At 44.7% G+C, this 72,089-nt stretch overlaps 2 protein-coding genes and 2 pseudogenes across 2 annotated transcripts in view; all 4 read right to left on the bottom strand.

Annotated features, from left to right (window-relative positions):
* The window catches only part of LOC120928276 (granzyme A-like), a 33,987-nt gene extending 11,898 nt beyond the window's left edge, over window positions 1–22,089 (bottom strand). The window contains exons 1-3 of the mRNA XM_040339377.1: window positions 21,960–22,089; window positions 16,187–16,325; window positions 1,776–1,920 (exon numbers count right to left, since the gene is read on the bottom strand). Of these exons, the coding sequence (XP_040195311.1) occupies window positions 1,776–1,920; window positions 16,187–16,325; window positions 21,960–22,014 (339 nt within the window). The 5' untranslated portion in view covers window positions 22,015–22,089. The remainder of the gene's footprint in view (window positions 1–1,775; window positions 1,921–16,186; window positions 16,326–21,959) is intronic.
* A 7,985-nt stretch (window positions 22,090–30,074) lies between these two features.
* LOC120928270 (granzyme A-like) lies at window positions 30,075–66,423 on the bottom strand. The gene is made up of 5 exons (XM_040339371.1): window positions 66,255–66,423; window positions 49,626–49,767; window positions 37,137–37,275; window positions 33,952–34,218; window positions 30,075–30,466 (listed from the first exon to the last, which is right to left on the bottom strand). Exons 1-5 carry the CDS (start codon window positions 66,304–66,306, stop codon window positions 30,296–30,298), a joined length of 771 nt encoding a protein of 256 aa, XP_040195305.1. The 5' UTR covers window positions 66,307–66,423; the 3' UTR covers window positions 30,075–30,295.
* LOC120925633 lies at window positions 42,311–42,487 on the bottom strand (annotated as a pseudogene).
* LOC120925693 lies at window positions 45,914–46,094 on the bottom strand (annotated as a pseudogene).
* Window positions 66,424–72,089: the final 5,666 nt, after the last annotated feature.

Raw genomic sequence — 72,089 nt, 5'->3', positions numbered from 1 at the left:
GCATTAATTTCCCTTTTCTTTTTAGGTTTACTATTCACCTGATGACCCTACCAGTTACATACTACCTATCATAGGGTGACAATGCTCACTTATCATACTGTATCTATTAAAGGTCAATCAGTGGAACTTCCTTTCGCAAATAAAGTCCCACCATAAGGATCTGTGTTATCATCCATGGACGGACAGGACTTCAGAACATTACTCTCCTCTTCTCCATTCCACAGAGAAAACAATACAAACTAATACCAATGCAGTCACCGCCTTAATTTAAAATTATTTTGATATACGCAAATAAATATAATCCAAATTAGTGTCTCTTAGGTATGTTTAAAGATATCAGTGCCTATAAAAATAAACTCTTGAGCTCCTTTTTTATGTAAGTAAAACTTCACTTATGAAAAAAATGTAATCAATCAATCAAACATTATCCCCATATAGATTGCCTTTTAAGGCTTTTCTTCAACATTTGAAAAAAATTGGGATGAATGGCTAAGTATCATGGACACATGTATTAGGCTTTGGTGGCCCACTATATAAGGATGCTTGAACTATTTAGGTAAGCTGATTTATTTATTTATTTATTGTTTACTTTTTCTATAGTTTATGTTTATCTTAGTATTTAATTAAGCAAAAACTGTATCCGAATAATGTTCTAATATCCTAACCAATGCACTACTGTATTTTGAATGACTATTACTCACTTTATTCATGTGATTACTCATAAAAAAGGGAAAGAAGGTATTAATAATGTTTTTTTAGATCGATACCCAAATGTTTTGAATTAAATTTATGTTTTAAACTGAATGAGTTGTTTTACAAAGTGGGGGGTTTACAATCACGTGTTACATTACCGTATATACTCGAGTATAAGCCGACCCGAATACAAGCTGAGGCAACTAATTTTACCACAAAAAACTGGGAAAACGTATTGACTCGAGTATAATGCCGCGTACACACGATCGTTTTTCGGCATTGGAAAAAAACTCATGTCCAAAAAACGAGGTTTTTCCAACTTCATCATTAAAAACGATGTTCCCACACACCATCGTTTTAAAAAAATGATAAACAAAGCGCGGTGACGTACAACACGTACAATTGCACTCTAAAGGGGCTGCTTTTAGCTGATTCCTTGTTAGTAAAAGACGATTCACGCTTTTTTGTCTGTTACAGCGTGATGATTGTGCTTACTCCATTATGAATGGTAGTTTTACCTGAACGAGCGCTCCCGTCTCATAACTTGCTTCTAGGCATGCGCCGGTTTAAAACGTTGTTTTTGCCCACACGCGATCATTTTTTACAACCCGAAATATTTTTTTTAAACAACGTTAAAAAATACAGCAAGTTCGAATTTTTTTTTGGTCGTTTTTCAGAAGCCGAAAAACGATGTGAAGTCCACACATGATCATTTTAAATGATGTTTTTTAAAACGTCGTTTTTTTTCATGCCGAAAAACAATCGTGTGTACGCGGCATAAGCCTAGGGTGTCCATCTGCATGCCTCACTTTGCCTCACTGTGTCCATGTGCATGCCTCATTGTGCCCATGCCTCACTGTGTCCATAACTAGATTTATGTTTAACTTGGGAGTATATAGAAGGGGTGCCAGGCTTTGAAAAGTCAGTGCTCCACGGCTGTAGGTCCCCCAGACAGCAAATTTTGCACACTTGTAGAGGAAAACTGGGGCTACATGTGTGCCAAGTTGTCCAGGGGACCTACGGCCGGCCGGTACCGGGTCCCCAAGTTATAATATTAACAAATAGTGTGTTGGTATATTTACCTGCAGAAGCTGGAGATTGTTTGTATGTTTCTTTGCATTGAATTTCTGATGGGTAATTGATTTGATAACTGTGAACTGCTGTCTCTGTTTTTCTCTTGTTGCCTTTATTGAGCGAACACCAAGGTCAACTGTTGTTGTTTTGTCTCTAAAAAGAGTTAATAACATAACTATAATTAAATAAATTAATACAAATTCAGGAAAAAAAATCATTTCTATAGGATGTCTTAAACAGAAAAATGTATAACTAAAATATAATTACACAGAGTGATGCCGCATACACACCATCACGTTATGTGATGAAAAAAAAACGACATTTTCTGTGAAGTAAAAAACGACGTTTTTGAAACTTCAATTTTCAAAGACGAAGTTGCCTACACACCATCGTTTTTTCACAATGCTCTAGCAAAGCGAGGTTATGTTCACCACGTTTTTCCAATGAAGCTCGCTTCATAACTAGCTTCTGGGCATGCGCGGGTGTAAAAACGTCGTTTTAAACGTCGTTTTTTGCTACACACGGTCAATTTCTGTGAAGTAAAAAACGACGTTTTGAAAAACGACACATAAAATTGAAGCATGCTTCAATTTTTTGTTGTTGTTTTTCACAAGACATAAAACGACGTTTTCCCCCACACACGGTCATTTAAAGTGACGTTTTTAAAAACGTCGGTTTTTTTCATCACATAAAGTGATGGTGTGTACGCAGCATGACTCCTCACATTAATGAATTCTATGACCTGTACCAGATTCTGGAGACCAAAAGGTAGTACAGAGGAGAAAAATATTTCCCTTTATTTACTGGAATCCCTTTATGTACTTGTGTGTTCCCATAGATTCTACACCGAATAACACAGCGCAACCGTTAAATATTCACAGAGCTTCACTTTTTCCACATCCTGTTATGTTATAGCCTTAATCCAAAATTTATTAAATTCAATATTTTCCTAAAAATTCTACAAACAATACCCCATAATGACAGCATGAAAGAAGTTTGTTAGAAATCTTTGCAAATGTGTTAAAAATAAAGAACAAAAAATTTACAAAAAGTATTCACTAGACATGTGCACTGCCGAAAAATGTGCGCTTTTTCATTTTATTTGTTTTTTTAGCTTTTTTCGGAAATTCAAAAATTCGGAATTCGGGAATTCAGAAATTCTAAAATTCGGAATTTAGGACATCGGAAAGTCAGAAATTCAAAAATTCAGAATTCGGAAATTCGGATATTGGAAAACAATTTTCCAATCTCTAATTTTCCAATTTCCGATTTTCTAATTTCTAATTTTCTAATTTTCCAATTTCCGAATTTCAAATTTCCGATTTTTTTAATTCGGATATTTCGAAAATTTGGAATTCGGAAATTCGGAATTAACGAATTTGTTAAAATTAGTTAAAAAACTAATTTGGAATTAAACAAATTGCACATGTCTAGTATTCATAGCCTTTGCTCAATACTTTGTTGAAGCACCTTTGGCACCAATTACAGTCTCAAGTCTTTTTTGAATATGATGCTATAAGCTTGGTACACCTATTTTAGGGCAGTTTCTCCCATTCTTCTTTGCAGAACCTCTCAGGTTCTATCATGTTGGTTGGGGAGCATCGGTGCACAGCCATTTTAAGATCTCTACAGAGATGTTCAATCCGGTTCAAGTCTGGGCTCTGGTTGGGCCACTCAAGTACATTCAAAGAGTTGTCCTGTAGCGACTCCTTTGTTAACTTGGCTGTGTGCTTAGGGTCATTGTCAGATGGGCTGTCATGTGTCTTTTACTGTGGAGTGGCTTCTATCTGACCACTCTACCATACAGGCATGATTGGTGGAGTACTGCAGAGATGGTTGTTCTGGAAGGTTCTCCTCTCTCCACAGAGAAACTGGAACTCTGTTAGAGTGATCATCGGGTTCTTGGTCACTTCTCTGACTAAGGCTCTTCTCCCCAAACGTTCAGTTTGGCTGGGCAGTCCACTCTAGGAAGAGTCCTGGTGTTTCCAAATTTCTTCCATTTACGAATGAAGATGGAGGCCACTGTGCTCATTGGGACCTTGAATGCTCGAGAAAATTTTCTGTACCCTTTCCCAGATCTGTGCCTCAATACAATCAGACAATTGCTTGGAGTTCATGGCTTGTGCTCTGACATGCACTGTTAAAGCGGAGGTCGGGCGTTCAAAAAATAAAATTAAATTAAAAGTCAGCAGCTACAAAGACTCTAGCTGCTGACTTTTAATAAGGACACTTACCTGTCCAGGGTGCCCGCGATGTCGGCAGCCAAAGCCGAGCAAGCGCTCGGGTCTCGAATGCCCCTCCACCATCCCCGGTGAAGGAATTAGGAATTGAAGCGTTGCGGCTTCACTTCCCAGTTCCCTACTGCGCATGCGCGAGTCGCACGGCGCTATGTGAATGGGCGGATGTCTCCTGGGAGACACACAAGGTCCCAGAGGACACTGCTCCCCATTTCCCAGGAGTCAGCGCAAGGAAGAGAAGAAAGAAGACCACCACAGACCAGGAAGTGGCAGATTAGGACGATCTGCCTAGTAACAGCATTTCTGTTAAGTATAAAAAAAATTCAAGAAAAAAGAAACTCCAGCCAAAATCTTACTAACTGAAGCAGGCTTAAGCTGGGCCTGAATAAGGGAAGACACGAAGGCCAAGGAGACATAAGCATCCACATCTAAACCCTTGTCAAGGCAAAAAGAACACAATTTGGACCAGGTCAGGTTATACGTCTTCTGTGCTACCGACTTCTGGAGATGAATGGAGATTACTCCCATATCAAGCCCCAGAGGCAATCTAGACAAGGGGTGCCGTGCCGATCCGCTAATGGAACCAATTCCTGGAATCTCTAAAACTGCAAACGAGATAAAGCGTCAGCTATGTATGGTATTGTTATGCTATGGTATTATCAATCCCAGCAATGTCACAAGCTTTTAACCATATATTGAAACGCATGCAGTGTAACACCAAAAAATTTAACAGTTTTATCACTGACTCTGATCTGGATGACAGCATGTTGATGGCAAAAAGTAGGCCTGTGTTGTCTGTATGCACCATAACCCTGTGATTCCTAAACTGCTCCTTCCAAACTACCATGGAAACCACCACTGGGAACAACTCAAAAAGGACTATGTTTTGCAGAATTTCCGCATACCGCCAGCTGGGATGCCATTCGTAGGCGCACCATTAGCCATCCAAAAAGGCTCCAAAACCTGAAGAACCTGTGGCATCCATAAATAAATTTAGCTGAAAGCTGTCTGAAAAAGGTTGTTGCCAGAAAGTAGACCCATTAATATTGCAGAGTAAAGAATCCCATATTTTCAAATCTTCCTTAATACTTGCAGAGACACAGACATGGGAATAAGGGTTTTTTAAACCCTTGGTAGCTAACGCAAAACGCCTAGAAAAGACTGTGGCAACAGGAATGACCCTGGCTGTGAATGCGATTATAATAAAGATTGGGCCTCTTTTAACAAGACCTTGCGCTTAGGAAAAACGAGACCAACAATCTCATCGCCTTGAGGCGATTAAGTTTGCATTTGTTGCGCTTTACAAGTTTCTCACTCACTCACTCACTCACTCACTCACTCATACGGTGCAATTTCTCACTGGACAGTCTAAATTCCATCACGGAGGAGTCTATAAGTATTCCCAAAAATTCAATAGTAGAGGATGGGAGAATTTTCTCATGTGCAATGGGGATTCCAAAGGAATCACAGATATGAAAAAATGTGTGTATTGACTCCAGGCATAACTGAGAGTCCCTTGGACCAACAAAGATAAAGTCATCTAAATCGTGTAAGAAACCACCATCAGGGGACCTCATTGACAAAACCCATTGCAAAAATTTTGAAAAGGCCTTAAAATAAAAACATGATAGAGAGAAGCCCATGGGCATACATCTATCAAAATAAAAATGATCTCGGAATTGGAAACCCAGGGAGTTGAACCCTTGTGGATGCACGAGTATCAACCAAAAAGCAGATTTGATGTTTGCTTTTGCTAACAATGCTCCCTGCCCAAAATGTCTTAAGAGGGCCATCGCTTTATCAAAACCTCATCATTAAGGGAGGCATCTGTCGGGTAGGACAGATGGTGGATGAGCCTGAAATTACCCGGCTCTTTCTTGGGAACAATGCCCAAGGGGCACCTCCAAACTCCATTCTTCTGCCCTTTGGGTATTCTTTGTTATACTGTACATAAAAGAAAGGTCTGGTGTCACCAGTGACACACCTCCATCCCTAATAGTACAATAAAACACTTTAAATGAGGTGTGCACAATAGGCCGATGAAATTGACAAATAGAATTACAATAAAAACATTTATTGCAGAAATTATCACACATAAGAGTAGCATAAACAAAGGCAAAGCTGATACAATTTGTACATGGTTAAAGATTGTATTGCATTAGATATACATAAGATCTAAAACACCCAATGCGTTTCGTGAGATGTAACTTTTAGCGCCAGCATGCCATGCCACCCCATACATGGCATTGGGAGCGGAGCCTGCTGAAGGCTTTTCAGGGATTTTAATGGGAGAGCCCACATGGCTGGGATTTTTTTATTTATTTTTTAATAGGACAATTAATTTTGCTGCTGCAAGCCACTGATCTCTCACAGGTACACAACCCTTTTATCCTTCACACCTAGCACTTCATTTTACCTCTTTTTTGACATTAACACTTTTTCACAATCCCCACTTTCCTTTCAGATGATTGCCTTTTGACATCTCTTTCCACATATCTGCAGTCTTGTACACATTCCTCCCTGACCCCATTATTTGTCCTACCATCGTAATAGGTTGGTTTCTACATATGTAGCACTACCCCCGGAGGAGCTGCTGGTTTGTTTTGGGTTGCATATTTACCTTGTGGCTCTTCTGAATTCCTAGGGGTGAATGGTTCATATAGCAATAGTAAAGGAATGTCCGCAACAAGTGTCTTTTCTGTGCTCTTTATTACCCAGCCGGGTAAAAACAAATAAACTTGTGGTGAGGAAAGTAGAGTTGAAGAAAGAAAGGAGAATAGCAAATTCAGGCGTAGCAATAGGGAAACAGTCCTGCTCCCAAGTGTAACACTTCTCTGCGCCACTCCTGCTTGAGTGGGAATAGCGTACCTGAATAGGCCTCTCTCACTGACCTGGCAGCCAGAGTATCGCTCGAACCTTTGAGGAAAAGTCTCTGCCACAGACCCTCTTTGAAATGAACGTCAGGGAGACACCTCTGCCACAGGCCCTCTCTGATTGCAGTTACAGAGGCAATCCTCCTTAGGTGAATTACGACTGGATCTCCTTCTTAATATCGCCCAGGTACCGACTGACAGGTGATCAATCCTTCAGTGTCTGGCTACCTTGATCCCCGGTGGTTTGTCAAAATCCTTTTGGACCACCAGCCTCTCATTGGCGCTCCTCAGACGGACTCCCCACCAAACAGCTATACCGCTTGGGATCCTCAGAGGTGGGAACCCAGTCGATCACTGGGTCCCCATCGCTGCTCAAATGTTCCGGACCAACATGGTCCCATAACCATGAACACGGTGTGGCACACACGCCCCGGCCAGGTAGGCCATAACGCCGGGGCACCGTGATGTGGTCACCCTAAAGGTGGGTGCCACACTGGACGAAGAAGACGCTGAACCAATGGCGTCTGCCCCACAAATACCCTCCCCCAGCATGCACAGCGAGGCTCAACCCTCCTGATTGGCTGCTGGGGAGCACGCAAACCTTGACTCCACTGCTGCCATCTACTGCACTGGGGTGAAAGAACACCCCAGCACAACAGAATGAGCCCACAGCACAGGCAAGTTGAGACAGAGACCCAATTTAAAAATTTTAACCGGATCAGAGTTTAACTACACTCTGATCACCCTCTAAATATAAATAGCACCGGTACTTTGAAGTAACCAGGCGCTACACATACATTCATGCATTCCATTATATAAAAAATTATGATGATTTTGCTAACTTAGCAATGGTTGATTATATACATATTATAATATAGTTGACACCTTAAAGTGGGGTCCCACCAAAAAATGGAACTTCCACTTTTTGGAATCTCCCCCCCCCCCCCCCGTGTCACATTTGGCACCTTTCAGGGGGGAGGAGGGAGCAGATACCTGTATAATACAGATATTTGCTCCCACTTCCTGGCATAGATCACCTCTGTGATTTACGCCACTTCCGGCGCCTATTCTGCACCCCCTGCTGTCTTCTGGGAGACACACAGGTCCCAGAAGACAGAAGGGACCAGTAAGGATGTGCCGCGCGACTTGCGCATGCACTGTAGAGAAACAGCTAGTGAAGCCGCAATGCTTCACTTCCTGATTCCCTTACCGAGTATGTCAGCGGCTTCGGCTGCCGACATTGCGGGCACCCTGGACAGGTAAGTGTCCATATATTAAAAGTCAGCAGCTGCTGTATTTGTAGCTGCTGGCTTTTAATAATTTTTCTTTAGTGAAAAAAAAATCCGCTTTAAGTGATTATCCAGGGGTGGAGGCCACTGGAGCCCTTGTGGGGTTATAAATGGGAGAGAATACATGGCTGGGATCTTTCATTTCACTTCACATGGGACAGTTCACTCTACTGCTAAAAGCTACTGATTCTACACAGGGATACATCTTTCATCATTCTCATGCACTCTCTTGTGCCTGGTTATGTTTTTTTTTTTTTATATTTACCCTTTCTCACATTCCCCCTTTTCCTTTCAGGGATTGCCTTTTTTGACATCTCTTTTCCCATATCTGCAGTTTTACACACATTCCTGCTTGGCCTTTATCCCTCTTACCATCGCAACAGGTTGGTTTATACATGAATCCCATTCTATACGGTACTTCATAATTATTTTGCCAATGTAGCAATGTTTAATTATATACATATTATATCATATTAGTCAATTGACACCTGAACTGACTATTTAGGACCTCCAATGTCACTCATTTCTACCCATGCCATGTCTGCCTTCCCGTTGTTTCTTGGTTGGGATTTTTGGTTGGCTCTGCTCCCTTCCAAGCATATATTGCTGCCATCCTCAGTGAACATAGCCACAGGCACCTAAGCTTTGCTGATTGGTGAGTATGGGGTCTTTTCTTTCTCTGTAAGGCCCCCTCTTACCGCTTGTCCATCATTTATTCATGTGTTACATTAAGGAATCACAACTGGCTCCCCACTGTACATGTGTGAGATTGCATGGTGCGTTAACACTGCATCCTCCATGTGCCAGGCGGCTCCGGGTGGGAAGGGGCAGTGCTGTGCTGGCGATGAGTAAATTAGAATATTGACATTAGAGTTCTTAGACATGCAGGAATGTTCAGAAGTTAGCTGCAGTGTACAAGAACAGAGCAGTATGGGTTTTCATGCAGCAGATTGAATGCAATCTACACCAGCTCTAGGAATTAAAAAAAAAAGTTGAATGAGAGAAATATGGAAGCTGCCATTGCTGACCTCATACTAAGAATATTAGTTGCCTAGCTGCCTCTATATTCACTAATTTGGGCCTAAATTATAGAAAGAATTGAAAAAGAGCAAGGAAAATGGTTATGGTAATCTTAAAGCCTCGTACACATGATCAGATTTTCCACCTCTGACTTTTGTCCGAAGGGCGTTGGCCGTGAACTTGTATTGCATACAAACGGCAAAGAGTTGTTGGCCAACAAACACTAAACTACATTTTTTTTAGCTCTTTAGCGCCACCCTTTGGGAAACTTCTGCTAAAGTTGTGTAATGGTGAGCATGCATGTTTGTACTATGAATTTTTCTCCGACATCACACATTTGTTGCCGGAAAATTTTAAAGCATGCTATCCCACATTTGTTGCCGGAAAATCCGACAATTCTCAGATGGAGCTTACAAATGGTCGGATTTCCGACAACAGCCTGTCATCACACTTTTCCTGTTGGAAAATCTGATCATGCGTGCTGGCCTTTACACTGCAGCCTTGCACGAGCTCCATAGCAAACCATATTTTCTAGCTAAATGAATTCATATCTGTGTGCATTGCAAACACATAATCAATACCAGGAGGATGAGATCTGGTTGTTCAAGCATGATCTATGCAGATGTGCATGTTTATAAGCTTCAATAAATCAGCACCATTGGCTAATTAACCTGGAACAGGTATAGCTATCTAACCAGTTAAGTTAGATCTCTGAATCTGCATGTTCTAGATCAATCCTCATATCTCTGTATACTCTACAGCACAGTGTTATTGTAGTTAAATTCCTCCAAAAGGTTTCTGTGACAGTATTATAGGTCAGAGGAAGCCTACATTCATTTTTTTCTTGTTGTTTTAACACTTATCATAGGAAACTTCTCACTTAGAGGTGATGTTTGCTAACAGGATGTTTCACTCTGACTCAAAGTTCTCTTTACAATGAGACTGACTTCCCCACATGTCACATATCTATGATGCGTGTATCGCTACCCCCGGAGGAGCCGCTGATTAGATTTGGAATCGGCGTATTTAAGTTATCTCTGTGATGTGTCTAGGGGTGTTGATGGTTGTGAGAGCAGTGACGGAATGTTCAGACAGTTGGTTGACGTTTTTCAATGCTTTATTTCTGGTCCAACATGACCAACAGTCAACCCGAGGTAGACAGGAAAGATTGGTGAAAGAATAAACCTTGCAGATACAGGCGATGGATAAGCAAAAGCAGTCCTGCTTTCAATAGTAACTCTTTCCTCATCGCCACTCCAGCCGGAGTGGGTAAAGTGCCCCTGGACAGACCTCTCTCACAGGCCTGGCAGCCAGAGCGTCACTTAAACTTCTGGGAAGGAACAAGTCTCTGCCACAGACTTGGCTCTAATAGAATTTAGGTTTTAGGATGAGACCTCTGCCACAGGCCTAGTGCTTGAAAGTTTGGATGATAGAGCAAATCCTCCCAGTGGATCACTAGGGGTCAACGACTGTCAGTTTGCCACATACAACCTGTCAGTGTCCGGTGCCCAGATCCCTGATGGTTCGTTCAAGCCCTGTTGGATCACCTGCCTCCGGGTTCTCCTCAGACCGATCCCCCACCGAAGAGCACAACCTGCTTGGGATCTTCTCAATAGAGATGGAGGGACCCAGTAAGTCACTGGGGCCCCTGTGCAGCATCAGATGCTCCGGGCCATGAGGGCCCAGAGTCGGGAACTCCCCGTAGAACGTGCGCCCCGGCCCGGTAGGCCATATCGCCGGGGCCCGTGACGTGCGCACACCCTAAAGTGGGTGCCGCACCTGGAACCAGGAACCCGCAAAGAACCCTGAGCAATGGCCTCCGCCACAGAAATACCCCTCTCCAGCATGCTCCGCGAGGGAAAACTCTCCTAATTGGCTGCTGGAGAGAAGCGGCTCCGCCTAGACCCCTCTGGCGCAACCTACTGTCCAGAGATGAAACGGCATCTCTGGAGAACAGAATGACCCAGAGAACAGTTCAGGGCTGGCGACAGCCGAATTTAGCAAATCAAAATGAATGGGAGCAAATAACTCTCCCATTCCCCAACTAAATGTAACCATAGCACCTGTACTGAAAAGTACACAGGCGCTACATGTACTTGGTATGGTATGTATACAGTATAGTTAGACATCTTAATTGTTGCCCCCCTGTCCTCAAAGGTTTGTATGCTGGATTATTTGTAAATTTACACATGTAATTAACTAACCAGCAGTTTATGAAAGTGACACTAGACTCTGGCTAAACAAAATATATGTTCAAATATGTGTTCTTGACCCAAAAAAGTACATCCTATTGTTCTCAGTCTCCTCCAAATCCCTTCTTTCTGTTGCTGCGATCTGACTTCTTGGCTACATTTGTTATTACTGTATGCACCGCATAATAGCACATTATGACAGACTTAAAGTGGTTCTAAAGGTTCAAGATTTTTTATCTTCGTGCATTACATGCATTAAGGTAAGAAAAAACTTCTGTATGCCCCCCCCCCCCAATACTTACCTAGACCCTCTCTCGATCCAGGGATGTGCAAGAGAGCCTCTGCTAACTGGAGACTCTCTCTCCTCATTGGCAGAGACAGCAGGGGGAGCCATTGGCTCACGTTGCTGTTAATCACAGCCAGTAAGACATTGAGAAGAGAGAGGGAGCGGGGCTGAGCCACTCCTCTGTGTCTGAATGTACATGCAGAGCAGCAGCTTGAAAGCGAGCCTGCTCGGGTGCCCCCACAGCAAGATGTTTAATCTGGGGACACTTGGCAGGAGGCAGGGGCCAGGAGCATTGGCAGGGGACCCCAGAAGAGCAGGATTGGGGCTGTTCTGTATAAAACCATTACACAGAGCAGGTAAGTAGAAAATCGTGAATTACCCTCACTGAATATGGGATTTTAAAGGCTCAGAGAGTACAAATATATTTGTATTAAAAGATAATGATTTTATTTATAGAACACAAAACAGTAATTTGGCACAGTATAAAAAGTCAACATAGTGAAATGAGATACAGGGTTACTAGTGGGGAAGGCGCCCAGTAATAGTACAATACACATGTAGGGGCTACAGAGGCCAATGCCAACGCGTTTCGGAGTTCTAAGACTCCTTCTTCAGGGCAATCAGTGTATGTGATATTGGTATAGTAGGGTGCCCCCAGATGAACTGATGCGATCCGCCACACCATGTGGTTAAAAATACAATAAAAAATTACCAGAAAGCCATGTAGGCTGGATGGAATAGGTGGTAACCCGGGGCGGGTCTCGTTAGGCAGACACCAAGACCACCTGAGATATCAATGTCCGCAGTGTGCTGCGCAGGTTTTTTTTTTATATGGTAGAGATTACTAATAGAGGTTGTAGCCTCCTACTTAGCCTTTCAGAGTGGAAGGGTTTGCTTGCAAGAAAGGTCTTGTATCCTGCATGTTATCTTTTCCACCCTGTGCAGCCTGGTGGGACAGCGAAGAGCAGGTAAGTATGACACGTTTGTTATTTAAAAAAAAAAACATTGCCTTTAATATCAACTTCTTCGGGTCTTCCTTCCGGGCCACTTCAATGGCCGGGCTGTGATAATGTCACTTACACGCATGCACACAGGGTCACGTCATCACAGCACAGAGCGGTGCATTAAATGAGCTAGGTAGGGGGAAGAATTTATGACGGAAGAGACCAATAGGGTCTCTTCTGTCATAAAAACCCTTCCTGCCATCATTTGTTTTAAACATGTGAGTTAAATAGCACTTTAAATAGTGGATGTGTGTGTGGATTCTTTTTGGAGAACAAAGATGATGTTTAGTCTCACTTTAAGAGCCTCCTGTGAGATTCCTTTGGACCTAAATAGGTTTCTGTGTCCAGTACTGGCATAAACGTGTGGAAGTTCAATACAAAAAACAAAACAGGTATATATTTGCAAAATGTACAACATTTTTTGAATATCATGTTAAAGCATTCAGTTGTGTTTTTTCTATGTATTTACTATGCTTAATGGCACAATTCCCAACTGTTCCATATTTAGAACCAAATCTCTGTGCCGTTCTTTTCAGCACTTTGTCTATTTTGTACATGTAATGCATACACTTGTTTAAAAAGCCAAGGAGTTAAGCCGCGTACACACGACCATTTTTAATGTCCTAGAAAAAACAACGTTTTTTGCAACGTGATTCTTGTCAAGCCTGCCTTGCCCACACACGATCGTGAAAAAAAATGCTCGAGCAAAGAGCGGTGACGTACAACCTGTACGACGGCACTATAAAGGGGTAGTTCCTTTCAGATGGCGCCACCCTTTGGGCTGCTTTTGCTGATTTTGTGTTAGTAAAAGTTTGGTGAGAGACGATTTGCGCTTTTCAGTCTTCGTGCTTTTCAGTCTGCTACAGGGTGACAAATGTGTTATCTCCATTACAAATGCTAGTTTTACCAGAACGAGTGCTCCCATCTCATAACTTGCTTCTGAGCATGCACGTTTTTTTCACGTCGTTAAAGCCTAATGACGCGAAAATTTAGAGCATGTTCTAAATTTTTAATGCCCATTTTTCAAATCGAGCAAAATGCTCTGGAGCCCACACACAATCGTTTTTAATGACCATTTAAAAAAATGGCATTTTTCACATCATGAAAAACGGTCATGTGCACGCAGCATAACACCACCCAGCAATGTGTTTTCTGTATATCTGTAACTGGATCTTCAAACCTGCTGCAGCCACTATGAGAGTCCCACTTTACCCATTGACCTTGTAGGAGTGTTTAAGGCATACAGACAGTATAAGAAGCCAGGGGCTGACTCAGCCTGCCAGGTTCCTCCTATATCTAAAGCATCACTTTTTGATTGGCTTTTTTATTCAACTGTAAAAATATTTATAATTTTTTATATTTTGTCTTACCTCTAAGGCCCCATGCACACGAGAGGATTTATCCGCGGATACAGTCCAGCGGACCGTATCCGCGGATAAATCCTCTTGAGGATTTGCACGGATTTCCATCCGATGGAGTGTACTCACCATCGAATCGAAATCCGCGCCAAAATCCTCTGGCGATGACGTGTCGCGCCGTCGCCGCGATGATGACGCGGCGACGTGCGCGACGCAGTCATATAAGGAATTCCACGCATGCGTCAAATCATTACGACGCATGCGGGGGATCCCCTCGGACGGATCGATCCGGTGAGTTTGTACAGACCAGCGGATCGATCCGTGGGATCCGATTCCAGCGGATAGATTTGTTGGCATGTCAACAAATTTTTATCTGCTGGAATTCGGAAATATCCGCGGATAAAGATCCGCTGGAGCATACACATCAGGGGATCCATCCGCTGAAAACGATCCGCTGAGATTTTTCAGCGGATGGATCCTCTCGTGTGTATGGGGCCTTAGGCTGCATTCACACCTGAGCGTATCGTTTTCCGCGATTTTTGTGGCGTGTTTTTACCGCGTTTTGCCATGATTTTTGCAGCGTTTTTTACTGTGATTTTGGACAGGTCACCTATGTTAAAAGCAGAAAAACGCCCAAATGTGCCTAAAAAAAGTCCCAGAACTTGTTTGAGCTTCAGGCGTTTTGGAACTTCTGGCTTCAGGCGTTTTGGAGTGGAGATGTGAACCATCTCCATAGAGAATATTAGATTTTTTCTCCTCCAGCGTTTTGTAGCTTCAGGCTTCAAGCTACAAAACGCTCAGGTGTTAATGGGGTCTAAATCTCTTAAAAATTTCAAATGTTAGTATAAAGGAAAGCAGTTTTGAAAATGAGTATGATACAGATTGTATTTTTGGAGCGTCCTTGATTCTCATGTCTCATGACCATTGTAGGCATTATTTAATGTAGGGGTGCCCAGCCAGTGGCCCGGATGTGGCCCACAAACCTCCTGCTCTGGGATGGCTGGTTGGCAAGCCCAGATCGCCTATCCGTCATTCCAGAGCATCAGTGTTGTGAATGAAGCCGGCAGTAAAGAAAAAAAGAGGGGGATCCATCCCCTTCCGCCTGGGTGGACCGAATCGAAGGGCCTGTAGAGTGGGCTGTGTCCGTGTCTGCTCTCGATATGCAGAGTGGACACAGACCTGTCATCCGCCCGCTCCACTTATTGTGGCCCGCGACAGGTTTCCAAGTCACTTAAATGGCCCTCGCTCTTCAAAAGGTTGGACATCCCTGATTTAATGCATACAATTTTTGTCTTTTATTGTTTATGTATATTAAGATTCTCATTTATTTAGATCATGGTTTAGCTAGCAGTAGCTGGAAATAATCATCCAAACAAGTCCAGCTTAATGTCATTGATAGCTGATAACGGATGGTCTTCTTTATGAATTGCAGGACCAGAGGTGGAACAAGAGTGTATTTTTTGTCTAAAAATATTTTTAGTAAAAGGTGTTCATCTTTGCCATCCCAGAAATTTGACAGATATACAATTTTCCTGAAATTTAACATATTTTTGCTTTGAGTATGCAATTTCATATTCCCACATAAGATTAGTCACGGAAATCAGAAGTAATATAGAGTTATAGCAATCACAAATACTGAAATACATTTTATTGTAAAGGCTGCAGATGTAGAATGGTTCTGTCGTGAGGCATTGGGCTGCCAGTTGCATATGCATGTCATATCGCCAAGAGCTGATCATATAAAAGGTCTGTAAGACTTATTTAATATAGCCTAAATAATGCCACTTTAACTTGCATACTATTTAGGATACTGCCTACTGAAAATGATGTAACTGTTGAGGAGTTACTTAACTTTTGAGGCTGTTGGTTGAAAGAATTTATAAAGACCACATCCAAATATTTTAAAATTTCTGAAGGAACACACCTAAAACAGTCATTCATTTTTTCCCACCTTTAATCTGTGTCCTTGCTTTAGCTCTGAAGGGGATTTTCTCAGACTCCAAATACTTAGTACAGGTTGGCTCAGGGTAATGAGTTTCTTTGTATTTTTTGCCAAGCCATCCTTTAGACACTACAAATAAACTATGTAGAGAGAGCTGGCTCTTGAGTGGTGTAAATTTTAATCCATTAAAAAAAACATAGACATTAATTACTACTTACACTGTGCATTCAGCTGCTGTCAAAACCCAGTTAGGTTTTATTAAAGTTCCACCACAGAGCGTCTTTCCTGGGGTTCTCACCAGGGCCATGTATGGCCTTGGTCCAGCTTCCTTTCCTCCTACAATTTCCAAAGACACACCTATAATTCAAAAGAATAAATTACTAATTTTTTTTTCTTCAATGCAAACCAATTTTTTTTTTTAGACTATATCAGGGATTTCCAAACTTTGGTTCTCCAGCTGTTGCGGAACTACAATGAGGCATTGTAAAACTCTGACATTCACAGACATGACAAGGCATGATGGGAATTGTAGTTCCTGAACAACTGGAGGGCCATAGTTTGGAGACCCCTGGACTATATGGTGAAAAATTGGGGAAATCTGGCTATCAAACCTATATGAGGTTATTGGACATCCCATTCCAAAACCACAGCATTACTATAGAGGTGCCCTTCCCTCCAATCGTTGTGGCTATAACAGCCCTCAAACTTCTGGGAAGGCATCCCCCAAGTTCTTAAACTATGGGCTGGATTCAGATAGAATGGTCTATCTATCCGCCCAGCGTAACGTATCTCAGATATGTTACGCCGCCGTAATTTAGGGCGCAAGTTCCGTATTCAGATACAACTTGCGCCCTTAGTTACGGCGGCGTAACGCATCTGTGTCGGCGCAAGCCCGCTTAATTCAAATGTGGATGATGTGGGCGTGTTTTATGCATATTAACTGTGACCCCGCGGATTTGACATTTTTTACGAACGGCGAATGCGCCGTTCGTGAAAAAATCCCAGTGCGCATGCTCGAAAATCCGCCGCAAAACGCCATTGCTTTTGACATGAACGTAAATTACGTACATCCCTATTCGCGAACGACTTAAACTTTTTAAAACTCGACGCGGGAACGATGGCCATACTTAACATAGGATACACCTCATATAGCAGGGGTAACTATACGCCGAAAAAAGCCTAACGTAAACGACGTTAAAAAAAGTGCCGGCCGGACGTACGTTTCTGAATCGGCGTAACTACCTAATTTGCATATTCCTCGTGGAAATATACGGAAGTGCCACCTAGCGGTCAGCATAAATATGCAGCCTAAGATACGACGGCGTAAGAGACTTACGTCGGTCGGATCTTAGGGAAATCTATGAGTAACTGATTCTATGAATCAGGCGCATAGATACGACCGGCCAGACTCAGAGATACGACGGCGTATCAGGAGATATGCCGTCGTATCTCCTATATGAATCTACCCCTATGTCTGTGGGAATTTGGGCCAATTCAGCCAAAAGAGCATTTGCAAGGTCAGCTACAATTAAATCTGGCTCATAATCAACATTCCATCCCAAAGGTATTCAGTAGAGGTGAGTTCAGGGTTCTGTGAAGCCTACTGGAGTTCCTTCTTACTAACCTCATCAAACCATGTCTTGCCTAGGGACACAGTCATGCAGGAACAGAAAATTACCTTCCCTAAACTTTTTGAATTGGAATTGGATAAGAACTCAATGACATGGATGGATGCTCACATACTTTGGCCATGTAGTGTACATGGATTCTACAATTTCAAAGCATTTGCAAAATCTTTCCACTAATGTTTTGTTACAGTAGGGAGCCAAAATTCAGCTTAGTTCCTGCAGGTAACACAAAATAAAAAAGTCTTTCTCAACCTTTTAACTATTAAGAAGCATGAGCAGTAAGTTGAGATTAAGAAAAAAATAAGTTAAAGGGAAAAATAAGATAAATAAGGAATGCTGTAAACCTAGCATGTATGATAACCAGGGTTACTTTATAGAACAAAATGATTTGCAGTAATAATAATGAAATGAAAAATAATAATCTCGAGATACCTGAATAGTTTTAGCCATAAAGGCTATAGTCCATATTCCCATCGCACACAGATCGCAGCTCTAGGATACTGGGTGCTGTAGCAACCACCAGCTGGAGACTGGATCATGAACACCACAAAGAATATATTTGCCAGCACACCTCAGATCTTCAGTCCAAAAGTTTTTTAATTCAGCATGATCACATCACAAGCAAGAAAGTGCACGTTTCAGAGTCATGCAGGACCCCTTCATCAGGCATGCAATCACATTGCACTATTTTGCTTATGATGTAAGCATGCTGAAATAAAAACCATTTGGACTAAAGATCCGATGTGTCCTGTCAAATATATTCTTTTTAGACATAAAGGTTTTTTTTTGTCCCTAGAAGCACCACCCCAATATTATCAGACACAATCTCATATGTCTTTTGCAAAGTTTTTTCAAAAAAGGTCACAAGTTTGCACTGTTTTTTTATCTAAACCTTTCTGACGGCTACAGTCTTTTTCAAATGTACAAACACATTGACCATGACAACTGATATACAGTAGCTGATTGCATTTCCTGGCATAATTGGGCTTCTAAACCTTTACCCACTTTCAAACAAAATGTTTTCTGCATGTGAGAGGAGTGGGACTGAACTTGACTCCTAAATGTTGTCAGTTTTAGGCTGAACTCCATACAGAAAATAAGAGTTAATGCATTTATGTTTATAATGAAATGTATTCAATGCACCTAGTATATGTACTTAAATCTGTCTTTATCAGTCTATCGTAATCTCCTACACAGTCGAACTGTGAGAGGGAAGGCCAGCGGTAGAAGTTATGCCGCGTACACACCATCACTTTATGTGATGGAAAAAAACAACATTTTCTGTGAAGTAAAAAACAACGTTTTTAAAACTTAAATTTTCAAAAACGACATAGCCTACACACCATCGTTTTTGTCACAATGCTCTAGCAAAGCGAGATTACGTTCACCACTCTTTTCTATTGAAGCTCGCTTCATAACTAGCTTCTGGGCATGCACGGGTTTAAAAACGTCGTTTTAAACGTCGTTTTTTGCTACACACGGTCAATTTTTGTGAAACAAAAAACTACGTTTTGAAAAACGACACAGAAAATTGAAGCATGCTTCAATTTTTTTTTGTCGTTTTTCACAAGACATAAAACAACGTTTTCCCCCACACACGGTCATTTAAATTGACGTTTTTAAAAACGTAGTTTTTTTTCATCACATAAAGTGATGGTGTGTACGCGGCATTAGTTAGGCTCTGATGCAGTACAAATGTGCTGTCACTGAACATTGTTGACAAGAGGGAGAGATTACTGATCATGAGTCATGATCTATTCAGTCTGCTGCTGTCCATTCACCTTCCAATCAAGTGGCTGATGGTATTTCATTAAGACGTTGCATTATTGCTGAGGTAGAGGTCGAAGAGCTTGATGTACCTACCTGGTATAGCTATTACCTAAGCATCTAGGCATGCCTCAAAAATAGCTCAAAATGAAAAAAAAAAAAACATTTAGCAAGTAAAACAGTTCCCACGTATTCATTTTCACAGCGTATATAGCTGCTATGCTAGAGTTTAGCTAATTGTTGCTACTACAGAGATATAGTTTACATGATTATACTAACAGCCATAATAATAATAATAATAATTCTGTAATAACAACATTGACAGTTTAAATACATTTTGATAATAAATGCAAATTATGATATGTGCACTTGGTATTTTTTTTATATTGTGAGCAGTAAAGCTGATTGTGCTGATTGTGCTAAGTGTACAAATGCAATACATACCTGTACATGGGCAAAACATCTACATTTTGTAGTGCTGCATTTAGGAACCAAGTCACTGAACAGTTGTCTCAACATTGTAATAATTTTTAGTTTGGAAACTACTGGAGATGCAAATGCTATATGCACAGGCCGTCTTTAATATTGATTGGACCCTGGGTAAACATTTTCTTGGGCCCCCCTCTATGCAATATCACTCTCCACCTGCTATGAGACATGCAACAAATAGCAGCTAGACTCAAAATCAGTTTACTGAATCAGATCAGACAGCGATTACGATTTGTTGCCAGAGGTTACAGTGTATCATTACCGCTTACTGACTGGTTGCTAGAGGTTACCCCCACCAATTTGCTTACCTTTTTAGAACAGGCAGATGTTAGGCTTAATGACCAAAGTTGCGGGCAGGACTTTTACGCGTGCCCCTTTACTTGCCCAGTGGGCAGCATTCAGTATAGGTGATGGGGGATATGACCTCAGGGAGGCATAATATACATATGAATGCTGCCTTTATTTACATATCAATGCAGCCGGTCAACGGCTATTTACATATGAATGCCACCGCTATTTACACATCAATGCAGGTTATTTACATGTAAACACAGGGGGCCAGATTCAGGTACCTGCGCCGCGGCATAACGTATCCCGTTTACGTTACACCGCCGCAAGTTTTCAGCGTAAGTGCCTGATTCACAAAGCACTTACCTGTAAACTTGCGGCGGTGTATAGTAAAGACGTCCGGCGCAAGCCCGCCTAATTCAAATGGGGCGTGTACCATTTAAATTAGGCGCGCTCCCGCACTGAACGTTCTGAGCATGCTCCGTTCGTAAATTTCCCAACGTGCTTTGCGCGAAATTACGGCTCCCCGACGTGTTTGTGAATGGCGATGTGCGTAACGTACTTACGCCGTACTTACGCCGAAAAAAAATAATTAAAATTCGACGCGGGAACGACTGCCATACTTTAACATGGCTGGTGTAAAGTTAAGCAATGAAAAAGATTGCTTAACTTTGCGACGGGGGAAAAAACGACGTTACGCACGAGAGTAGCTTCGTGGATCGCTGTAAAAGCTAATTTGCATACCCGACGCTGGAAAACGACGCAAACTCCACCCAGCGGCGGCCGAAGTATTGCAGCCTAAGATCCGACGGTGTAAGTCAATTACACCTGTCGGATCTTAGGGCTATCTATGCGTAACATAGTTAGGATGGGCGGATACGGAGATACGCCGTTGTATCTCTTTTGTGAATCTGGCCCAGGGTCTGCAGGTGAGTCATCTGTACACAACAATAGGGCAGAGCTGGAGAGCATTAGTAGCAGCACTTCACATTGGGATATCGGGACACAGCAAAGGACTAAAACTGGCATAGTTGGCAAGTATGAGGCAGGCTCTTTGGGCCCCACAACATCGATGGGGCCCAGGGCAGTTTCCCTTTTGCCCTGCCTTAAAGACGGCCCTGGCTATATGCAGTATAGATGGATTAAATTATTCATTTTGGGTGAGTATTGCAGCCTAATTCTGCCAAAGGAACATAGGACCATGAGAATTAGGAAATTCTTTAATTTACCAATTATTTATTACATGTACCAATTATGTATTTTGTAATGTCTCAAATGCTACCTCAGCTGTGATATTACAATAAAACAAGTAAAAAGAAAGTAGTGAAGGTCAGTCTTGACAACCGTGTCTAGACATTTGAAATGTGTCGAGTTGGGTCACACCTTGTGATGGCGTAGTAAAGGAAGACTGACATGAAAATGACCCTTCATACATACCTGTGTGTTCTATATCCAGTGTGCTGTGCAGGAAAGTGTAGGATGGGGAAACGCAAAACCTTTATACAGGTGACTTAGGGTTCTTTGAATGTTAGCCATGCATGTTGAGTAAATATATCCAAAGAGCTGGCACCTCAAGCAAGATTCTTATCTTAGCCATAAATCTTTTTTCAGAACCCATACACCACTCTTATTATTGTTAGGAGAATAATAATTAATTTAGGGTTTTCGTTCTGAGCCAAAGGTGAGCCTACACAGACTGAAGTCATCTCCAGCTGTTCAAAACAACAGGGGTCCAGGTCACAATTTAAGCAGCCATGTTTAAAAAAATATTACATTTCTATGAATGTGGCCCTAAGATAGATATTATAAAAATACTTACAGTTTCCAGTTTGCAGAATAACTGCAGCAATCAGTAAAAGCCAAACAGCATTCATGTCTGCTCAGTCTTCTTTGCAGCTTGTGATGATCTGCTGGCATGTGCATGTATTTTGCAGGTGTTTGAGATTGCTCTTTTATGTGGTTTTACGTTCAGTGGTATCCACAAGCTACTTCAACAGCCTTCTTATTTGTTTCATTTTCTCACTTACAAAGAGGTATTTCATTTTAAAGGTATATTCAGGTTTGTTACAAAACATGAGGGCAGCACATAGGTGATATGCAAAGTGCAGCATCCCATAGAAACAGTGGTACAGCAAAAACGGTAGCATCTGCTACTGGGCCCAACACCCTTATTTTACTTACTTCTTTCTGAGCCTTTAGCTTGAGAGCCAAGAACCAGATGCCATCTGAAGCTAAACATTTATGGCCCTGTCAAATGCCTGACCTTGCACCCTTGCAATCTATTGTCAAATAACACAGTAATGCACGTGTCCTGCTTTTGCTTAGGATGGTTTGGGCTTTCTTTTCCAGTCTTATTGGCCAAACAAAATGGAGAAGCAGCGAGGAAAGGGGAGTGAATGCTGCTGAGGAATTAAGTGACCCTGTTTCTATTCCCAGCAAATGCAATATAATTGGTCACTCTAAGCTATTGGTTGTCAACTTAGGAGGTATAGGGGGTCTCAACTGTCATTCCTGACATCACATAATATTTAGCATATGTAATGCTACAGAAAACTTTAAAAAGTGCAGACTAACTATAGGAGTTGATGAGAGACTGTGAACATGCTACTGGTGTGATTAGGGCATGTTGTTGGAGACATGTTACATGAGACTGTGATAGATCACTGCCATTACAGTCTTTTTAAAATCAATATTTGTTTACTATTGTGACAGGGGTCGCGTTGGGTGGGGAGGGGTTTACCTTACCTTGGAGAGCTCTGGAAACACTGTGTCCAGCTTCCCCAGGCCCTCTTATGTGTAAATCACCCTATGGGCCAGATTCTCGTACAGCGGCGTATCTTTGTGCGGGCGTAACGTATCCGATTTACGCTACGCCTCCGCAACTTAGACGGCAAGTGCAGTATTCTCAAAGCACTTGCTCCGTAAGTTGCGGCGGTGTAGCGTAAATCGGCCGGCGTAAGCCCGCCTAATTCAAATTTGGAACAGGGGGGGCGTGTTTTATGCAAATGTTCTGTGACCCGACGTGATTGACGTTTTTCACGAACGGCGCCGTCCGTGGAATCTCCCACTGTGCATTGCTCCAACGTACGCCGCAAGGACGTATTGGTTTCGACGTGAACGTAAATGACGTCCAGCCCCATTCACGGACGACTTACGCAAACGACGTAAAATATTCAAAATTCAACGCGAAAACGACGGCCTTACTTAACATTGGTACACCGCATGTACGCCTCATATAGCAGGGGTAACTTTACGCCGGGAAAAGCCTAACGTAAACGGCGTATCTGTACTGCGCCGGCCGGGCGTACGTTTGTGAATTCGCGTATCTAGCTGATTTACATATTTTGACGCGTAAATCAGCGTACACGCACCTAGCGGCCAGCGTAAATATGCAGTTACGATCCGACGGCGTAAGAGACTTACGCCGGTCGGATCTAATAGAAATCTATGCGTAACTGATTCTAAGAATTAGGCGCATAGATACGACCGCCCAGATTCAGAGATACGACGGCGTATCTGAAGATACGCTGTCGTATCTCGTTTGTGAATCTGGGCCTATGTCTCTAAATAGAGGCACAGGGTGAATGAGAATCCCCACTATGATCTGTGCTAGTCAGACTCAGTGTTGTATATATTGTGTGTTGTCTCATGCTGTTGTGTACTATTTGCTGTGATCGTTTGGGGGGTGTGACTGTATTCTATTGTTCTATTGTGGCTGTCTGCCTCAACACTTATAGGATGTGTAAGTGTGTTTGCTTTCAGGAAAGAGGGAGGGGGACTCCTCCAGCAGACTGTTTACTGATGAGACGTTTGAACACACCTGACCCGTGTGTCTATTGTCATTGAAAAGTTTAACTCGCCCTGTTTTCCAAGGGTGGGGGGAAAGAGTTATTTATCGGTTGTGTCCATGTGTGAAAATAAATGAGTTTGTTGTTTGCCACTCTACACTGTGTTGCAGCTGGTGACTGGTGACTGAATGGGCTAAAGAGTCTTGGATAGTGCTGGTTCTGGACATAGGAAGCATTGACGGCAGACATAGTCCAGTTTGAGGACGAGGGTTTGTCACAACTATACCTCTGCATAGCAACAAATCTAATTTCGGGGAGCTGCGGTGGCTCAACGCGATTGGCACTGCGCTGACAAGCCATTCACCTCTGCAGCTAGGGGTTCGGATCCCGGTCTCGGCTACATGTGAATTGAGTTTGGTGGTCTCAGCCCGGCTCCCGGTGGGTGTGCTATGTGTGGTAAGCCTGCGCTTAGTACGCCCACCCCCCTCCCACAAAAACCACCACACTTACACGCACTCGAAATTGGGTTAACATGCACGCACTTTGACCACACGGTCTCTAAAAAAGAGAGGCGAAGGACTAACGGGGCTGGTTGAGCGGGCTAGATCCTCTCACTCCCTTATAATGAGTCCCTCTGCCCAGTTGGGCTTCAAAGCGGAGCATGTAGGGCGGGCTGTGTGGGAGAACCCTCTTACACACCCACCATTGCCACCCGGGGCATGGAGAAAGGTGGCAGATTGCCTCTGGGGGAGGCCTGCCTACTCCCAACTCCTGCAGTCCGGCTCCTCTCTCGAGTACACGCACAAAAAAAAATAAATAAAAAAAAAATCTCATTTCAATTTACTCTAAGCAGATACATAAGAAAGGTGTAAGGTTAATCCTAATAGCATGCACGTTTGAGTGTTGCTTTTTTGGTTTAGTGAATGCATTTTTTTTTTTTTTTAATAAAATTTTTTTAAAAAATTACAAAATGGTAGGTAAAACGTTATTGCTTAACAAAATGGATGAAATAAGACACACATTTAACATTTATCAAAAACACTGCAAACATTCAATCTTTCTTCTTTTTCCAACCAGCATGATAATTTTAGCTGGAATCCGATTGGTTGCTGTGACTAAAATGTTAAAAAAAAAAAAAAAAGTTTCTCTCCACGGTTTATTTAATACCTGGATACATCTAGTATTGCTAGCACTGGCAGTATTTTTAGCTACAAAGCACCAAAGGGCTAGTAAACAGGACTTCATGATCATGGTGTCTGGCAGGGGAGACACCATGATCATGAAGGTGGTTCTCCCAGGGCGAGGCACGGCTATTGCACACTCTAGGCCGTGCTGATCGTGGTTGTCTTCCCTGCCGCTTCTCGGCCTTTTGGCTAGGACTGGGTGTGGTATCTGTCCTTATCAGTTGTCAGCGGAGCGCTGAAGCACCTCTTACATGGGGAGGGTGGATGCAATCCAATGACGTCATTGCACCTGGAAGGATGGTTTCAGCAGGGACTACGCTGTGCTGCCCGACAGAATACTGGGGGCTGGCCCATGGTTGAGTCTGAGCCATCTGGAAGGGTGCTCCTGGTGAGGATGGGTGCTGCGCTTGGTCTTGGTCTTTTTGCCGAGTTCTAGTCTGGCCTTCTGGCTGGCTGGTGTAAGTGCTATCTCTTTCATCGATCCGGTTGGAGGAGCTGGTAATGCCCTGTATGGTGGAACGGGGTAGGACCATGCAAATCCGCCGGGTTGGCTGGCAGGGGTGGAGGGCTGCACTGGCCGGTCGGGGGGTCGGATATGGAACGAAAAGCCTATGGTGCATGTGCCCCTGGAGTGGCAGTCCAGGGGTATCTGAAGATCACTGTGTGTGAGGGACACATTGATTTAAGATATCACGGTCACTGCACCAGATACACGCTTTTTTTAGCACCTGCCTCCTGGGCCGGGCCTTTTGGCTAAGACCGGAGTAATTTTTTATTCCTGGCCGGAGGGCCTGGTCATTGTTGAACACAATGACCACTTCTTTCACTCTCCTCTCCACTATCCCTTCCCCCACTTTATTTAATTTAAGCCTGTGTTTGTCACTTTTTTTCTTTTTTTTGTTGTGCACGTTTTGTGTCACTGTGTGATTAGTAGGGTGCGGGTCCTCGGGCCAGCCCTGAACGTCTTGGGAGTGGGTGGACATGGCCTTCTGGCTTAGTTCACTTGCTCTCATGGGGTCTCCCTTCGGGGGAGCCCCACCTAGTACTGGGAGGGTTCTGTTTCGGCAGTCCCTCCGAGGAAGTTGGGTCCCTGTCGGCTTCGGTTGCTCGGACCACAGTACCTCAGTCCCCGTCTGGAGCCTAACGCCCTGGGGATCAGGGTTTGGGTCCCTCTTCACAGGAGGACCACTTGACGTTGCACCCGTCTGCACGTTTTTGTGAACACTCTTTATGTGTGTGCACATTTTTTCTGCACCGGGTGGAGTTTTTTGGGTGTGTTCACACGCCATAGGCTTTAAAAAAAAAAAAAAAATTATTAATTTTTTACTCCAAGTCTTTGGTGAGGAATGTGTAGACACTTTGACATTCAGGGCTCCCACATCATTTTGGACCAACATTTTGGACTGAAACATTTTATTGCATATTAAAGGTCCTGCATAATCATTCTGAAAAAAATAAATAATAATAATATGTAGCGCCCCCCTACTTTCAGTATGGGCACTACACTAAAGTTAGTGGGGAATGGGAGAGTTACCTTGTTCCCATTCACTAATTGTTACAATTTCTGGGACTTCTGTCATTCCAGAAATGTCCGCTGGGTCAGTCTGTGGTCCAGGGATGCAATATCATCCCTGACCAGCAGTTGGCGCCAGAGGGATTCTGGCAGAGCAAGTTTTCCCCAGCAGCCAATTACAGAAGTTTCTTCCTCGCAAGGCATGCTGGGGAAGAGTATATCTGTGACAGGTGTCATGTGTTCTAAAATCTTCGCGGGGTCCCGTTCCAGGTGCGGCTTCCACCTTCAGGGTGTGCGCATCCATGGACGCTGCCGGCGTGGCCCACCTGGCCAAAGTTGCAGTCTATGAAAACCCTCTTCCGGAGGTACAAGGGGACCCCAGTGACTTGCTGGGTTCCCGGTTCTATTGAAGGGATCCCAGGCTGAGTGCCGTGCGATTGGGGAGTCGGTTTGAGGAGGACCTGGAGGCAGGTCGTCCAACAGAGCCGGGACAAACCAATTGGGGATCCGGTGACCAGAGTACTGACAGGTATGTTGCTGTCATCTGGTGACCAACGCAGAAATCTACTGGGAGGATTGCTTTATTGATCTACCTAGCCCAGTTATTGTATTTGGCCAGTGAGACACGCCTGCATCCTCCCAGAAATCCTAAGTGACACCTCGCCTGCCAGACTTGTGAAAAGGAGTCTGTCCGGGGGGCACTTTACCCACTCAGATAGAGTGGCGACGTGTTACAAATTGGTACTATATAGAGCAGTACTGACTGCTCCATTTAATATCCAGGCCTGATACCGCAAAGTTCTCTCTCTTTCTTCATCAACCTTGACCTTCCCAACTGATGTTGATGTTGGCCGTGTTGGGCCTGGAAAATAAAGCATTGAAAAAACCTTTATTCACTGTCTGGACCTTCGCTCACTGCTTTTGCTCTCACTATTACACCCCTAGACAACGCCAGGGTAACTTAGCAGACCGGTCCCAAAACAAACCAGCGTCTCCTTCGGGGGTGAGCGCTACACATGGAGGCTCGTCCGGGATTCGGCCGTTACCATTGGCAACCAGAAAGTGAGATTATTTACAAAAGAGCGGAAAGTGTCCGGAGTTGTGTGTTTGAACTGTCCGGCAACGAGGGAGTTAACCTTGCATCGCTGAGCTTGGGCGTGCGTGCGGCCTAGCACGCGCCTGCAACGTGTCCAGATGGGGTAGGTGATTGGACTAAAATATGTGAAATACCGTTGTAACCTTTTGTACATTCTCTTTCAGTCACAACCAATTAAACCTCTGAAGAAGACCATTATGGCCGAAACGCGTTAGAACATTGTTTATACATGCAATAATTGTATTCAGCTGTATAAATGATTTGTTGTGTACTGTATAATATTGTATGAATTTTTTATGTCTTTTGTATTGCCGCAACCCATATCCTATTTATTATTCCCTTTTTTCCCTTTTTGATACATGTGAATAAATACTTTTTTCATGTAAATTGCATCTTATTCGTCCAATTGAGCTGCCTAAAAACCCCATTCGGGGAAACTTTCTCTGTTGAAATTAATAAAACTTACTGGCCCAGATTCACAAAGGAGTTATGACGGCGTATCTCCAGATACGCCATCGTAACTCTGAGTGTGAGGCGTTGCATCTCTGCGCCTGATTCATAGAATCAGATACGCCTCACTGTTGCCTAGATAGGAGCGGCTTAAGTCTCTTACGCCGTCGTATCTTGGGGTGCATGTTTACACTGGCCGTTAGGGGCGCTTCTGTATTTTTCCGCGTTGAATATGCAAATGAGCTAGATACGCTGATTTACGAACGTACGTGCGCCCGGCGTATAAACATACGTCGTTTACGTAAGGCGTTGGACCGGCGTAAAGTTACCCCTCATAAAGCAGGGGTAAGTCATGTTAGGTATGGACACGTACGAACAGCGTTGTATTTTACGTCGTTTGCGTAAGTTGTCCGTGAATGGGGCTGGGCGTAGGTTACGTTCACGTCGACTAAGCATTGAGCGGGCGTAATTTACTTTGAAAATTCGACGTGATACTAAGCATGCGCGCACATGCGCCATTCGTAGTGTATCTGAGATATGCTACGCCCGCCTAAAGATAGGCGCTTCTTTGAGAATCTGGGCCACTATATTTGTATGGCAACAAATTTAATTTCAGTTTATGCTAATCAAAGGTGAATAAGGTGCAAGTTGAATTCTGATAGCTTGCTATTGTTGAGTAATGCATGTTACTTTTTTAGTTTAGTGAATAAGCCAGTTATTAGGAAAACAATAAAAAAAAAAAAAAGAGGATGACTATAAGGTAAAACTTTATTGTCAAGCCAGCATGAGAATTGGTTGCTGTGACTCCACCTGTTTTATATAACACCCGGATACATCTAATATCACTAGCAGTCATTTTAAATGATAACGCTCCCCAGAGGCAGAGATACAATGTAAATACAATAAAATGTCAACATTCCACAAATTACAAACAAATCAAGTACAGAGTCATATAAAATAACCAATGCATCAAACAACAAAAATAACCTTATTTTCATTTAGTATAAATAGTCATCTTGAATATGTGGTATGATCAGGATGGTAGAAAGAATTGCGCATCAGCTGTTTGCTAACATGTAATAAAAAGGAACTTTGGAGGAGGAGTAAGAGTAAAAGCCTTGTACACACGATCCAATTTTCCATAGACAAAACGTCAGACTTTTGTCCAAAGGGCGTTGGCCGGGAACTTGTCTTTCACACAATTGTCGGCCAACAAACATGAATGTAGTGACGTACTACGTGAAATTTCAGCTCTTGAGCATCACCCTTTGAGCACCTTCTGTTGTGTTTGGTGAGCATTGATTCCGAGCATGCGTGTTTGTACTTTGGACTTTTGTCTGACAGAATGGTGTACACACGATAGTAAAATCTGACAACAGCGAAAAATTTATAAGCCTGCCATCCACCATTTGTTGGCTGAAAGTCTGACAACAATTGTCTGCTGGAGTGTACAAACGGTTGGATTTTAGGCAAACAGTCTGTCATCACACAATTCCCATTGTAAAATCTGATCATGTGTACGAGGCTTTATGCTGCGTACACACGATCGGATTTTCCGTTGGAAAAACCTTGGATGTTTTTTCCGACGGAATTCCGCTCAAGATTGACTTGCATACACACAGTCACACAAAAGTTCTCTGAACTTTCGTCCGTCAAAAACGCAGTGACGTACAACACTACGACGAGCTGAGAAAACTAGGTTCTGAGCATGCGTCTAATTGTTTCCGAGCATGCGTTAGAATTTTTCACGTCGGAATTGCTACAGACAATCGGATTTTCCAATAGGAATTTTTTCCATCTGAAAATTTGAGAACCAGCTCTCAATCTTTTGTTGGCGGAATTTCCGACAGCAAAAGTCCGATGGAGCATACACACGGTTGAAATTTCCGTTCAAAAGCTCACATCGGACTTTTGCTGTCGGAATTTCTGATCGTGTGTACGGGGCATTATTCTCTCTGAATTCTTGAGATCGCTATTCAAAATTAAGGACATTTTAAGAATTTTGAAAACAGAAAAGAATGAAAAAGGGGGATTATATTATAGCAGAGGGGAAAGAATGAGCTATGGGGAAGGGATTGAGGAAGCAGGACTAGCAGTAATTTTAGATACAAAAGCACAAAAGGGCTAATAAATAGCATTTGTTTTCTTATTTATTTCTTTTTTAATCCAATTATTATAGTCTTTGGTGAGGAATGTGTAGACACTTGGTAGTTCAGGGTTCCCACAAATTCTTGGACCAAAAGAAACAATTCCCCGAAACATTTTCTTGCATATTAAAGGTCCTCCAGAATCACCCTGAAATATATAAAGCAAAATAATATAAACAAAAACAACTAGACTAGGAAGACATGATGGTGATTTGGCAAAACCAGATCATAAACAAGGCAGCCTAGGCAGAAGCTTAGGGCCTAATCCACAAAAACCCGGCGCAACGTATTTTTTCCCGTTTAAGTTACACCGCCGCAAAATCTCTACCTAAGTGCCCGATCCACAAAGCACTTACCTAGAAATTTTGAGCGGTGTAACTTAAATCCGTCCGGCGCAAGGCGTTCCTAATTTGATGGGGCGAGTCCCATTTAAATTAGGCGCGCTCCCGTGCCGGACGTACTGCGCATGCTCCCGACGTCATTTTCCCGACGTGCTTTGCGCGGTTTTACGTTGCGCCAGGTTTTGAGAATTGCGACGGGCGTAAAAAAAAAAACGAGTTGCGGCGGGAAAAAAAAAAATTGGAAAAAAAAAAGACAGCGACGCGGGGTAGAAGGGTCTACTTTTACAAGGTGTAAACAGTTTAGGCCTTGTAAAAGTAGCCCTAATTTTGCGACACTCACTAATAGAGAAAAAACGAAGCGTAAAAGCTTTGTGGATCTCCGTAAGTGCTAATTTGCATACCCGAAGCGGCATTTCGACGAGAAATGCCCCCAGCGGCGGCTGCGGTACTGCATCCTAAGATCCGACAGTGTAAGTCCCTTACACATGTCGGATCTTCTCCCTATCTATGAGAAACTGATTCTGTGGATCAGTTCCATAGATAGAAACAGGGATACGACGGCGTATCAGTAGATACGCCAGCGTATCCCTTTTGAGGATCAGGCCCTTAGAGCCTGGTGGAGGTGTAGAGGCCCAGCTACAACCTTCATGCTCTTACAGTAAACCAGGGAGATAGCACAGGTGATCAAAGCTGTGAACTTACCTTCCACTTCACAATAGACAATACACTTGTAGGCAGTTTGTGCCTATTGTAAACATTATCACTGTCAATCAAAGGGATATAAATGAGGTGGATGGAAGAATCCCCACTACTGGGATATTGTATTCTGAGGCCCCATACACACGATAGAATCCATCCGCAGATAAATCCCAGCAAATGGGTTTCAGCGGATAGATCCTATGGTGTGTACACGCCAGCGGATCTGTTTCCGCGGAGAAATCTCCTCTGGGATGGATTCCAGCAGATCGGATATTTGCTGAGATGCACAACAAATCCATCTGCTGGAATCCATTCCAACGGATGGATCCGCTCGTCTGTACAGACTTACCGGATCCATCCGTCCAAAGGGATTCCCCGCACGCGTCGTAATGATTTGACGCATGCGTGGAATTCCTTATATGACAGCGTCGCGCCGTCGCCGCGTCATAATCGCGGCGACGGCGCGACACGTCATCGCCAGAGGATTTCCGCGCGGATTTCAATGCGATGGTGTGTACACTCCATCGCATCGAAATCTGCGGAAATCTTTGAGAGGATTTATCCGTGGAAACGGTCCGCTGGACCGTATCCGCGGATAAATTCTCTCGTGTGTATGGGGCCTGACAGTGAAACTCGCCTGCTGGATCGCTTGAATTTTGTTCAGTGAATGACCAGTGAATGAATTGTTACATTTATTTTAGGTTTTACTTTTATTTCATTATATTTGGAATTCCAGGTATGAGGATTCATCAATGGAAAATGTCAGTGAAATGACTATTCCAGACAAGAGCAACTTTCCATTATGAAATCAGGTAAAACTTTTCCCTACTGTAAGGCTAAATTGTTAGATGCCTCTGACATTTTTGGATACCATCTGTATTAAAATGGTTTGAGTACATTTTGTTAACCTTTATAACCCAACATATTGTCATGTTAATGTTGGTTGCTTAGGAATAATGATGAACTGAATGAGCCTGAGTTTGGGATGAATCAAGTCTATGGAGGGGGGTTAATAAGGTCAATATGGAAGGGATTGTCAAACAAATGGTTTTTGGGCATTGAGCAGTGGACTCTCTTCCTAAAACATTTCAGGGGTGTCCCCAGGCAAAGCACCCTGTTCCCCTGTTGATGAGAACAAGTGGCTGGGCTCATCCCCACACCCCTGGTCCCAATTTCTATCCAGGAGCAGTGTTGCCAACCGTCAGTATTTTTACTGGCAGGCAGTAACAAACAGGCAATTTTCTCCTGCCAGTAAATGCCAGTAAAAGTAAAAGGTTGCCAGTAAAAAAATAGGGCTGTGAAGCTTGGCTTGGTATTAGAGCTGAAACCATTTGAGTGCCTACTACAGTGTGATTTGGTGGCTCTGGCGGAGGCGGTGCCTGAGCATGTCAAGTGATGTCAATGGAGCCAAGCAGAGCAGCCAGTTACTCGTGTGCAGGTCTGCGGTATGGGAGCAAGGCAGGCTGGGACCGAGACTGTCAGTGCTGTTTAGACTGGAGTGGACTGGAGGGATCACTAGGCTTGGAGAGAGACTGTCACTGTGTCTCAGGAGGGGATGTGTTGTGTCAGGGAGGTCTCATCATCATCTGTGCTACTGCACACTGCTGTCAGTGTCACTGTGAGAGTAAATTTTATGTGTGTGTGCCGCCCATTCTTATGCCTTATTATCTATCTTAAAACATATTGCTAATTGCACATTGTATTTGTTTGTAGCCTAAATACTAAAATTTGCACTTAATACTGTAATTTTGTAACTTTTGGAAATGCCAGTAAAAACTTGGCTGTGCCAGTAAATTTTGGGTGTTGTGTCAGTAAATTTCAATGTGTTAGGTTGGAAACACTGTCCAGAAGGTTCTCCTGCCAGCAACTGAATGTAAATAAAGGGTCTGGTGATACTAGCTAACATCACTGACCAAATATGGCCACATTTCTCTATATATATGGTTGATTATTTCAGCCAGCATCCTCAGCACCACTGTTTACATTCAGCTGAATGGGGTTGTGATGTAAAATAGTTGATAGAAATCAAGCAGCCACTAGCATTTTAGAATCTACAGTGCTGAGCAGGAAGCTGTCGTTCATTGATGGAGGTAATAATACTAATGAATTACTTACTGCACAGCAGACTGTTTGATGAGAGGTTATGCAAACAGGCCATTTAATTAGAAAATTGCAAACAGCTAGAGTTCAGGTTGAAACCTGCATTGCCCTGAACTCGTTTTGGAATTTTTTATTTTTTTATACCTTTTTGGTATGTTTTGTTTGAGAATTCCGCCCCGCGCCGACATACGTCACTTTTGCGTTTTTTCTTGTGCCCTCCTCTTTCTGCCCCATCTCCTTCTGGGACCTGCGCGTAACTCACGCATTCGCAGTAGAAAACAGGCTATGAAGCCGCAAGGCTTCACTTCCTGTTTCTCTTAGTAAGGAGCCAATGGAAGGGTCAGCTTCGGGTGCAGACATCGCAGGCTCCCTGGACAGGTAAGTGTCCTTATATTAAAAGTCAGCAGCTACAGTATTTGTAGCTGCTGACTTGTACTTTTTTTTACCCAGGTTGGAACTCCACTTTAAATGACAACACCTATTCCATACTTACTCTGCATACATCTTTTTCTCCACTCGCATCGAAGGTGCACATCATGTTTGTGGCGATCTTTATGCTAGATTTCCACATTGCAGCACATTTCTTTCTGCTTATTGCTGGAAGACTGACTTCCATCAGCTTGTCTGACAGTTGCAGAGTATTTTTTTTGGTTGAACCCCATCCTGCTGTGTCGCACACAGTCCCATCTTTGACATCATCAAATTTCTTTGGCAATGGCAAAATCTTCACAGCTTTGTTTAGTTTTGCTTTGCAAGACAGCTGAAAGAGATTTGGAAAGCCACATTGATTTTTGTATTCAAATAATTAAGTTCTAAAGTTTCATCTAAGTGGGAAATGAATATGAGAAGCAAACATAAATCATATTTAGAGCTGAACGATATTGGGAGAGTTTCTTTTGCCAAAATATTGGCAAACATTTGAACCTTTTGCCAGTAGTGTGTTTTGACTAACTCCCGTGGGTTAAGTAATCTCCTTTAAATTATCTTGGACCTGTTCTTGTGGCAAACAACCCTAATCTTTGTGAAAGAAATGTTACACTCTATTTCAAATTGTACTTTCTTTTGTATGCATTGCTTATGTTTTGCACACTCATATTTTACACACGGCACTAAGGCTTCATTTCCACTGACGTTTTTACAGCCACTTTTCTGAGCGTTTTTTACAGCTTAAAAACGCCTGTCCATGTTATTCTATGGCATCATGCCCACATAGGCGTTTTTGAGCTGCAAATGGCATAGGCGTTTTTGAGCTGTAAAAAAAACGCAGGACCAGGGCGTTCTGAAGCTCCAGAGTAGAGCTGTAAAAACGCCAGATGTTAAAAAACGCTCAAAAACGCGCGAAAACGCTCAAAAACGCTCATAAACGCTACCGCTGCGTTTTTGAGCTCCAGCTCACAAAACCATTTTTTTTTTATTTTATTTTATTTTTTTTACAAAATAAACATGGACAGGCGTTTTTAAGCCGTAAAAAAGGCTAGCACAAGTGGCTGTAAAAACGCCATTGGAAATGAAGCCTAATAATGTATTGCACATGATCACCCTATCATGTATTCGCATTCCTAAACCTTTATACACACGATCGGATTATCCAAAGGGAATTGTGTGATGACAGGCTTTTGTCGAAAAATCCGACCGTTTGTATGCTCCATCGGACAATTGTTGTCGGATTTTCCTCCAACAAATGTGGGATAGCATGCTTTAAAATTGGCCGCCAACGAATGTGTGTACATTGCTGTAATTGCTTTGCACCCCCCTCCCCCGGGTCTGCAAAAAGGTTGATGACCGCTGCTATGGGCTCTAGTCCCACATCTTTTGCAGACCTAGCAACGCCCCTGCCCCCTACAAATTCAGAGCTTGTAACAGTGATCACTGGTGTACATAACATAACTAACTACATTGTAACATGAGCTGGTACATGTAAATAACAGAAGGAACTTCAGCTGCAGAAACCTGCAAAGTGCAAAAAGTTCTTTGACTATCTGTTTAAGGGCTCTTTCACATGGGCGGACCGTTCAGGTCCACCTGTCATTTTTTTAGGTGGACCTGAACGGACGCTTTATGCAGGTCTATGGAGCGACGGATGTCAGCGCTGACATCCGATCCGTTGAATACAGGCGGATGGAAACCCTATTTTCCATTCGTCTGGTGGATCGGATCGGCTTAAAACGGACAAACGGTCCATTTTCATCCAATCCCCCCATAGAGGAGAGCGGAGGTCAAGGCTTAGCATGTAGGCCCTTTACAAAATAATCTAGAGTGGGTGACGTTGGACAAAGAGAAGGCTAATTTATTAAATACTTTATTCAGCTCTGTATATACAATAGAGCATGGAGGAGGGGCTCATGTCCATAATGGGGGTGGTAGTGACACCAAATCCACAATGGCTCAAAAGTGATATGGTCCAGAAATATTTAGACAGAATAAAGGTGGATAAAGCACCTGGGCCAGATGGCATCCACCCACGGATCCTAAAAGAATTGAGCTCTGTAATTTCAAAGCCACTGTATCTAATTTTTAGGGACTCATGAATGACAGGAATGGTACCACTGGATTGGCGTAGAGCCAATGTGGTGCCCATATTTAAAAAGGGAACAAAATATTTACCAAGTAACTATAGACCTGTTAGTTTAACTTCTATAGTTGGGAAGATACTGGAACGTTTAATAAAAGACCACATGGATGAGTTCTTGCTGGAAATAAGGTATTTTCCTGCCTCGTTTTTTGCCAATATTGATGCATATAAAGTTGCAATACTATATAGTATTTAAAAATTGAAGAAAATTGGAAAATCGTCTGGGGTTTGCTTCCTCTTTAAAGCCTCATTAAAGTGTGTGGATTGGCAAAATAATAATAATCAAAAAGATATTTGGTGCATTCCTCCCTTACGTACACATTTTCCCATGCATTGTCTCTTTAGAAATGCTGCAAGAACAGAAATCCAGTGAGCTCATGATTTGCTCTGCACTACTTCCTATGCTGTACTAAAATCCCAAGCAGCATTGTCAGTCCTGTTTAATTATCATCAGTGGACTACAGCATGGTAGGTGTTCAATGCTCTTACTATACTTCCTGTCCTACATGACAAGGGAAAAGGTGGGAACCCAGATGAATATCCTCCGCTGCAGACAACTCAGGTGCAGGCAATGCACTTAGCAAAGCAGGAACAAAGATTGTCTCTGGACAGTCACATTCTGAACAAATTGTAGCCTTTATTAAAAGAAGGACAGCACTACAAGTCAAAGCAAAATAAAATAAAACCCGACCTCTGATGCGTTTCGCACTGAAACTAGTGCTTAGTCATAGTGACTAAGCACTAGTTTTAGTGCGAAACATGTCAGCAGTCGGGTTTTATTTTATTTTTCTGTGACTTGTAGTGCTGTCCTTCTTTTAATAAAGGCTACAATGCAGTGTGGCTGTCCAGAGACAATTTTTGTTCCTCCTGTCCTAGATGACAACATAATTCCTCCATAGATACTGTACAATGATTGAACATTGGCATCCTAAGGCAGAAAGTGTGTTACTGGCAGTATCAATGGGTAAAAATAAATTAAAAAGAAGCAAGCCTAATAAAAAAAAAACATAATGCAGCCACCACATCTAAGGCAAACAATATTTTTTGTTTTTCTTTTCTTGTGGTGAAATACACTTCGATTTTTACTATTTACTTGATGTACTTACCTGTACAAGCTCGATGTCATTATCCTTTGTTTTCTCATCATAGTTGAGTCTTATGCTTCTTAAGACCTTGAACTCCTGTATATATTTATTTTTTACTGTCTTTGAGTGGACACCCAGTTGGATTGTAGTTGAAGAGTTGCTAAGAATTAAATATGCAAACAAATGTTTTATCCACAATTATGGTAAATACAAACCCCAGCTGGACAACATTTAGTAATAATTCCATAAAATATTGTTTTTCATATTTTTTTTATTGTATTTCAGCGCAGCTGATCTTATCCTTTTCAGTTACTTACTGTCTCAATGCACCTGACCTAGCATTAGCCGCATGCATGTCGTTGTTCTAGATCAGGGTTTCTGAACCTCTTTTCAGTTAAGGTGCCCTTACAATTATGCACAATCTTGAGGCACCCTATTCAAAAATTTAAAAAAACAAATAGTTTTACATAATGCAGCAACACGTAGGACACCCAGTGTTGCCAACCGTCCGTATTTTTACAGACAGTTCGTAAAAATGGGCACTTCGTAAATTCGTTCGTAAATGTCCGTGTTGTTGCGGAAATGTGCCAGTAAAAATAGCCAAGATCGATTCGGCTTGGAACTGCCAATGGAGATTGGAGGCAGGGGGTGATTGGAGGCAGGGGGTGAAGGTGGCTGAGGTGGAACTGCAGAGGGGGATGGAGGCAGGGGGCAATGGAGGCAGAGGGAGATTGGAGGCAGGGGGTGTTAGTGGCAGGGGGTGATTGGAGGCAGGGGGTGTTGGTGGCACCGTAGAGGGGGATGGTGGCACCGCAGAGGGTGGGGGATGGAGACAGGGATTGTTGGTGGCACCGCAGAGGGGGATGGAGGCAGGGGACGATGGAGGCAGGGGGTTATTGGAGGCAGGGGGCCTGGGGGAGATTGGAGGCAGGGGGTGTTAGTGGCAGGGCGTGATTGGAGGCAGGGGGTGTTGGTGGCACCGCAGAGGGGGATGGTGGCATCGCAGAGGGTGGGGATGGAGACAGGGGTTGTTGGTGGCACCGCAGAGGGGGAAAGAAGCAGGGGACGATGGAGGCAGGGGGTGATTGGAGGCAAAAGGACTAGGGGAGATTGGAGGCAGAGGGGGTGAAGACAGGGGGTGTTGGTGGCAGAGGGGGATGGAGGCAGGGGGTGATGTGACTAAATAAATAATTTGCCCTTATTAAAACGAAAATAACAAAAATATGTTTTTTTTACCATAATATCTACCTTAAATCACATTGCTATTTGCCTAGCATACTTGTTCGTAGCCTAAATACTGAAACTTGCAATTAAAAATGTAATTTAGTAACTTTTGTGAAATGCCAGTAAAAACGTGGCTGCGCCAGTAAACTTTGGGTGTCGTGCCAGTAAATTTTAATCTGGTAGGTTGGCAACACTGAGGACACCCAACGTTAGAGGTGATGTATTCTTCCAAAGCAAATACACTTTTGCACACTGGTACTGACTAGTATTCCAACGTTTCTCTTCTACCTCATAAATCTAATGTAATACCAGTGCTGACTAGGATGGGCAAACAAGCATGCTATGTAGGTGCTTTGGGTCCTCCTTATCAACAAATTATGTCACTTGTTGTTAGGATGCTGGAGGCTGGAAAGTTGTAAAAAACTGTGGCTTTGTGCAACTAGATGGCAGGTTTCATCCACCCTCAGGCTTGTATACAATTTTTGGGCAATTTGTAGGCATTTTGCCAAGGCACCCCTGAAGAAACCTAAAGGTACCTTAGAATGCCTGGGCACCCTGGTTGGAAAAGGCTGTTCTAGATGACCTTGTCTGTGCAATGTGTGCCAGCATGGCTGCCTGTAGTCTCAACTAGGGGCACATGTGACAGGGTGCAAACACAGAACCACAGTCAGGAGACAGTTATCCCCCCATAACACATACTTTTTTGATAATAATCACCAAGATTTGAAAACACTCTAAATAATAATAAAGTACATATCAAGTCAACAATGATTCTAATTTTAGATAGATTGGGAAATGATTAGAACTCCTGTTTATTTATTTCTGCTATGGGATGCTAACACTCTTTCCAAATCTAAGGCCCTGTACACACGAGAGGATCGATCCGCTGAAATTGATCCGCGGATCGGTTTCAGCGGATAGATCCGCTGGTGTGTACGATCCAGCGGATATAAAAATTTCTTAGCATGCTAAGAAATCTATCCGCTGGAATCGGCTCCAGCGGATCGATCCGGTGGTCTGTACAGACTCACCGGATCGATCCGTCCGAACCCATCCCTCGCATGCGTCGTAATGATTCGACGCATGCGTGGAATTCCTTATATGACAGCGTCGCGCACGTCGCCGCGTCATCATCGCGGCGACGGCGCGACACGTCATCGCGATGGGAATGTGGCAGGTGACGTGGCCAGATGACATGGCAGGTGACATGGCCAGGTGACGTGGACAATCCACAACTTGTGGCAGGTGACGTGGCCAGGTGATTTGGCAAGTGGATAATCCACTTGTGGCAGGTGACGTGGCAAGTGGACAATCCACAACTTGTGGCAGGTGTCGTGGTCAGGTGGCGTGGCAAGTGGACAATCCACAACTTGTGGCAGGTGACGTGGCCAGTTGACGTGGCAGGTGACGTGGCCAGTGGACAATCCACAACTTGTGGCAGGTGACGTGGCCAGGTGATGTGGCCAGATGACAGGGCAAGTGGACAATCCACAACTTGTGGCAGGTGATGTGGCCAGGTGACATGGCAGGTGACGTGGGCAGGTGACGTGGCCAGTGGACAATCCACAACTTGTGGCAGGTGACGTGGCAGATGATGTGGCAAGTGGACAATTCACAACTTGAGGCAGGTGACGTGGCAAGTGGACAATCCACAACTTGTGGCAGGTGTCTTGGTCAGGTGACGTGGCAAGTGTACAATCCACAACTTGTGGCAGGTGACGTGGCCAGTTGACGTGGCAGGTGACGTGGCCAGTGGAAAATCCACAACTTGTGGCAGGTGACGTGGCCAGGTGACGTGGCCAGGTGACATGGCAAGTGGATAATCCACAACTTGTGGCAGGTGACGTGGCCAGGTGACGTGGCCAGTGGACAATCCACAACTTGTGGCAGGTGGCGTGGCCAGGTGACGTGGCAGATGATGTGGCAAGTGGACAATTCACAACTTGAGGCAGGTGACGTGGCAAGTGACACGCTAAATACACGTACACTGCTGCTCTCTCAGCTGCTACTCACTCTGGTCTCACAAAATGGCTGAAATGGTTAAATAATACTGTTTTTTGAGCTTAGGAAGGGTCTTATGATGTTTCTTAACCAAACGCTTATAAACGCAAACGCTGTAAAATGCCGCGAAATTCGCGTCAAAAACGGGCGTTTTAAACGCCAGTTTTTGCGCTTTAAAACGTGTATTTAGATGAGTTTGCATCTGCGTCTCGTGTGCATGGGGCCCAAGGGTCAACTCACATCTATGGAAATGCAACACCCATTTTAGGCCAGTCAAATGGACCTGTCGGTAAATTCTGAACGATCTCAGAAGTGTCTCAAACTGATGTCAAACTAATGCCATTGACACAGACTCAAACCATGTTGATACATGAAGAGAGTATTTTAAATTTTCTCAATGAATGCAAAGCGTTCTTTGATTGGAAGAGGTGGAGATTTATTTATTTTTTTAAAAGCCTATGGCGTGTGAACACACCTAAATACTCCACCCGTTGCAGAAAAAATGTGCACACACATAAAGAGTGTTCACAAAAACGTGCAGACGGGTGCAACGTCAAGTGGTTCTCCTGTGAAGAGGGACCCAAACCCTGATCCCCTGGGGCGTTAGGCTCCAGACGGGGACTGAAGTACTGTGGTCCGAGCAACCGAAGCCGACCCAACTTCCTCGGATGGACTGCTGAAACAGAACCCTCCCAGTACTAGGTGGGGCTCCCCCAAAGGGAGACCCCATGAGAGCAGGCAGACTAAGCCAGAAGGCCATGTCCACCCACTCCCAAGACGTTCAGGGCTGGCCCGAGGACCCGCACCCTACTAATCACACAGTGACACAAAACGTGCCCAACAAAAAAAGACAAAAAGGTGACAAACATAGGCAATAAAGTGGGGGAAGGGATAGTGGAGAGGAGAGTGAAGAAGTGGTCATTGTGGTGTACAATGACCAGGCCCTCCGGCCAGGAATAAAAAATTCCTCTGGTCCTAGCCAAAAGGCCCGGCCCAGGAGGCAGGTGCTAAAAAAAGCGTGTATCTGGTGCAGTGACCGTGGTATCCTTTAATCAAAGTGTCCCTCACACACAGTGATCTTCAGATACCCCTGGACTGCCACTCCAGGGGCACATGCACCATAGGCTTTTCGTTCCATATCCAACCCCCCGACCGGCCAGTGCAGCCCTCCACCCCTGCCATATAGAGAGCCCTTCAAGGTTTTCTTGGGGAGATCTGCCGCTCCAGTTAGCAGCCTCCACCAATACTAGCCCCTCCAGACCCTCCGTCAACCCGGCAGATTTGCATGGTCCTACCCCGACCCATCAAAGGGCAGTACCAGCTCCTTCTACCGGATCGCTGACAGAGATAGCACTTAGGCCTTGTACACACGATACAACATGTCCGATGAAAACGGTCCACGGACCATTTTCATCGGACATGTCCGCTCGGAGATTTCGGTCTGATGGCTGTACACACCATCAAACCGAAATCCCCATGGACAGGATACGCGGTGACGTGGCCGCGCCGTGGCCGCGACGATGACGCGGCAACGTGCGCGACCCTGGAAGGTCAATCACTTTGACGCATGCGGGGGATTCCGGCCCAGCGGACATGTCCGATGAGTCATACTGACCATCGGACATGTCCGGCGGACATGGTTCCAGCGGACATGTTTGTTAGCATGCTAAGAAACATTTGTCTGCTGGAAACCTGTCCTGTCCGGTCTGCTGAAACGGAGCAGTTTCAGCAGACATGTTCGGTCGTGTGTACGAGGCCTTACACCAGCCAGAAGGCCAGACTAGAACTCGGCAAAAAGACCAAGACCAAGCGCAGCACCCATCCTCACCAGGAGCACCCTTCCAGATGGCTCAGACTTGACCATGGGCCGGCCCCCAGTATCTGTCGGGCAGCAGGGCGTAGTCCCTGCTGAAACCATCCTTCCAGGTGCAATGACATCATTGGATTGCATCCACCCTCCCCATGTAGGAGGTGCTTCAGCGCTCCGCTGACAACTGATAAGAACAGATACTACACCTGATCCTAGCCAAAAGGCCGAGAAGCGACAGGGAAGACACCACGATCAGCATGGCCAGAGTGCAATGGCCGAGCCTCGCCCTGGGAGAACCACCTTCATGATCATGGTGTCTCCCCTGCCAGGTAAGTATTCATTCCATTCAAACCTCTCTATCATAAAAAATTGAGAACCTGGGTTGTATCACGTAAATATGATGGAGTGGTAGTGACCAAGGGTTGTAGAAATTCGTCAATATATTTCCCTATGCGTGCAGTTACGGAATCTATGCCGCTGATAATGGGACGGCCTGGTGGATTAGTTGTACTCTTGTGCACCACTACTCACTTCAAAGATACCGATCGTAATGCATATATCCCACTCACTAGTTGCCATCATTCTCAGTGGCTTAAAGCTGTCCCAAAAGGGCAAATTCAGAGAATCAGACGGAATTGTACTACATCAATAGATTATCATCAGCAGGCACAAGTTCTAAAACTAAGATTCTTGGAAAAGGGCTATGATGAGAGAAATATTGATGACACTATTCAATCAATCGGTTCTCTGGATAGAAAACAGCTGCTAAGCGGTGCAAATAAGAATATCAATAACACCAGTAATTCTTTTGGGTATGCTATGATCACAGGCTATTCAAACCAGCACTTTTCAGTGAAAAAAATCCTTAAAAAACACTGGAACGTCTTGAAAAATGACCGAGTACTGGGTCCGATCATCCTGGACCAACCGGTTGTTATTTTCAGGGGTGCGCCTTCATTACGTCATAAAATAGCTCCTAACGTAATTGACCCCCCTAACACTGTACATTTTTTTTTAGGATATGAAGGGTTTTTTCCCCTGTCGCAAGTGTAACATTTGCAAAATTAATGCTTTTCAAGGGCGTAAACTGTTGTCCTTTTAATCCACCCAAACTCTTAAAACTTACAACATTGATTCCATCATCACTTGTTCTAGTGAATGTGTTGTATATTCAGTGTATTCATGTGACGACATTCAGTGTCCTTGCTCTAGGCAATATATTGGCCGGACCAAAAGAGCTCTCCATGTCAGACTGAAGGAGCACAAAGCCAGTGCTGCCAAATGTGCACTGGGTTTCCTATGCGCAAGTCGTCGTAAGTGGAAGTGGGCGTGAGCCATGCAAATGAGGCGTGACCCCATGCAAATGATGGGCCGAGCGCCAAAAAGATACGAATAACGAACGGCTCATGCGCCGTCCCGTGGACGCATCCCACTGCGCATGCTCAGAATCACGTCGGAACTACTCCCTAAGTCTACGACGTGAACGTAACCTACGCCTAGTCACATTCACGTACAACATAAACGACATAAGATACAATGGCTTGTGTTTCCTGGTCCATACCTTTGCATGGGTTGCGCCTCCTATATGGGGAACAACTTTACGCCGGACATACGACTTACACAAACCGCGTATATTATGCGCCGGGTGCAAGTACTTCGTGAATCGACATATCTCCCTCATTTCCATATTTGAATAGGAAATCAAAGGGAGCGCCACTTGCGTCCAGCGTAAATATGCGCCCACGATACGCCGGCGTAGGCAAGTTACGTTGGTCGGATGAAGCCATATTTGCACTTACGCGGCGTATCTCGAGATACGTTGGCGTAAGTGCTTTGTGAATCCGGGCCTCAGTTGCCTGGTATTGTGTCAACAGCAGTTTTTTCCTGAAGCTTCTTATTAATGTAAGATTCGCTCTGACTAAATACAGTTTCTCTGTTTCCTTTTTCTTTATTCTAGTGACATCTAATGGAATAACCATGTACACACATCTTCATGAAAAATTACTACATGGCTGATTGGTCTAAAATCTGGTCTGCATCTAAATCTTCCTCACCTAACATTCTGGCGGTAGAAACTAACTATAAGGTTTTAACCTTGTTGGTACCTTGTACCCTCCAGGTTGACCAAATTTGGACCAACCCAAGCAGCTCAATGCTTTCGTGGCTGTCCAGATCCAGGCACCCACCTGCATATATGGTGGTCCTGTCCGACAGTACAAACGTATTGGAAAAAAAAAATTGGAATTGCTTCCAGAATGTTTGAACTAAACTTACAACCAGAACCGGTCATAGCCTTACTCAACTTAAAACCAGATTATCTCACATATAACCAATTTAAACTCCTTATTCAACTCCTCACGGCTGCAAAACAGCCGATCGCAAAGGCATGGAGGATCGCCAACCTAGGGATATCCGAGACCAAACACAGACTAAATACTTTCCTGTCTCATGCCAAAATGTTGGCGATAGAAAGAGACCGTGGGCCAAATCCTCAAAAGAGATACGACGGCGTATCTACTGATACGCCGTCGTATCCCTGTTTCTAACTATGGAACTGATCCACAGAATCAGTTTTCCATAGTTAGCCAGAAGATCCGGCATGTGTAAGGGACTTTTTTTTTTTTTTTGAAAAGCCTATGGCGTGTGAACACACCCAAAAAACTCCACCCGGTGCAGAAAAAATGTGCACACACATAAAGAGTGTTCACAAAAACGTGCAGACGGGTGCAACGTCAAGTGGTCCTCCTGTGAAGAGGGACCCAAACCCTGATCCCCCGGGGCGTTAGGCTCCAGACGGGGACTGAGGTACTGTGGTCCGAGCAACCGAAGCCGACACGGACCCAACTTCCTCGGAGGGACTGCCGAAACAGAACCCTCCCAGTACTAGGTGGGGCTCCCCCGAAGGGAGACCCCATGAGAGCAGGCGAACTAAGCCAGAAGGCCATGTCCACCCACTCCCAAGACGTTCAGGGCTGGCCCGAGGACCCGCACCCTACTAATCACACAGTGACAAAACGTGCACAACAAAAAAAGACAAAAAAGTGACAAACACAGGCTTAAATAAAATAAAGTGGGGGAAGGGATAGTGGAGAGGAGAGTGAAAGAAGTGGCCATTGTGGTGAAACAATGACCAGGCCCTCCGGCCAGGAATAAAAAAATTCCTCCGGTCCTAGCCAAAAGGCCCGGCCCAGGAGGCAGGTGCTAAAAAAAGCGTGTATCTGGTGCAGTGACCGTGGTATCTTAAATCAATGTGTCCCTCACACACAGTGATCTTCAGATACCCCTGGACTGCCACTCCAGGGGCACATGCACCATAGGCTTTTCGTTCCATATCCGACCCCCCGACCGGCCAGTGCAGCCCTCCACCCCTGCCAGCTAGAGAGCCCTTCAAGGTTTTCTTGGGGAGAACTGCCGCTCAGGTAACAGCCTCCACCAATACTAGCCCGTCCAGACCCTCCGTCAACCCAGCGGATTTGCATGGCTCTGCCCCGTCCTACCACAGGGCATTACCAGCTCCTCCAACCGGATCGCTGACAGAGATAGCACTTACACCAGCCAGCCAGAAGGCCAGACTAGAACTCGGCAAAAAGACCAAGACCAAGCGCAGCACCCATCCTCACCAGGAGCACCCTTCCAGATGGCTCAGACTCAACCATGGGCCGGCCCCCAGTATTCTGTCGGGCAGCACAGCGTAGTCCCTGCTGAAACCATCCTTCCAGGTGCAATGACGTCATTGGATTGCATCCACCCTCCCCATGTAGGAGGTGCTTCAGCGCTCCGCTGACAACTGATAAGGACAGATACCACACCTAGTCCTAGCCAAAAGGCCGAGAAGCGGCAGGGAAGACAACCACGATCAGCACGGCCTAGAGTGTGCAATAGCCGTGCCTCGCCCTGGGAGAACCACCTTCATGATCATGGTGTCTCCCCTGCCAGGTAAGTAGGGACTTACACTGCCGGATCTTAGGATGCAGTACCGCATCCGCCGCTGGGGGCATTTCGTGTCGAAATGCCACCTCGGGTATGCAAATTAGCACTTACGGAGATCCACAAAGCTTTTCAGCTTCGTTTTTTCTCCGTAAGTTTTAGTTTGCAAACGCAAAATTAGGGCTGCTTTTACAAAGTGTAAAGTTAGTACACCATGTAAAAGCAGACCCTTCTGTCCAGCGACGCGATTTTTTTTTTATTTTTAATTTTTTTTTTTTCGCCGTATCTTTTTTTTTTTTTGACGCAACTTTATTGACCCGTCACGATCCACAAAGCTCGGCGTAACGTAATTTCACGCTATGCACGTCGGGAAAATGACGTCACGAGCATGCGCAGTACGGCCGGCGCGGGAGCGCGCCTCATTTAAATGGGAATCGCCCCATTTGAAGAGGAACGCCTTGCGCCGGCGGAATTTAAGTTACACCGCTGGAAATTCCCAGGTAAGTGCTTTGTGGATCGGGCACTAACTTGGGAAATTTGCGGCGGTGTAACTTAAATGGAAAAAGTTAAGTTACGCCGCCTGGCTGAGGATTTGGCCCCAAATTCCCATATTTGAAAAACTTGGAATCCATGGATTAATTATCACTTGTCACCAATTTGTGACAATTCAATCCTCAAGCCATGGTTGCTGATAGTCATACACAGACATAAGTAACTTATAAATCCAGACTACCAAAATCTGGTAGACATTTTACTCATCAGTATGAAATTCATAGCGTTCTTAGTAGAGTTGAGCGAACCCGAACTGTAAAGTTCGGGTTCGGTACGGACTTTGTGTTTTTCCCGAACCCGAATAATTGGAAAAAGTTCGGGTCCGGGATCGGAGTTCGGGAAAAAAAAATGTGCGGATGTTAAGGGGAACCCCGCCGTCAATTTAAAAAAAAATGACGTGCGGTTCCCCCTAAATATCCATAACCAGACCCTTCAGGTCTGGTATGGATATTAAGGGGAACTCCGCCGTCAATTTAAAAAAAAAATGACGTGCGGTTCTCCCTAAATATCCATAACCAGACCCGTTATCCGAGCATGTTGACCTGGCCGGCCGCAGAAAAGAGGGGGGGACAGAGTGCGGCCCCCCCTCTCCTGAACCGCACCAGGCCACATGCCCTCAACATGGGGAGGATGTCCCCATGTTGATGGGGACAAGGGTCTCATCCCCACAACCCTTGCCCGGCGGTTGTGGGGGTATGCGGGCGGGGGGCTTATCAGAATCTGGAAGACCCCTTTAACAAAGGGGACCCCCAGATCCTGACCCCCCCTGTGTGAAATGGTAATGGGGTACACTGTACCCCTACCATTTCACAAAGGAAGTGTAAAGTCTTGTAAAAAACACACACACACACACCGTAGAATAAAGTCCTTTATTAATAAAAAAAAAAAAAAACTCCAGCGGTGATAATCTACTCGTTCCCGGCTTCCTGCTCCAACGTTGTCCTGATCCAGCGACGGTGCGGGTGATCTCCAGCGATGAGAAGATCCAGCGACGGGTGATCTCCGCTCCAGCGATGAAAAGATCCATTCATCCGGAGCGCAGCATCGCCGACCTCCTCACCGCTGGACACAGCCCAGCGAATGACGCGACAGCAGCTGTGACATTACTTATATAGAGGAGGCAGGGCCACCCGTCACGTGACCCTGCACCCTCTGACGTACCCTCTGCTACGTCACTGGGGAAGCCCAGAGTCTTCCCTCTTCCTGGGCTTCCCCAGTGACGTAGCAGAGGGTACGTCAGAGGGTGCGGGGTCACGTGACGGGTGACGGGTGTCACGTGACGGGTGTCTAGTTCCGCCAGCCGCTAGGGGCGTGAACGCTGATTTACGCCTAGAATGCGTAAATTAGCGAGATACGCCGATTCACGAACGTACGCTTGCCCATCGCAGTAAAGATATGCCGTTTACGTAAGGCGAATCCCGGCGTAAAGTTAGTCGAACAAATAGCTGGCCTAGTCAATGTTAAGTATGGCCGTCGTTCCCGTGTCGAAATTTGAAAATTTTACGTTGTTTGCGTAAGTCGTCCGTGAATGGGGCTGGACGTAATTTACGTTCACGTCGAAATCAATACGTCATTGCGGCGTACTTTGGAGCAATGCACACTGGGATATGTCCACGGACGGCGCATGCGCTGTTCGTAAAAAACGTCAATCACGTCGGGTCACGAGTAATTTACATAAAACACGCCCCCTCATCCTCATTTGAATTAGGCGCGCTTACGCCGGCCCATTGACGCTACGCCGCCATAACTTAGGAGGCAAGTGCTTTGTGAATACAGCACTTGCCTCTTGACTTACGGCAGCGTAGCGTATGTGCGATACGCTACGCCGCCTCAAAAGTAAGCCGCCCTACCTGAATCCAGCTAATAATCTCCTTCATACCTTTGATCAGTTAATAACTGAATGTTAAATTGCAGATATTGTGCTCTGAAGATCACCGATCTGTAGATAAGTTGTATGCCATTGAGTTTTACCATTTTTGTCATATTTATATGTAGCGTCTGGGTACTTAGCAAGTACTGGTGCTAGTTAAATTTAGAGAGGGATCAGAGTGTTAACTGACTCTGATCCAATTATTATGTTCAAAACTGGGTCTCTGTCTCAGCTTGGCTGTGCTGTGGGCTGTCTATTGTTACTGTGGTGTAGTTCCTACCCTAGGGCTATGGGTGCCAGCATTGGAATAGAGGTTTGGGTGCTCTTCCCCAGCGGCCTATCAGGAGGGTTCGGCCTCGCTGTGCATGCTGGGGGAGGGTATTTATGGGGCAGATGCCATTAGTCTGGGTTCTTCTTTGGAGTGCGGCACCCACCTTCAGGGTGACTGCATCTCGGCACCACAGCGTAATGACCTTCCAGGCCGGGGTGCACGCGCCACGCAGTGTTCCTGGTTCCGGGACCATGTTGGTCCGGAACATTTAAGCTGTGGCAGGGAGCCCAGTAGTCGACTGGGTTCCCAATCCTGAGGATCCCAAGCGAGATAACTGTTCGGTGGGGAGTCCATCTGAGGAGAGCCGATGAGAGGTTGGCGATCCAATAGGGCTCTTCCCGTCCTAGGGGTGTATAGTGAATATAGCAGTAACAGAATTTATAACTTGTGTGGACATTGAAGTTCCTATAGACTCTCATATCATCCCCTAGACAACGAATGATGGGGTAACGTGCAAGGCCAAAATCTAAACCAGCAGCTCCTACGGGGGTAGTGCTACACATATAACAACCATAACCGAATTCCCAGATAGAATACACTTCTTGCTGCCGCAGGCTCCTCCCTGAGGCTAGACCAGTCCCAGTAGCTTCTTCTCTCCTGCACTCCAGTGATCTAAGGTGCTTTGTCTTCATCAGGTTCCATGCAGAGACATGAGGATGTCGAGAGACAGTCCAGTCCACTGCCAGAGTGGATGGGAGGGCTGCAAGGGATCCTTTTTGTTTTCCAAGGTTTAACATTAAGGAACAATTGAAACAAATAGTTTTAATGAGCATAGACAAAATTATGTTTACTTACACTTTGCAATGAGCTGCAGTTAACACCCAGTCAGCTTTTATTAATGTTCCAGCACATAGGGATCTTTCTGTCTTCAGTAGAGCCATATATGGTCTAGAGTGAGGGATAGCTTCCCGTCCTCCAATGATGTCACTGCTCTCACCTGTACAATATTAGGAACACATTATGAAGAAATCAAAAAACAATAAAAAGACGATGTAGTTTTTCACATTGTGAACCCCGCTATCTCACTGCCTAACCCGATGGAGGAATTATCGGTGTATAGCCAAGTCTCCAATTTACAGATTAACCACTTAAGGATCGAGCCTATTTTTTAGACTCTGGCCCAGATTCACAAAGGACTTACGACGGCGTAACTCCACGTACGCCGTCGTAAGTCCGAATGTGCACCATCGTATCTATGCGCCTGATTCTTAGAATCAGTTACGCATGAATTTTGCCTAGATACGAGCGGAATCTGGCCCTCTGTGTTTACAAGTTAAAATCATTTTTTTTGCTAGAAAATTACTTAGACCCCCCAAATATTACATATACATTTTTTCTAACACCCTAGAGAATTAAATGGTGGTCATTGCAATACCTTCTGTCACACTGTATTTGCACAGTGGTCTTACAAGCGCATTTTTTTTTAAAAAAAATACACTTTTTTTAATAAAAAAATAAGACAAAAGTTAGCCCAAATTTTTTTATATTGTAAAAGATAATGTTATGCAGAGTAAATTGATACCCAACATGTCACACTTCAAAATTGCACCCGCTGGTGGAATGGCGACAAACCTTGACCCTTAAAAATCTCCATAGGCGACGTTTAAAAATTTCTACAGGTTACCAGTTTTGAGTTACAGACCTCAGATCTCATGTTTACACTAAAATGTAATAAAAAAATATATTCTTTTAGAAGCATTGGGTGGAAGTGACGTTTCACGTTGCTTCCGCCCTCCAATGCTATGGAGCTGAGCAGGGGCCATCTTCCCTTCACTCAGCATCCTGGCAGTGAGGGGAGAGACGCGACAGACGGCTCCGGTAAGCACCTCATTCCAATCTACTGGAAAAGTTTGCACACTCAGAGTGAAGTGGATCATGGAAGCGGAGGAGTGGCTTGTCACCTGCAGGAATACTCTAAAAAGATTTGACTCCACTTGGGCATCTTGGAAAGACCACATTTCATGGACGTTCTCAGTCTCATCTAGCTTGGACACAGCATTGCTGGCACTGGCTGATCCCAAATTTAAACAATTGTTCTTGGCAAACCAGACACCCCACTGGTGGCTGAGCATAAGCGACCATCGAACCGGGTATGAACATGGTGAACAAAATGTTCACTTTGCGTGAACATTAGATTGGTTCCATATTATTCGTGGTCATTGGCATCACAAGTTTGTTGCACCTGTAGTGAGATCTATGTCGATTGTGATATTGTCTGTAGTTGGCAAGGACCTCCTACCCTTATCTTAAGGGAAGGGGTACGTCCACAGGGACCGATTGTCCAGGACAAAGGAGAACCTTTATTGGTTTAAAATGTTGACGATACGGCTCACTAGCTAAAGAATGCCCCGGAGCAAAAGGGAACCTAGTTGGAGGGGCCACATGACTGGGTGAACGCTGTGTAGGTTGCTCCAGGAAAAGGATGTGGGTGGGGTGCAGTATTGTTAGGGGGGTGGAGTTTCAGCAGCACGAGCTGGGCTTTTAGTTAACAGGAGTTGGCGGGGCTATTCATTCTGGCGCTACGGAGGAAGAGGTAACACACAGACTGATTTTGCTGTGTTGTTGCCTCTTCATGTGTCAGCTGAACAGCCTGCTCGAGCGGCTGCGGTCCGCGGCTATGGAGCATGGGCCTCAGTGGTATTCGGCGCAGGTGGTGGGGATGTTGCCAGGGTCAGGGGAAGGTAGGTCCAGTGATGCCTCCTGCCCCCCTCCCTGCGCCGCGTGCGGTGGTCCTGTCCTCCGGCACGTTTTAGCCCAGAGGGACCCTCAAGTGGAAAGCGCCAATTAGGGAGCCTGATTGCGGACCCTCCGGCCCACTGGGCGATGCGACCTGCCACAGCTTCTGCGGGGGATGCCGGGAGGAATCCCTGGCCTAGACGCAATGTGGCCAGGAGGGTGGCATCTCCTTCTCCTTCCGGGCCCACTCCGGTGGACAGGGACTTGGTGGTAGCGTGGGCTGTCCCATCCACCCAGCGCAGCGCTACCCGACGTGGAAGGACTGCAGGAGCGGCCGTGGGCTCCTCTTCCAGGGCGGCCGTGCCTAGCATGGGGAGAAGCGGAGGTCCTGTTAGGTTGACGACGGCAGTTTCAGAGCGGCTGCTGCTGGCACACAGGGGGCCCCGCGGGGGAGGACTGCGGATGTGATGCGGCCTGATCCCAGGGCCCTTGGGGGTATCATCAACAGCGGGCATCCAGTCTTGGCAGCGCCTGCAGCGTCACCTGCTGGTCAGGGGGACCAGCGGTTGGAAGGAGAGATTTCAGACATACACTCGGATGGTCAAGGAGCGGTGGCGGCCCCGTCGGGGCTTTAGCAAGGACCCGGAGTAGCAGCTGGTTGGTCGGTTTCCCCTGGGCATCCGGGTAAGTCTTCATCTACTCCTTTAACTGTTTCTCCTGTATAATTGTTGTCATTCTCCCCCTACTCCACCTCCCCCCCTTACCCTTCCAGCACTTTCAGGGGCTCTGGAGGGGGGTGGGACGGGGTCATGGCCGGTGTTGCTGACGGTCGATGGGGTAGGGGTGGCGATGGGGGGTGGTGCCCATAGTATGGGATTAGCATTACTGCAGCAGCTTTTGACATCCCTCTTGCAAGATATGGCAGGGATATGGTGAGTGGGGGGCGGAAGTCATGCCCCCCGTTACCACGGTGCTTGGTTGGGTGGGGACAGTGGGCGGGCAGGCGCCACGTTGGCGCCGGTGGCCTCGCCGGGGGTACAGGGGGGCTTCATACGCCTTCGGGGTCCCCCCGGGGCGGCTGCTACTTTATTAACGGGGCCTTCTCCTACTGGTACTGGGGTGAGTGTGGTGGTGGCAGGCAATTCGCAAGTGAATTAGCCAGGGGGTGTCGGCTCCCCCCGTGATGACGACGTCTTCAGGGAGTGTGGTGGCAAGTGTTGTTTCCCCCGGCAGTAACAGGAGTTTCTCAGGTAAGTACGGATGGTGGCTCAGTGTCGGGGCTGACCGTGGATTGGCGAATACGGCTCGGTGTGAGGTCTGTATTTGAGCTTCCTGACGAATTTGAACAACTCGAAATGCGTCGAGGCCTAGGGGTACCACACTTTTGTAACACGGCACACGACTCTGACCTCCGCAACGGTATCGCACAGGCACTTCCGCCTGCTGGAACGCACTGCGGACGAGGCTTGGAGCGCACGCCGGGGAGGTAGCAGTGACGCTGGACAGGCTAGTGCCGGCTTAGGCACAAGAGCATGTGAGTGCATATTCTGCTTTTTAAATGTTTTATGAATAATTAGTTAAAAACTTACTACACCATATGGGACTTTTCTTTTTCTAGAGCAAAAAAAGAACCCATAGAGAGTTGGAGCGCGGAGGTTCGGGACCAGCAGTGGAAACCGCACATCATATGTTTACATGCTGTTTATCTCTTTGGATCTGGTGAGAGCATAGCGAAATAGGAGGTGGTGGTGACACTTACATTTAAGGTGGAAAAGTCACGAATTTTTGCAGCAAGGCACAAATTTCTGCACACATTGGAAACATACTTTGAGGACTTTGCATTTTAATGCACGATAATACTGGACTATTTCTTATATAGATCGGTTATAGTTTTTTGTACTTATATAGTTTTTTGTACTTATTTATTTATATTCATACACATTATTGATTGTCAGCGCATTGGCGCCTCTGAGTTTGCAGGAAAAGGGGTCTATATAATATTTTTTTATACATGTGATCACATCACAATATATGCTTTAGGGACCACGTTGGTACACTATATGAGTTTGTTTATGATTGCTACGTGTAGTTTAGTCATATATATTTATTTAAATATTCATTTATATTTATTTATATATTTATTCATTTTTTGATGTCAGCGCAGTAGTACAATTGTACGAACACCTATATAAAAGTTAAAGAAATTTGTTTGGGTCAAAATGTTTATGTTTAAATATATATATTTATTTAAAGATATATATATATATATATATATATATATATATATATATATATATGTATATATATATATATATATATTAATACCAACATTGCAAGGCATAAATATGCAATTGTGATGAAAGAATTGGCATACCATTAGGTAGACGCTTGTTAATGGCCATGCAGTTTTACTATTAAAGTACTATATATGGCCATTGATCATTTCCCTAAATTAAAATGAGGTGGAGATAGGGAATTTGTATAAAAGAGGGAGAGGCGAAATGAATACACCAGCAAAATACTTTACAACCATAGAGGCTTAATGTGGTATTTGATCTACATTTATTTTTCTGATTTGGATGATTGCTGTGATACATTTTTATATATCAGATTATAAATGTTTCAGATGATGATATTCGATGGCAGCATGTTAATGTGAGAACTTGAACTTTCTTCTGTGGCTGATCCTCGAAAGACAAGTTAAACAAGATTAGTAATATAAAGGTAAAAGCCAGTGAGACAGTGTCAGTTCCTATGAACACAGATTTAGGTGTACATTTGTAAGCGTGATATCTCCTGCCTTTACACATGGTGGCCTTTCACCGCATATAAAGCTCTCCGAGAGCAGACTGGCCCCATTTTAATGTGGACGTACATGTACTGTATGTGATCCAGCATGTGCAGGTAGGGGGCATTCGCTACAGCACAAGCCAACCAACGTGTCCAGGCCAACAATATATGGCCGAAACCCGCTGATCGGTTGAGCAAATGACAGAAGAGAGCTCTGGGTTGTTAAACAATCCAGAGCTCTCTATAGACAGCAGCAATGTGCTGTTTTTCTTTTTGTCTCCCTGCAAAGCAGAGAGTAAAAACTGTCATATCGCTCAGTAAAAACTGTACACACAGTAAACATTGTTAGGCACACAGTTAACCCCTTGATTACCCCTAAATGTTAACCCCTTCCCAGCCAATTTCACTAGTACAGTTACAGTCAGTGCCGATCCTGACCTCCCTGGGGCCCTAAGCAAAATTACATGTCACATTGAAGTTGAGAAGCGGGGGGGGTTGCCGAAAATGACATCTCACATTACAGTTGAGAAGGGGGGGGGGGGTGCTGGCTTCTTACCTCCCACCCCAAGCGGGGGGCCCGAAAATTACTTCTCACCAGGCGGGGCCTCTAGTAATTTGGGGGGCCCTAAGCGGCTTGCATAGTGAGCCTGTAGGGCGGATCAGCCCTGGTTACAGTGTAAATGTATTAGCACTGATTACTGTATTAGTGTCACTGGTGATGTCAGTGCCAGTTAGTCAGTTCCCCCCAGCATCAGTGGGGCCTCGTACACACGACCGAAAAACTCGTCGTAAAAGAAACATTGTTTTCCTTGGCGAGTTCCTTGTCAGGCTTGTCGAGAATCTTGTCAAGCTTTCCTTGCATACACACTGTCAAAACAAAATCCCGTCGTTCTCAAACGTGGTGACGTACAACACGTACGACGGCACTATAAAGGGGAAGTTCGATTCCACTGGCACAACCCTTGGGGCTGCTTTTGCTAATCTCATGTTACTGCGTGTTAAGTAAAAGTTTGGTAAGAGACGATTCGCTCTTTTCAGTCTGTTACAGCGTGACGAATGTGCTATCTCCCTTACGAACGCTACTTTTACCTAAGGTGCGCTCCCGTCTCACACTTTATTCTGAGCATGCGCGGGTTTCTAAGCATACACACGAACGTGCTTCTCGTCGTAAACCAGCCCAACAAGAAACATGACGAGGAAATTGAGACTCCCGACGAGAAAAAAGAGAACTTGTTCTCTTTTTTTCTCGTCGAGATCCACAACAGTTTTCTCAACGAAAAACATACACACGACCGTTTTCCTCGGGAAAAAAGTTTCTTGATGGATTTTGTCGAGGAGAACGGTCGTGTTTACGAGGCCTTAGTGAAAGATTGTCTGCCACACTATCACAATTCCACTATAAGTCGCTGATCACCGCTATTACTAGTAGAAAAAGTAAAAAAATTAATTTTGTATATATTCAATTGTTTGTAGAAACTATGGCCCGGATTCAGATACAATAGTGTATCTTTCGGCGGGCGTAACGTATCTCAGATACGTTACGCCGCCGTAAATTAGGGCGCAAGTTCCGTATTCAGAAAGAACTTGCGTCCTAAGTTAAGGCGGCGTTACGTATGTGGTCCGGCGTAGGCCCGCGGAATTTAAATGTGGATGATGTGGGCGTGTTTTATTTAAATTAATTGTGACCCCACGTATTTGACGTTTTTTACGAACGGCGCATGCGCCGTTCGTGAAAGAATCCCAGTGCGCATGCTCGAAATTACACCGCAAATCGTCATTGCTTACTTACGTACAGCCCTATTCGCGAACGACTTACGCAAACGATGTAATCGACGGAAAATTTGACGCTGGCCCGACGTCCATACTTAGCATAGGATACCCCTCATATAGCAGGGGTAACTTTACGCCGGAAAAAGCTGAACGTAACTGACGTAAAAAAATGCGCCGGGAGGACGTACGTTTCTAAATCGGCGTATCTACCTTATTTGCATATTCTTCGCGTAAATATACGGAAGTGCCACCTAGCGGCCAGCGTAAATATGCAGCCTAAGATAAGACACTTACGCCAGTCGGATCTTAGGGAAATCTATGCGTAACTGATTCTATGAATCAGCCGCATAGATACGACCCCGCAACTCAGAGTAACGACGGCGTATCCGGAGATACGCCGTCGTAACTGCTATCTGAATCCGGCCCTATAACTCTTATGCCCTGTACACACGATTGGTTCATCCGATGAAAACGGACCGATGGATTTTTTCATCAGATATGCGATGAAGCTGACTTTCATCAGTCGTGCCTACACACCATCAGTTAAAAAAACTTTTGTGTCAGAACGCGGTGTTGTAAAACATAATGACCGAGCATGCATCGACTTGATTCTGAGCATGCGTTGATTTTTAACCGATGAAATTCCCCACAGACGATCGTTTTTTTCTATCGTTTTTTAAAACAGGTTCTACATTTTTTCACTGATGGGAAAAAAAACGATGGGGCCCACACATGATCGGTTCGTCTGATGAAAACGGTCCATCGGAACCGATCGCGTGTACGCGGCATTACACAAACCAAACAATATACACTTAGGCCGCGTACACGGCCGGTGCAAACCAATGAAAACGGCCTGAAGTCCAGTTTCATCGGTCCAAACCGACCGTGTGTACGGCCCATCGGTCTGTTGTCCTTCGGAAAAAAATTATAGAACTTGCTTTAAAATCGAACAGATGGACGGCTGACCATCGGTCAAAACCGATGGTTAGTACACAAAGCATCGGTTCAAAACCCGCGCATGCTCAGAATCAAGTCGACGCATTCTTGGAAGCATTGAACTTCGTTTTTTTCAGCACGTTGTGTGTTTTACGTCACCGCGTTCTGACCCGATTGGGTTTTGAACTGATGGTGTGTACGCACATCAGACCATCGGTCTGCTTCAGCGGTGAACCGATGAAAACGGTCCGTCTGACCATTCTCTTTGGATGGATCGACCGAGTGTACGCGACCTTACTGGGATTCTTATTTACCCAAAACGTAGAACAATACATTTTGGACTAAATATATGAAGAAATTTGATTTTTTTTTTCATTGGATATGTTTTATAGCAGAAAGTGCTATAAAAAATATATATATATATATATTTTTAAATGTCGGCCTTTTTTAATTTGAATATAACAAATTTAAAACACAGTAGTGCTCAAATACCACCAAATAAAAGCTCTCTTTGTGTAAAAAAAAAAATATATACATTTTGTTTGGGTACAGCGCTGCATGACTGAACAATTTCCAGGTAAAATAGCACAGTGCCATTTGTCCAACAAATGACTTGGTCTCAAAGGAAGTAAAAGCTTCCTGAGCTGAAATAGTTTATATACCTGCCTGAGAAGAGACGTGAATGAAATAAAAGGTGAATGGCTGTGATTGGTAGTAGAAGTGAGCTTTAAGCCCCCGATCTTATGAGATCAAGGGCTCAAATACTCCTGACAGGAGACAAAAAAACAGTTAAAATATACAATTAAAGCTAATAAAAGACCTGTGTGAGAGAGCCATTCATGAATAATTGTGTTTTTATTTATATCAAAGCATTTCTGTGACATTTATAACAAATTATATGTATATAGTCATAAAAGCATTTCCACTTCACTCCCTGCTATCCTCACCTTTGAGATGGAGAAGCAGACATCAAGAAAACTGCCAGTGAGGTGCATATATATCAACTTATTAAATATTTCTATAATACAGGATTACAAGCATAATCCGTTCCAGGAGATTGCTCGTAATCCAAAGCACTCGCATATTAAAGCAAGTTTCCCCATAGAAGTCAATGGGAACGAAAATAATTTGTTCTGCATTGACTTCTATGACATGCAATACCACATGTGGCCAGAGATGGGGGGGCGCCGGAGAGCCTTGGAAAGGCTCGTGGACAGCTCGGCTGAACTCAGAAAACCTTGGAAAGGCTTGGGAACTGAGTATTTCTGAGTTTCTCTGAGTATATCGAGTATATCCGAACGGCTCCAATTGGCTTTGGCGCCCCTGCACCACTGGCCAAATGCGGTATTGCACACCGCTGTTGCTTGAATCCTGCTAGTTTTGCGAAACAACACTCGCAAACCAAGTCAGGATTTAAAAAAAATGCTTGTATTGTGAAACGCTCGTTAACCGCGTCACTCGCAATCCGAGGTTTCACTGTACTATTTATGTAGTATGCTAGTAATGTAAATCCAACAAATTATTACAAACAATGCCACATGTCCATTAACAAATGATTTAAAGAGTACAATATGACATTGTAGGAGTCTCAATTAGGTAATATAATGTATAAAAAAAATATTTAAAACATTTAAAATATATATTTTTTAAAAATATGAAAAACAATAAATAAAAAATATAATTAAAAAGTATATAAAGAGCTGTCCCCTAAAGCCACTCAACCCCCAAGTGGACATTAAGACAAGTTATAGCCTTCTAAAATAGATATATAAATTCATCTGGATAATAAACATAATTCAGCTATTGTTAAAGCGGGAGTTCACCCATTTATTAAATTTTTCTTCTTTTCCCCTTAGATTCCTGCTCGTTTGGTCTAGGGGAATCGGCTATTTGTTTTAAAATATGAGCAGTACTTACCTGTTTTCGAGATGCATCTTCTCCGTCGCTTCCGGGTATGGGTCTTCGGGAGCGGGCGTTTCTTCTTGATTGACAGTCTTCCGAGAGGCTTCCGATGGTCGCATCCATTGCGTCACTAGTAGCCGAAAGAAGCCGAACGTCGGTGCGGCTCTATACTGCGCCTGCGCACCGACGTTCGGCTTCTTTCGGAAAATCGTGACGCGATGGATGCGACCGTCGGAAGCCTCTCGGAAGACTGTCAATCAAGAAGGAACGCCCATTCCCGCAGCCCATACCCGGAAGCGACGGAGAGGATACATCTCGTAAACGGTAAGTACGGATCATATTTTAAAACAACTAGTCGATTCCCCTAGACAAAACGAGCATCCATCTAAGGGGAAAATGTGCTCTCTAAGGGTGAACCTCCGCTTTAACCACTTAAAGCGGTGGTTCACCCTTAAAAACAAGTTTCTACCATGAAATCCAGCATACTAGCGTGAGCTACAGTATGCCTTTATTTTATTTTTTTGAGCCGTACTCACAGTTTAATCCAGTTGTTAAGTTTCAGACTCCCCGCGGGGAATGGGCGTTCCTATGCAGAGGGAACATGATTGACGGCCGGCTATGGCGCGTCACGCTTCCCGAAAATAGCCGGAGTAGGACTCGGCCTTTCACGGCGCTATACGGCGCCTGCGCACAGACTAGGAGCTGACTGCGCAGGCGCCGTGAAAGGCCAAGTCCTATTTCGGCTATTTTCGGGAAGCGTGACGCGCCATAGCCGGCCGTCAATTAAGTTCCCTCTGCATAGGAATGCCCATTCCCCGTGGGGAGTCTGAAACTTAACAACGGGATTAAACTGTGAGTACGGCTCAAAAAAATAAAATAAAGGCATACTGTAGCTCACACTAGAATGCTGGATGCCATGGTAGAAATTTTTTTTTTTTTTTAGGGTGAACCCCCGCTTTAAGACCCGGACCAAAATGCAGGTAAAGGACCAGGCCCTTTTTGCGATTCGGCACTGCGTCGCTTTAACTGACAATTGCGCGGTCGTGCAACGTAGCTCCCAAACAAAATTGGTTTCCTTTTTTTCCCACAAATAGAGATTTCTTTTGGTGGTATTTGATCACCTCTGCGTTTTTTATTTTTTGCGCTATAAACAAAAAAAAGCAAAAATTTTGAAAAAAAAAAATCAATATTTTTTACTTTTTGCTATAATAAATATCCCCCAAAAATATATAAAAAAAGTTTTTTTCCTCAGTTTAGGCCGATACAGTAGGTGTTTGTGATATTGTGTTTTTAGCACGACAGCATCGCGCTGATTCTCGGCGACATGGTGCCGAGATCTCGCCGACATCTCGCACTCACTGGAATAGTGACAGCACATCCCAGCAAGCGCGTCATAGAAGCGACGGGAGATCCGACTTGGATTCCCGCCAATTCTACACGTGTGCGGCGTTTGTTATGAATCCTGAGGGGGAAGTCCCCGCCGGATTTTAAATAAAAATCCGGCATGGGTTCCCCCCTCAGGAGCATACGGGCCCTTAGGTCTGTTATGGGTTGTAAGGAGAGCCCCCCTACGCCGAAAAAAAACGGCGTAGGAGGTCCCCCTACAATCCATACCAGACCCGTATCCAAAGCACGCTACCCGGCCGGCCAGGAAGGGAGTGGGGACGAGCGAGCGCCCCCCCCCCCCTCCTGAGCCGTACCAGGCTGCATGCCCTCAACATGGGGGGGTTGGGTGCTCTGGGGCGCACTGCGGCCCCCCCACCTCAGAGCACCCTGTCCCCATGTTGATGAGGACAGGGCCCCTTCCCGACAACCCTGGCCGTTGGTTGTCGGGGTATGCGGGCGGGAGGCTTATCGGAATCTGGGAGCCCCCTTTAATAAGGGGGCCCCCAGATACCGGCCCCCCACCCTAAGTGAATGGATATGGGGTACATCGTACCCCTAACCATTCACCTGTAGGAAAAATGTCAAAGTTAATAAACACACCACACAAGGGTTTTTAAAATAATTTATTTTTCTGCTCCGGAGGCTCCCCCTGTCTTCTTTATTAGCTCTTTTACCAGTGGGAGCTTCTTCTTTGACGTCTTCGGGTGGGTGGGGGCCGCCGTCTGGTTCTCTTCCACCGCCGGGGGGGGTCGCTTTTAAAAAAGCCCCCACCCCCCGGCGGGTTTCCTCCGGCGTCTTCGGCGGGGGGGCTTCTTCTTCCGCTATCCCAACGGGTCTTCTCCGCTATCCGGGGGGTCTTCTCAACTCTCCGGGGGTCTCCTTCTATGTTCGCCGCTCTCCGCTGTTGACTCGGCACACCCCGGTTCTTCCTCTCGCTGTCCGGTGCCTTCTTCCGTGCTGTACGTCTTCTTCTCCTTCCGTGCTGTGAGTTCTTCTTCCGTGCTGTGACGTCATGTTCTTCACTTCTCTCCTTCTCCCGATGTTGACACGTCGCCTTTCCTCGCTGCAATGACGTGTGCGCGGCTTGCATCGGACCTATATAGGCCTCACAGTCCCATCATGCTCTGTACCTACCCATGTGATACCTACCCACGTTTTTAAAAGCGACCCCCCCCCGGCGGTGGAAGAGAACCAGACGGCGGCCCCCACCCACCCGAAGACGTCAAATAAGAAGCCCCCCCTGGTAAACAGAGCTAATAAAGAAGACAGGGGGAGCCTCCGGAGCAGAAAAATAAATTATTTTAAAAACCCTTGTGTGGTGTGTTTATTAACTTTGACGTTTTTCCTACAGGTGAATAGTTAGGGGTACGATGTACCCCATATCCATTCACTTAGGGTGGGGGGCCGGTATCTGGGGGCCCCCTTATTAAAGGGGGCTCAAAGATTCCGATAAGCCTCCCGCCCGCATACCCCGACAACCAACGGCCAGGGTTGTCGGGAAGGGGCCCTGTCCTCATCAACATGGGGACAGGGTGCTCTGAGGTGGGGGGGCCGCAGTGCGCCCCCCTGCCCCAGAGCACCCAACCCCCCATGTTGAGGGCATGCAGCCTGGTACGGCTCAGGAGGGGGGGGCGCTCGCTCGTCCCCACTCCCTTCCTGGCCGGCCAGCGTGCTTTGGATACGGGTCTGGTATGGATTGTAGGGGGACCCCCTACGCCGTTTTTTTCGGCGTAGGGGGGCTCTCCTTACAACCCTTAACAGACCTAAGGGCCCGGTATGCTCCTGAGGGGGGAACCCATGCCGGATTTTTATTTAAAATCCGGCGGGGACTTCCCCCTCAGGATTCATAACAAACGCCGCACACGTGTAGAATTGGCGGGAACCCAAGTCGGATCTCCCGTCGCTTCTATGACGGCTCTGTCTCCATCGCGGCAAGCCAGCTCGGCGCTGGCTCCCGCGATGGGGCTCGTAGGTGGTCAATCTCGCCGAGAAAGGGAGCGAGATTGACACAATATCGCGTTCACCTACTGTACGTATTCTTCTACCTATTTTTGGTTAAAAAAATTGCAATAAGCGTTGGTTTGCGCAAAATATATAGCGTTTACCAAATAGGGGATAGTTTTATTGCATTTTTATAAAAAAAAAATTTTTTTACTACTAATGGCGGCGATAAGCGATTTTTTCCGTGACTGCGACATTATGGCGGACACAACGGACAATTTTGACACATTTTTGGGACCATTGTCATTTTCACAGCAAAAAATGCTATAAAAATGCATTGTTTACTGTGAAAATGACAATTGCAGTTTAGAAAATAAACCACTAGGGGTGCTGAAGGGGTTAAGTGTGACCTCATATGTGTTTCTAACTTTTGGGGGGCGGGGCTGGACGTGTGACGTCATTGATCGCCTTTCCTTATATCAGGGAACAGACGATCAATGACAGCGCCACAACGAAGAACAGGGAAGGTGTATCGACGTTAGGCGGTCCTTAAGTGGTTAATGAAACAATTTATATCCCAAGCGACATTTAATCCAAAAGGGTTATAACATTTAAGGTAAAAAATCCAGCGGATCTCCATCCGTGAGATTTCTCCCTCGCCAATGAGGTGTAAATCTATCAATAGCTACAAAGGTGGTACCTGCTGGATTTTTATTGTGGCATTCAAGATAGTGGTGAGAAACACTGGGGCAGATCTACAGAGAGAGTACGCCGGCGTATCTACTGATACGCCGGCGTACTTTCAAATTACCCGCGTCGTATCTTTAGTTTGAATCCTCAAACCAAGATACAACGGCATCTGGGTTAGATCCGTACGCCTTCGGATCGTAGATGCAATACTTCGGCATCCGCTGGGTGTAGTTTGCGTCGTTTTCCGCGTCGGGTATGCAAATTAGCTATTTCCGACGATCCACGAAGGTACGCGCGGCCGTCACCTTCTTTTACGTCATCTCTAGTCGGCTTTTTCCGGCGTATAGTTAAAGCTGGTGTTTTGCGGCTTATAATTAGATTTGCCATGTTAAGTATGGCCGTAGTTCCCACGTTTAATTTTAATTTTTTCTTTTTGCGTAAGTCGTTCGTGAATCAGGATGGACGTAATTCACATCTCAGTTAAAAAAAATTACGTTGTTGTGACGTCATTTAGCGCAATGCACGGCGGGAAATTTAGAAACAGAGCATGCACAGTTCATTCGGCGCGGGGACGCGCTTCATTTAAATGAAACACGCCCCCTAATCGCCGATTTGAATTGCGCGCCGTTACGCTGCCAGAGATAGACTACGCCGCCGTAACTTTCGGCGCGCAATCTTTTAGGATTCGAACCAAAGCCGGAAAAGTTACGGCGGCGTAGCGTATCTCTGATACGCTGCGCGGGTGCAGATCTCTGTGGATCTGCCCCACTGTGTTTAGGAAACCCTTTTTTTCGGCAGACCTCAAAGCGAACGGGATCCGTCTGGTTTTGGCCAGATGGACCACGTGAAGTACCCCAGTCACTGTCTGGAGCCTAACCCCCCCAGGGGATCGGGGCTAGGGTCCTTTCTCTTCGGAGGAGGACTATGTGTACACCCTGTGCACGTTTTGTGTTGCACTTTTTGTGTGCATTTTTTTTTCCGCATCGGGTAGAGTCTGAGTGTGTTCACACACCATGTGCTTTAAAAAAAAATGCCTGTAAATGACTAGTTCAATGCAGTACGTGCATTGAGAAGTGAAAAAAGGTATTGCTTCACTTTAAGTACATTTTTGTTTTACATACATGCTTTGGTCCCATTGTGTACTTAAAAGTGGAGTATATCTGTACACTACACTGACTGCACAAAACTGACTGAACACACTATCCACTAACTACCTGCCTAATCTCCATTATCACACATTGGGGTTTATTTACTAAAGCTGGAGAGTGCAAAATCAGGCTCACTTCTGCATAGAAACAAATAATTTTCCAGATTTTATTGCCAAAGGTTAATTGAACAAGCTGAAGTTAGAAGCTGATTGGCTACCATGCACAGCAGCACCAGATTCGGAGTGCACCAGCTTTAGTAAATCTACTCCACTATAGCCGGCAGTTCTGATCATTGTATTTTGATGGTATTTTGATGTTTGGAAAGTCTCCCTACTGTCAGAATACAGAAATCCCCATCCACTGGTTGAATAAAAAAAAGAATCATCTGTAGGCTATTTAAGATGGTTAAAGCCACAGATTTAGGTGTATGTTTATTAAACTGTGCTATTTCCTGCTTTTACACATTGCAGCGCTTCACCGCATATATTTTCCCTTCTCTTCTCTGTCCGAGAAGAGAAATGAATGAAAGACACAGTGGGGCTTTGATGTGCAGTAGAAGTGAGATTTAGAGCCCATGGGGCTCCAATACCCCCAAAGGCATTTCTGTGACATTTGTAACAGGTTATATTTAAATAGCCATAAATGCCCTCAGTTACAAGTGTCACTGAAATATCCTGATATAAATAAAAACACAATTATGTATGTGTGAGAGGGATCATTTATAAATAATTGATAATACACAATGGGCCAGATTCTCGTACATCCGCATATCTTTGCGCGGGCGTAACATATCCGATTTACGTTACGCCTCCGCAACTTAGACGGGCAAGTGCTGTATTCTCAAAGCACTTGCTCCGTAAGTTGCGGCGGCGTAGCGTAAATCGGCCGGCGTAAGCCCGCCTAATTCAAATTTGGAACAGGGGGGTGTGTTTTATGTAAAATATCCCTGACCCGACGTGATTGACGTTTTTCACGAATGGCGCATGCGCCGTCCGTGGACATATCCCAGTGTGCATTGCTCCAAATACGCCGCAAGAACGTATTGGTTTTGACGTGAACGTAAATTACATCCAGCCCCATTCACGGACGACTTACGCAAACGACGTAAAATATTCAAAATTCGACACGGGAACGACGTCCATACTTAACATTGGTACACCGCATGTACGCCACCATATAGCAAGGGTAACTTTACGCCGGGAAAAGCCTAACGTAAACGGCGTATCTGTACTGCGTCGGCCGGGCGTATGTTCGTGAATTTGCGTATATAGCTGATTTACATATTTCTAAGCGTAAATCAGCGTACACGCCCCTAGCGGCCAGCGTAAATATGCAGTTACGATCCGACGGCGTAAGAGACTTACGACGGTCGGATCTAATAGAAATCTATGCGTAACTGATTCTATGAATCAGGCGCATAGATACGACGGCACAACTCAGAGATACGACGGCATATCCCCTCTGTGAATCTGGGCCAATATATATATATATATATATATATATATATATATATATATATATATATATATATATATATATATACACTGTATATATATATATATATATATATATATATATATATATATATAAAAAGAAGAGTGCAGAAACGACTTGATGTTAAATATATACGTATATACACACAGACACCAAACCTGGGCTGCAAGACTATTGATGTAATGTTGGATTAAGGCAGTGTTTCTCAATTCCAGTCCTCAGGCCCCCCCAACAGGTCAGATTTTCAGGATTTCCCTCAGATGAAAAGGCTGTGGTGATTACTAAGGCAGTGAAACTGATCAAATCACCTGTGCAAAATAATGGAAATCCTGAAAACCTGACCTGTTGGGGGGGCCTGAGGACTGGAATTGAGAAACACTGGATTAAGGTAAAAATACTGTAGCAAGCTAATATTTGGTTCTTCTTTTTTAATTATTTGGGGGAAAAAATCTATAATAATATCAATGTAGTATAGGACAATTATCAATAAGCAAAAATAGACAATTCACCACTTGTAAAAAGCCATATGCATCATACAAAATAACCTGAAATTTAGGTGGATGTTCTACAAAATAAAAACATTATTTAACACTATTTAAAACTTACAAAGCAAATACAAGTCTGGTATTTAAGCATTTATGATAAGAAAATTACTTTTATTTACCTGCACTCTTCCATAGTTCAAACTTACCATTTGGAAGCAATAAAGAAGACAACAGACAAGTTGCAATCCAGTGAAGCATCTTGTTTTCAGTTTTTCTAAACGACAAAAATACCAACTGGGGTTTTTTTTTTCTTAGTTTATATACTTTACACTGTGGATAGATGACACCTTGAATACAGTTTCGCTTTGACTGAACACCTAAAAAGTGTGTTAAAGGAGAACACACCTCACTCATGTAATGTAGGCAGTACGTAGCATACTTTTCTTTGTCTTTTTTTTTTTTACAAGAAAACTTTTCTTTGTCTTTAAGTTCTGAATTGGTATATGAATTTTTAAATATAATTACTGTATGTGTAAAGCCGTTTTCAAAGAACATACAGCACTCTGTGACTAGATAAGGGGAGAATGTGACATTTATATACCCCAGGGGTGATGTCACTGTCAGAGGCTGCATGTAACCAGTGGCGTAGCGTGCGTTGTCAGCGCCTGGGATGAGACAAGTAATTTGCGCCCCCCGACCCATGGACTTACCTATTTTCAGCTATCTCCAGTCTGGTCACATGATCCACCATGTGAGACAGCGGTGGCTGTAGGGAAGAGGAGAGCATGCTTGATAATGACTAGTAAAAGCCTGGAGTTGTGACCTCATGCATATGTTCCTATGTCCCACCTGTTGTTGGCGCTCCCTCCTCTTCACACTCGTGACAGCGCCCCTCTAAATTTTGCGCCCAGGGCGGTGGTCCCCCTCGTACCCCCCACGCAATGCCACTGCATGTAACCAACATTGTTCAAGAAATAAGCAGCCTCCAGTGGTGAACACATTAGGTACCTTTTGGAACCCAGCTAATGTCCCAATAAAGTTTTTGACCATACATCAGCTTTAATGTAAATTTGAAAGTAATTTTCAATCATTTTAAATCTGCAGCTTTAATGAAAACACCTGGTGATCATACTATGAAAAATTACTAGATGCATCTACAGTTTGTTTAATATGATTATTTATTTTTCTTCAGTGTGCTTTTGGTGTTGTGCCTTCAAAAATATTTTTAACATTATATAGAGATTTGTTGGTTGGACAGTTTCCAGAAACAGACCATATTCTCCAGTCCCACATGATTGTTAAAAAGAGATATTATGAGAGAGGCAATGCTCTCTCAAAGCGTAATGGGACTGTTAATGGAGATGGCGTGTCTGTTTGTAAAGGTGAGCACTCGAACAAAAAATTTAGAAAGTACAATTTTATTAATAGTATACAATAAAAATGACATCATAATAACATATAGACCATGGTAGAATGCTGGATGCATGACAATAGATGGTTGGCAATGTAGGAGGCCAACATGTTTCACAAGAATGCGTCGTCAGGGCACCGCATCCATCTAAATTTGCATCTAGTTTATACGAGACATAAAGCATGTCATTAGTATAAAAACAGACATACATTAAATACATTTAATACTGATATACATTTTTACTCAAATCAAATATAATTAAATTTAGTCGCAGCAAACAACTGCATGTGCTCACCTGGTCTAAAAGCTTGGAATGACTCACGTACATCATTACCCGGGCATCAGAAGGGCCGAGTCAGACCCACCAGAGTGGCCTGTAATGCTACTGGACCGTGTTAGCAACCAATCTGGTGCATTCGTTCGAAATCTAAAATGTAATAGAGAAAAAATAATGGCTAAAGAAAATAGAATAAAGTGTATTCAATTGACATAGCTGATAGAATATATTGTGAAGGCTACATATGCATGTGGATAGAGACTTATAACTTTTAAATGAGGATAAACAAAAGGATGTATACCTGCTAATATGGTTATATTAATTGCTTACTCCGTCGGTTGAATCAGAGGTAAGTAGAGCTATAGAATATGGGGACCCACAACAGCAGCACCACTGGTAATTGAATAAACGATAATATTTAATATTACTATATGAGGCAATAATAGAAGGAAATAAAACAAAAATAAAATAATATGACAGAGTAATAACATGGCAGTAGGCAAAAGGGCTATAGATGATGAGCCAGTATAGTAGAATTAGGATAGACCTGTTGCTATAAATGCAATACAACACATATGCAACAAGCAGACATGTTCAACCTCAGAACAGAAAGGCCAGCAAGTGGCCAACAAATGCCCATATTTAGAAGAGCCTAGTGCGGTGTATAAGAGGGATCCCTTACTTCATCAGAGAGTGATAATAAGGAGGTCTGCAATGCCTGCCTTGTCCGTTCAACAGTGACATATAGTGCACTGTACAGCCGAGAAGATGCGTGTGTCGACATGTATGTCGGCACCGTCATCTTAAATGGACACGGTCCCACCGGAAGTGAAGGGTCAAGCTTGACCCCTGACATCACTTCCGGGGCGTGAATCCCTGAAAGAGCGCATGCGCACAAGAACCGAGGAGTCATCATAACGCCATCACACACTAGCTAGTGTGGACGGGAGGTGAGAAGGAAACATAGTTCCCTCCTCTCTACCAGGGACACTCGAGTAGCCTCACTAAAGCCGCAAGCCACGGGGAATAGCTCTAGCCAATGATAACCAAGGCAACGATACTGCAGTCATCCAGCAAAAAGACAGCAATATATTTGCAATAGTTAGAACAATAGTGCAAAAGGTAGGGGGGAGAAGGAAACAAAAAAGCACTCACATTTGCCAACATCCGAAATATTGAATCAAGGGAGAAATACTACACAAGGTAGTGACAAGGCGGACTTTTTAAGGCAATCACAGGGACATAGAGATTTAGAAAAATATAAATTTAATTACAAAAAATACATACAATAAAATACATTGAAAAAATACAAAATATACATTCACAAGCAATATTTTCTTTCGTCTCGCCTACGCGTTTCGCCTAGCGGCTTCTTCAGGACGAGTTTGAGAGAGAGTTTGACAATAAAGTATTGCTAATTTCATAAATCAGATAGATTGCTAGCCATCCAAGTGCACCGAGGACAAAATAGAGTCACAGATGTACAGGTGGTATGTAGCTTGTGAGAAAGCTCAATGCAGCCCAATAGGAAAAGGAAGTTTCCTATAGTTGGCAACAGACCGTAGTATATCAAAAAATAAATACGGATAGATTCTGGAATAAAACAAGAACCAAAATGGACCGGGACCAGTAAGGCAGGAAGCAGGGGCAAAGCCAGGATGGAATTTAGATCCAAAAAGCAGGCAGCCACGCTGCAATGTCCAATATAGGACAAGCCAAGGAGTTGGAAGCCTTAGTAGAGAAGGAATCTCGTGTGTCCCGGGGGGTAGCCTGTGCTGCACGCAGAACAATAGTGATCTCAACAGATAGAAACATCTTAGCAGAATTTATATTAACTGATTAGGAACAGGGCAGTCTTAATGAAAGGGCACACCTGGGCACTGCCCAGGGGCCCCAGCTGCATGGGGGGCCCCTGCAGTTTCCCCAAAGCAGGGTGTAGAGGGGTCCGAGTTCTGGGGGGATATCTGGGGTGTAGAGGGATCAGAGTGATGGGGGATATCTGGGGTGTAGTGGGGTCAGAGTACTGGGGGGATATCTGGAGTGTAGAGGGGTCAGAGTGCTGGGGGATATCTGGGGTATAGAGGGGTCAGAGTTCTGGGGGGATATCTGGAGTGTAGAGGGGTCAGAGTGCTGGGGGGATATCTGGGGTGTAGAGGGGTCAGAGTACTGGGGGGATATCTGGGAGAGGGTGTAGAGGGGTCAGAGTGCTGGGGGGATATCTGGGGTGTAGAGGGGTCAGAGTACTGGGGGGATATCTGGGGTGTAGAGGGGTCAGAGTGCTGGGGGGATATCTGGGGTACAGAGGGGTCAGAGTGCTGGGGGGATATCTGGGGTGTAGAGGGGTCAGAGTACTGGGGGGATATCTGGGGTGTAGAGGGGTCAGAGTGCTGGGGGGATATCTGGGGTACAGAGGGGTCAGAGTGATGGGGGGATATCTGGGGTGCCCCAGAGCATTACTTTGCCCAGGGATCCAAGATGATATTTAGACGGCCCTGATTGGGAAGAATAGTATTTGACTTTAGAAACACCTATTAATATGCTTTGTCAGTTAGGCCTCGTACAGACGAGAGGATATCCGTTGGAAACGGCCCGCCGGACCGTTTCCAGCGGACATTTCTGCTCCCGATTTTGATCTGATGGGCTGTACACACCATCAGATCAAAACCCCCGCGGAAAACATACGCGGTGACGTGCCGCGCCGTCGCCGCGACGATGACGCGGCGACGTGCGCGACCCTGGAAGGTAAATACTTCCACGCATGCGTCAAATCCCTTCGACGCATGCGAGGGATGGGGATCGCTTGGACTTATCCGGTGAGTCTGTACAAACGACCGGATCAGTCCAACGGACAGGTTTCCAGCGGATAGATTTCTTAGCATGCTAAGAAATTTTTATCCGCTTGAAAACCGTCGGCTGGAGAAATCTCTGCCGAAAAATGTCCGCTAGGCCGTACACACGACCGGATTTGTCTGCTGGAACTGATCTGCGGATAAACTCCAACGGACAGATCCAGTCGTGTGTACGAGGCCTGAGGCCCCATACACACGATAGAATCCATCCGCAGATAAATCCCAGCAAATGGGTTTCTGCGGATAGATCCTATGGTGTGTACACGCCAGCGGATCTGTTTCCGCGGAGAAATCTCCTCTGGGATGGATTCCAGCAGATCGGATATTTGCTGACATGCACAACAAATCCATCTGCTGGAATCCATTCCAATGGATGGATCCGCTCGTCTGTACAGACTTACCGGATCCATCCGTCCAAAGGGATTCCCCGCATGCGTCGTAATGATTTGACGCATGCGTGGAATTCCTTATATGACAGCGTCGCGCGACACGTCATCGCCAGAGGATTTCCGCGCGGATTTCAATGCGATGGTGTGTACACTCCATCGCATAGAAATCTGCGGAAATCTTTGAGAGGATTTATCCGTGGAAACGGTCCGCTGGACCGTATCCGCGGATAAATTCTCTCGTGTGTATGGGGCCTTAGAGGTATAAAAACCATTACTGCCTGCCATCCAACAGTAGTATAGCCACTAGATGGCAGCAGTAAGTCACATAATAAGCAGCACAAGAATAGAACATCTATATTGATGGAGAAGAGTTTAATAATTATAAATTAATAATTATGTAGTGCCCTGTTCCTAATGAATAGGTGCTATAAAGTAAATTTAGTTTTTGTCTGAATTGTAAATAGTTCAGAATTTATTTCTCAAAGCTAAATTAGCTTCTGTTCCAGTTTAGCTGTGTTGTGTGCATTTCTCACTGTTGCCAGTAGGTGTCGCTGTCACCACAGGCCAGTGTGAGAAATACAGCAAGCTAAGTGTATTGGCTATTCTTTCCCCAGAAACAGCCCAATCAGGAGCTTCTTTGTAGCTGGGCATTCTGGGAGAGAATATTTAAGGGACAGATGGCATGATTATGCTCTCTCTGACCTCATGGCCCTCCTGGCCTAAGTAATGTGACAACTGCTCTCTTCAACCTCGGGCCCTGCTGGCTCGAGGTTGTGTTACTACACATAGGCCCAGAAGTCTGGCTGGGGGCCTACGAGTCCAGAGGTGGTCCTATGCTGTCTTGCCTGCGGGAAGAAGCCGAGCAAACTGAGAAGATCCAGGGGAAGGACCTTTCTTGGAGAGAATCGAGCGTTAGGCTGGTTTCTCGAGAAGGACCTGGTGACTCATTTGGAGGACGCATCTAAACCAATTTACCCTCACAGTACTGCCGGATGGCTTAAAGGCTCTAGTACTGTGTAGCTGTGTTTCAATCTACCAACTACTTAAAACTTTTTTTTCCATTGATACATGTTCCCTGGGGCAAGACCCGGGTCCCCAAACCCGTTTTCCTACAA

Source organism: Rana temporaria, chromosome 1, assembly GCF_905171775.1.
Source record: "Rana temporaria chromosome 1, aRanTem1.1, whole genome shotgun sequence".
Taxonomy (NCBI): Eukaryota; Metazoa; Chordata; class Amphibia; order Anura; family Ranidae; genus Rana; species Rana temporaria.
Note: the sequence above shows the minus strand (reverse complement) of the source record. Positions and strands in the feature narration are given on the sequence as shown.

Excerpts from the sequence above, each read along its gene's own strand:
- LOC120928270 (XM_040339371.1), bottom strand. The coding sequence starts at position 66,306 with ATGCTTCACTGGATTGCAACTTGTCTGTTGTCTTCTTTATTGCTTCCA. Across the intron at positions 37,276-49,625 it reads ACTGCAGCTCATTGCAAAGT|CAACTCTTCAACTACAATCC; the intron begins GTAAGTAAACAT and ends TTTAATTCTTAG. Across the intron at positions 30,467-33,951 it reads GAGAAAAAGATGTATGCAGA|GGTGATTCTGGAGGACCTTT; the intron begins GTAAGTATGGAA and ends TATATATTTCAG.